The 72,089-nt window shown below is 32.4% G+C and overlaps 2 protein-coding genes and 1 long non-coding RNA gene across 4 annotated transcripts in view; all 3 read left to right on the forward strand.

Annotated features, from left to right (window-relative positions):
• Positions 1-5,529, forward strand: part of LOC143068743 (radial spoke head protein 4 homolog A-like) — a 5,695-nt gene extending 166 nt beyond the window's left edge. The window contains exons 1-10 of the mRNA XM_076243011.1: positions 1-80; positions 990-1,179; positions 1,480-1,758; positions 2,150-2,207; positions 2,567-2,680; positions 2,964-3,061; positions 3,370-3,511; positions 3,950-4,059; positions 4,447-4,706; positions 5,069-5,529. The exon at positions 1-80 is cut by the window's left edge and continues 166 nt beyond it. Coding sequence (XP_076099126.1) covers positions 1-80; positions 990-1,179; positions 1,480-1,758; positions 2,150-2,207; positions 2,567-2,680; positions 2,964-3,061; positions 3,370-3,511; positions 3,950-4,059; positions 4,447-4,706; positions 5,069-5,294 — 1,557 coding nt within the window. The 3' untranslated portion in view covers positions 5,295-5,529. The remainder of the gene's footprint in view (positions 81-989; positions 1,180-1,479; positions 1,759-2,149; positions 2,208-2,566; positions 2,681-2,963; positions 3,062-3,369; positions 3,512-3,949; positions 4,060-4,446; positions 4,707-5,068) is intronic.
• An 8,898-nt stretch (positions 5,530-14,427) lies between these two features.
• Positions 14,428-27,917, forward strand: LOC143068745 (uncharacterized). Of its 2 annotated transcripts, none has more exons than XM_076243014.1 (10): positions 14,428-14,536; positions 19,774-20,331; positions 21,231-21,289; positions 22,114-22,242; positions 22,436-22,490; positions 23,386-23,447; positions 24,069-24,160; positions 24,694-25,422; positions 25,767-25,876; positions 26,299-27,917. In XM_076243014.1, the coding sequence occupies exons 2-10, from the start codon at positions 19,830-19,832 to the stop codon at positions 26,733-26,735; spliced, it is 2,175 nt and encodes a 724-aa protein (XP_076099129.1). In that variant the 5' UTR covers positions 14,428-14,536; positions 19,774-19,829; the 3' UTR covers positions 26,736-27,917. The 2 variants fall into 2 exon arrangements, with proteins under 2 accessions (XP_076099129.1, XP_076099130.1); XM_076243015.1 differs by lacking the exon at positions 14,428-14,536 and adding an exon at positions 18,058-18,115.
• A 13,043-nt stretch (positions 27,918-40,960) lies between these two features.
• Positions 40,961-51,509, forward strand: LOC143066538 (uncharacterized). The gene is made up of 2 exons (XR_012975654.1): positions 40,961-41,440; positions 51,087-51,509. It is a non-coding gene; the product is annotated as an uncharacterized LOC143066538 (long non-coding RNA).
• Positions 51,510-72,089: the final 20,580 nt, after the last annotated feature.

A 72,089-nucleotide genomic window follows, 5' to 3' on the forward strand; every position in this document is an offset into this window, starting at 1 on the left:
AACATGAACCCGAAGGACCAACAATTCATTAGTGCAAAATCATATCTTCTCACTTCAAGCACAGACACGGGAACAAATTTGTAAGTTTATCTGTGTATATTTGCTTTATTTTGAATACGAGATGAATTTATAGACCTTTTTACTAGACTTGAATCATTTTCTTGTGTTTTAGCTGTTTGTAAATCATGTAAATAATATCTTTTAAATTAAATTTCTTGTAAAACATATCATGCATATTGTGATCAATTATTACTTGGGGAATTACCATTTGAGTGTCACAGGTTTATTTGTTTTGTTTATGTATTTGTTGTGAAGCATACTTATTTTCCAAAGACACAAACACAAGTCATATTTACCCCCCTGAAATTTACATTTAATTTCAACCAAATTAATGGTATTATACATTTTGTACATTTTTGCACATGTTTACATCAAGAGAAAACAAAAGATTTTTTTAAATGTGTTATTATATTATATGAGATACATGCAGATAGCTACAAATTGTGTATGATGAACCTTTTGTATAACACCATTTGTGGAAAGTTTTTACACAAAACATTATACATGTACATGTTAGCTCAACGGACACAATTACGAACGATTTTTGAACTACGATTAATATTTATTTTATGTAGACTACTTTTCTTGAATTGTTTATACCATAGAATTTAAGATGTATGAAGGCTTTCCATCTTTCATCATATCCCACATAAATTTGTATTCACATTAGGATACTTTATCCATTGGTTTGATGTGTTTGGACTTTTGATTTTGTCTTTTGATTTTGGACTTTCCTTTTTGAATTTTCCTCGGAGTTCAGTATTTTTGTGTTTTTACTTTTTAGTAAGATTTGCGTGACCTCGATCGTTTTACATGTACTTATTTCTATATACTTTTCGAATACCACATTCATAAATGTTTTAAGTAGTTTGGTATATAGTTATATTAAATTAATAACAGCTGTCTGTAATAAATATTATTATTTTCAGATATGATCATTTGAGTTGTGTCTTGGCAAAAGTACTTGATGAAAGACCAGAAAATGCATCCGACATTATTGAAGACATCAGTAGGGATGTCAAAAGGTCAAAGTTTAATTCCAAAGTTGACACAGTTCAAGACAAAGTAGACAAGTCAACAGAAGTTGCTCTTGCTGAAATTCATCATAAACTGTTTTCAGTAGGTATCAAACCAAACTTGGTATTCATTTGATTCACAGTACTTTAATATTTGAAAACGCAGGATATTTTCATTTAAATTTTACTTTTCATTTTTATTGATTTGTTTTTAATATTTTTGATAAGACAGGATAGAAAAAAATGTGTTCAGCCACATTTCATATATATAGATGTTTTTATAATCAAGTTATTATCAAGCTGTCTTTTTGTTATTAGCATTCAAATAATGAGAATAATTTTCATTTGTTAACTATCAAAAAAAAATTAAAGTTGAGATTAATTTTGTGTTTCTGATTTTTAGAAAGGAGAAGGAGAAGATGCAGACCAGGATCAAGATGAGGAGGTCGAAACACCACTACCAAATTTGATGGATCACTTTTTCTATTTTGAACAAGCTGGCATTGGATTAGGTCGTGAAGAACTTGTGCGTATTTGGTTAGCATTAAAAGACCTTGTAGATCGTTATCCATTACAACATGTGCATTTCTGGGGTAAAATATTTGGAACAGAACAGAACTTTTATGTAGCAGAGGTAGAATATAGAGAAGGAAATGATGAGGGAGATGAAGAGGAAGAAGAGGTTAGTTAATTATATACTCAATGCATTGAATGCCAGAAGTGCTTCACTGCTTGGTATGAAACTGGTCTATCAACTTTTGTATAAATTTGTAAAACAAGAAAAGAAAAAGGAAAAGGAAAAAAAAACAAGGATTCTTACTTTAGATATGGTCTGCTTTAACTAGCCTCTAACAAATTTTACCAATTTCAATACTGCAACAGTTAAAAACATTCAGTTTGGATAATATGAAAACCAGAAGTACATGTAACTACAAGTGTATAGTTTAATGAAAGAAATTTCTGATTTCGACCTTCACTTTCAGCAAGAATAATGTATAACCCAATAATTGTTTAAAAAGGTCATTTATCATAAAAAGGAAAAAAGTTATCAATATGTTCTCTAACCTTTGTAGGAAGAAGCTCATGCTGAGGAAGAAACAGAAAAAGAAGGAGATGAAGATGGAGAAGAAGGTATGTATTAATTCTTTCCTTTTCACTATCTGAATGGAACTGAAGTCTTGGCTTTTAATTATTTCATTTAGAGAGAACACATGAATTTTATAGAAGGAACATTTACCTATGATAAATTGAGCTATTTGGTTATTAATAAATTTGGAAATAAAAATTATATTATTGATTATAAACAACAAAATTATTTGATACCATTTATATAATATTTCAAAGTTTTTCTGATGAAATTCAGTGGAAACGTTACAATACATGAAGTGATGTTCAAACATGTACATGCAATTTATAAATGAATGTGTGTAAACATGGATATGATGTAGTATTTTGAATGTACACTAGTAAATCAAATTTTTTTCCCACAGAGGAACAGCAAGAAGATGATACCCCAAAACCAGACTGGAAACCACCAGCAGAAGTACCAAAAGAAGAAAACAGATCTGGTGCAAATAAAAAGACATATTTTGTGTGCAATGACCGTAAGTAATTTAAATATTCTATTCTTTTTCTTACCTGATCATCATAAACACATTTAAAAATAGCATAATTAAGTTCTTTAAATTTGTTAAGAGTATTTTAATTTTGAGACAACAAAAATGCCTATATAATATTTGCATAATAAAACTATAAGTGATCAGTTTGAAAAGTCTGCTGTTACAAATATTGGTAAGATATTTTTCATTTTAATTGATACATGTTGTACAAAACAATAATGAATGTACATTGAAAATGAATAACAAATCTATTTATTTTATATTTTAGCTGGTAAGCCATGGATTAAACTCCCACCAGTTACACCTGCACAAATTCACATTGCCAGAAATATTAAAAAGTACTTCACAGGACGACTAGATGCTCCAGTAAGTTGTTATATAAGTTGAAAATGCAGTAAATCATGCACATTTTTATTGCATAAATATGAAAAAAGTTTCTCTGATTCATAAAGATTAATAAATTTAAGTGGCAAAAAAGTATGATTAATTTATCAGTGTGACATTTCTTAATATTTATTGAACTTAAATTTTGTTATTGAATTTATTTTTAGGGAACAAAATGTATAGTAAACATCTTTATTTATTCCATTGTTGTCTAATAAAATTGATTCTTAATAAAAGAGAAGAATTAGAACTTATTGTTTGTATTATAATCTGTTTGATTTTCCTTGTAGATTGTGAGTTATCCCCCATTCCCAGGAAATGAATGTAACTACCTGAGAGCTATGATTGCACGTATCAGTGCTGGAACACACATTTCACCTCTGTCATTCTACATTTTTGATGAAGAGGAGGAGGAAGAAGAAGAAGGAGGCAGTAAGTGACCATTTTGTTATTGTTTTTACTACACCAAAGGATGGAAATATCATTAAATTCTATTAAGTTATGGACAGATATATTATAAATACTTTTTGGTAAAAAAACCCACAACAAAATTGAGAATGAACATGTTTACATGTTCATTTGATATAATACCATTGAATAATTTACTGAATCTTGATAAACTTAATCTATAACAATAATTTAAAGAAAAAACACAGAATAATACAGTTGTCTGGCATCCATCAAACTATTCATTGCATTTATATATACTGCAGTTATCCAGCAGAAATTTACTATTTTCCACAGTAATACATGGTACAGGAAACTGTATTCCTGTTGTTTTCTCATCTGCAGTAAAAACATCATTGTTTGCCAGTTTGGTACACAATTAATTAAAGATTTTCAATATATCTTTTCTTTTCTTTTTTACAGGCAGGGAGAATTTCATCATTAACCCTGAATATGAAGCCCATCCAATGAGAGATCTGGTCGATCAGTCTTTATCACACTGGGTACATCATGTACAGCACATCTTACCACAGGTAAACAATTCACACAAGTAAAGATGTGATTAAAGTAAATATAAGGGGTGGTCATGATGAAAAGGCATTACAGAAGATGGCTTCAAATAAATGATACAAAACTTATGTAGTAGTTTTTATCGCCTACCTTAACCGTTAATTTAATTATTTACAATTAACTATTTGTTATTCTGTCTTTTGAGGTCTCTGAAAAATTAATTAGCAACTTGTCTTGAGGTGGTAAGTTTATAGCTTGCCATATGATATGGCAACTTATCCATCAATAAAAACTGGATGTCCAATTTTTGAAATGTTGCTGGGTTAATTAATTATTCTTAACTTTTACTCCAGACCTTCATTAGTATGTTTTTGAACAAAATGTATAATTGATTGTTGTTTGACTTTCAGGGTCGATGTGTCTGGTTCCCACCTGCTAAACCAGACCAGGATGAGTTTGAGGATGAGGAGGAGGAAGAGGAAAGAGAGGAACCAGATGAACCAGAACCAGAAAGAGGTCCAGAACTCCTCACTCCTCTGTCTGAGGATGCTGAAGTTGGAGATATGCCACCATGGACACCAAAACTCTCTTACAATCTCATTCCACAGTATGCCTGTGCTGTAATGCGATCAAATCTATGGCCAGGAGCATATGCATTTGCCGCAGATAAGTAAGTCAGATTTTTTAGTTGTAAATGTTTTACTCGAAAATATTTGGAACATGGTTAAATGTTTTATTTTGACTTGTACTGAAGTAGGATTTTTGTATCACTAGATTTTGATTTTAGATCTTGTCAAGTTTTAGTTTCAAGTTGTCATTTCTTTTTAATTTTACAATGGATTTTTTGTAGAATTAATAAAACTATTTTCTGCTGCTGACATGAATGAAAAAAGAAAAAAAGAATGAAATGTTAAACTTACAATTTCATCACAAATATAAAAATATAATTACTAAGTAATACATGTATGATGAAATAAATATCCATGAATTATTTGTAAAGTTTTATAACTTTCAATCTCTTTCTGTCAACAGGAAATTTGAAAATGTATACATTGGCACTGGACACAAATACTCTAGAGACAATTACAGTCCACCAGAAACCACACCAATTAAAGAAGAATTCCCAAGTGGTGCTGAAATCACCGAAATCGAAGATCCATCAGTTGAAGAAGAAAGACAGATCCGTAAGGCACAACAAGAGGCTGTTGAACCAGAAGAAATGGAAGAGGCAGAAGAAGAAGAGGAAGAAGATGATTAAATAACAAATAAATTATAAACTTATAAACTGCCAAGAAACAACAAATGAATAACTGAATAGTGTTGTGATCAGAAAGTGTCAGCTATAAACTTTTAATTCATGTCATTCCATAGCTGATGCCTACTTTTACAGCATACCAAATGTTAAAAGGAAGTTTTGACATTTGCACATTAACTCTATTTATATTATATAAATACATTTTTGCTCCTGTTATGAAGTAAAAGTCTGGACTGTACTTTAGTTTCTATTTAGTGGCCAATAGATTTGTTTAAAGAATCTGTAAACAGATAGCATCTGCAGGAATAGTAAATGATAAATGTCTAAATGAAAATAAGGAGATTTAGTATGATTGCCAATGACACAACTATCCACTAGAGTTTAGATAAGTGGATAATCAATTAGGTCACTGTATGGCCTTTAACAATGAGTAAAACCATAACTATACCTTGCTATAAAAGGCCCAGATATGAAAAAATGTGAGAAATGGGAAACATTTGTAGTATTATAAAGCTTCCAAAATCATTACATGCAAGCTAAATGATGAAAAGACTTATTTAAAAACAAATCAGTCTGCTTTAGAATTATAAAGAAATTTTGCTCTGAAGTTTGTTTAAAGATTTACAAACAATTGCCTCCCCCTTCATTTGTTGAAACTATATTAAGGGATACACATCATGGTTATTGAACAAATTATTATCTTAATTTAATCAATATGCGGGATATATTTGATGGTTACAATAGCATTGGTTTTACAATCATTTTGGGATAAAAAGTTTTGGTTATCTCCCTTAGATATAAAATTTTATTATATCGGACAGTATTTAAAAAAATATTTATGTCTGTTTATTTATTTATTGAATATACAATAAATGACAAAGTTATGTCTATGGGCTGATAAACAAAACGACATCAACCAATCAGAAATCGCATTACATCCAAAATTAAATTATATACAATTAATAAACTTGCTATTGTATATTGAACACCAAAAATATTCCTGATTTCTCAATCTTTTTATTTTTAAATGGTGCTTTTCCTGAAACATCTTTAGTCATAGAAATTAAACTAAATACTGTATTTAATAATGCATTATGATCTCCTTACTCATGAAACATGGAATAGTATCACAATTTTGGTTAGAATACAACATGAATGTTATCTGTTGCATTCATTGGACAAAGAATGGTAAACATAAATAAGTCGAGTGGTACCTATATGGAGATAATGTATCTATATTGTGGTGCCTAAAAAATAGGAGATAATTATAAACACATGAAAAGGTCAGAATGACCATGTATAGTCTTTATTGGAAAGTTGTCTCATTGTCAATCATCCACCTTATCTATTTGACAGTGTATCAAAAATACTTCATAAACAAATGCCAGTTGTGTTCATGTGAATTGGAATCAGTATTGACAAAGAAACAGCTTCAATTGCAACTAACTTCATGCACTTATAAAATAAACATGCCCTGTAAATGCTTATTTCCCTTTACTGTAATACTTTACATTTTAGTATCTATTATACAATAAACTACGTAAGAAAATTCTACAAAGGGCTTACCTTCTTTATAGAATAATACAGAATGCAACAACATGAATCATCTATCACAAGTAGGACACTTTACAAGGTATAGCAAATAACTCTTATTTTCTTTTGTCTGAGACACTTTTCTGGTTTTATGTTTATCAGAAACACTCAAACATAAACAGTTGCAAAAAGTAAAATCACGAAAATACTAAACTCCGAGAAAAATTCAAAACGGAAGGTCCCTAATCCAATTGCAAAATCAAAACCTCAAGCACATCAAACGAATGGATAACAACTGTCATCAAAGTGAGAGGGTTAGCGCTATAAAACAAGGTTAAATCCACCATTTTCTACATTTGAAAATGCCTGTACCAAGTCAGGAATATAACAGTTCTTGTCCATTGGCTTTTGATGCGTTTTGTTATTTGATTTTGCCATGTGATTATGGACTTTCCGAATTGATTTTCCTCTAAGTTCAGTATTTTTGTGATTTTACTTTATACTGACTTGGTTGAGGCATTTTCTTATGTAGAAAATGATGGATTGAACCTGGTTTTATAGCTAGCTAAACCGTTCACTATGACATCAATTTCCATTATATTGACAACGATGGGTGAACAGAATAAACAGACATAATAGGTTAAAATTTCAATAATACAGCAGTCAACATTGTGCTATAATCCTAATTACTAAAAAAAAAATACAAACAAGTAACAAAGAGGCACAAAATGGCATACAGGCCAAGAAAGCTTCGGACATATACATATGTATACGTAGTAATTAACATTTGGAAAGATAATGAACCAAACCTAAAAGATTTTATCCAAAGCTATTAATGATAGTGAAATCTTTGAAGTAATTTAATACTAAAGTAGTTGTTAACAGTAGTTTGAAAACAATGAGGATCTGAATAAAAATATTAAGTGTTGGTAGTTTAACCCCAAGTTGGCACAACATATATGTTCTAAGTAATAAACGAGATTTAAGATGAGGGAAGCTTCATATCTTTTGAACCCAAATTAAAAAAAATGTGGTACACAATTGCAGTTTTAGTACTGAACAGTTTCTGAAATATCAATATTCACTGGTTAAGGACTAGTTGTGTGTCACTCCATATATCATATAAAAAAAACCCGTAAATTCATTTTGATTTAAAAAAAGTTGATTCAAAATGACACAAAGCAGTGATTACTGATATATTAACTAAATTATTCAAAAGTCCACCAGTTTAGGAAGAGTTGTTGTTTGTGAAAGCTAAGCCCTAGCTCTAAAAATCCCGACTAGTTAAAAGACGTCTGATTGACTGATTACTGTTCTCTCAACGTTAATCATTCAAACAATTTGATTAGGTACACATATGCATTTACATCAATTACTGAAGATGTTTCTTAATTTAAAAATTGAACTCATTTCTATTGAAAGCAGCTGAAACAGATAAACATATATTAAACCATAACCTTTATATGAAGAGACAACACATTAACGTTTCCCCCGATTTTAAAGATGGTATATGGAGGAGGTAGCAATGTACATGATACTGACTTACACCGAAATAGTAATAATCAACATGATTATTATATTTTTTGTATTTGCATTTTTTCTTATGTTTCCACATACAAGTCGGTATTATAATTGGTACTAAATAAAGTCTGGGCCGAATATTCTGTACGTCAAACGAGCGTTAATTTCGTCTACTAAAGACTTAATTATCAGTGGCACTCGAATAAATATTCTTATAAATGCCAAAACAGGACCAAGTTGACGAGCATAAGGGACCCAAATTCCGAAAGATTTGTCTTAACACAGCAAGGGTATTCTATTCCAGGGTTAGAAAATCCTAACGATGTATTTCGAAAATTAATAACTGCACTCCTTTATAGCCGACTTGTTCTTGTACTCATATAACGCAAAATTTAAAAAAAAAACCTATGTAAGTAAAAGAAAAAAAAATCCCATTCAGATATATTGATGATGTTCTTTTGTTACGATATCTCTTTATTCAGCGGGTTTAAAAATACATCTCATGAAATGAAAGGTCACTATATTGAAACTTAATGGTCTACTTTATTTCCAAATCTTTTACTTGTAATTTTAAAATGATTGATGGCCAACTAAACATTAGTATTTACGAAAAACGCGATGATTTCTATTTATGTCTCTCCTTGACGGTGTTAAAAAGCGAGAAATGGGTAAGGTATGCTCTTTCCGGCGGTGGCGTCATTAGTTTATTACTTTGTGATTAGGTCTAGTTTATGGCGAACCACAAGTGGTAGGTCAATGGTATTTGGTATGCAGTTGTATAAGTATCGGCTAATCTTATTTCCATGCATCAAATTATTTAGCCCTGCCCCTCAGTCAAGGTCTATTGACTTTGAAACTTTTGCTTAGTTTACATGTATATTTTGTGATTAGGTCAGTTTACGGGGAACAACTAGTGATATACCAATGATATTTCATTTGCAGTTGTGTAAGCTAGCATTGGCATATCTCGTTTCCATAGAGATTATATAGCCCCATCCGCTCACCATGGTCTATTGACTTTGAAAATTTTACACATAGTTTACAAATTAATGTTTGTGTCAATGATATTTGGTATGATGGAGATTATTTGGCCCTGTCCCCTAAGCCACGGTCTATTGACTTTGAAACTTTTGCTTAGTTAACATGTTGAGTTTGTGATTAGGTCAGTTAAAGGGGAACCATTAATGGTAGGCCAATGATAATTGGTATTCAGTTGTATAAGGATATGACATCCCATTTCCATGGAGAACATTTGACCCCGTCCACTCAGATGGTCTATTGCATTTCAAACGTTTACTTAGTTTGTGATTACATCAGTAAAAGATGACCCGCTAATGTTAAGTCGATGATATTTGGTATGCAACTTTATTGGCATTTGCAATTATCGTTTCCATTGAGATTATATAGCCCCATCCCCTCATCATGGTTCATTGACATGGAAACTTTTACATAGTTTACAAGGTAATGTTTGTGTTCAAGTTTGTTTAAAGTAAACGGCTAATTATAAGTGAATGGTATTTGGTATGCAGTTGTATTAACGTTGACACATCTCATTTCCATGGAGATTGTGTGGCCATGTACCTTCAGTCAGGGTTCATCGATTTTGAATATTTGCATGACTTACATGTTAAAGTATTGTTATTTTAATTTCTAATTTTGCATTATCAAAATAACAAAAAGGCGAGACATATCCGAGGACGTGTTTTTCAACAGACTATCGGCATTCCAATCGGAATTAATTGTGCCCCTCTTCTTGCCGACTTGTTTCTTTATTATTATGAGGCTGACTTCATACAGGAACTTCTTAGGAAACAAGATAAGAAGTTAGCAATATCCTTTAACTCTACTTTCCGCTATATAGATCATTTTTGTGACTATGTCGAACGCATCTATCCCATTGAACTAGAGATAAAGGATACAACAGATACAGTTAAGTCGGCCTCATATCTTGACTTACATCTAGAAATTGACATTGAGGGTCGATTGAAAACAAAACTTTAAGACAAAAGAGATGATTTCAGCTTTCCAATTGTGAACCTCCATTTCTAAGTAGCAACATTCCAGCAGCACCTGCATACGGTGTGTATATCTCCCAATTGATACGATATTCCCGTGCTTGCATTTCCTATCATGATTTTCTTGATAGAGGGTTGTTGCTCACAGGGAAGCTATTAAATCAAGAGTTCCAAATGGTGAAGTTGAAATCATCTCTTCGTAAATTTTACGGACGCCATCACGAGTTGGTTGACCGTTATGAAATAACCGTTTCACAAATGATATCGGATATGTTCCTTACGTCGTAACTACAATCCCCTTCCCTTTCATAAATGTGACCTACCAAATTAGACTATTTACCGGATTTGTTATCTTATAAGCAACACGACGGGTGCCACATGTGGAGCAGGATCTGCTTACCCTTCCGGAGCACATGATAACACCCCTAGTTTTTGGTGGGGTTCGTGTTGTTTATTCTTAAGTTTTCTATGTTGTGTCATGTGTACTATTGTTTGTCTGTTTGTCCTTTTCATTTTTAGCCATGGCGTTGTCAGTTTATTTTCGATTTATGAGTTTGACTGTCCCTCTGGTATCTTTTGTCCCTCTCTTATATCTCTGTGATAACAGTTTTCCGTATTTAATTGATTGTTTAGAGTAGTGATGAGTTTATTTATAACCACTGGGTCGTTGCCACTGCTGGTGGAGTTTTATTCCCAGAGGGTATCACCAGCCAAGTAGTCATCACTTCTGTGTTGACATATTAAAATTATCATTGATATTGTCATAATTATTAATTCGATGTTTACAAAACTTTGAATTTTGGAAATACTAATGCTTTTCTACCACAGGAAAAGATTACCTTAGCTGTATTTGGCAAACCCTTTAGAAATTTCTGGTCCTCAATGTCTTCAACTTCGAACTTTATTTGGCCTTTTAGATTTTATCTTATTCAAGCGTCACTGATGAGTCTTTTGTAGACGAAAACGCTCGTCTGGCGGAAATACAAAATTTCAATCCTGGAATCTATAATGAGTTTTTTCCCAAGTCCGATCTCAGGTTGCCATAATGAGTTGTGTGGTAGTTACAGTGTCTACGTTTTTCTACTCACTATTAATATTTGAACTCTGTCATGAATCCCCTGTATCTATTAATGTCAATTTAGTAACTTAATTTATTAAGATTGGAAAATTAACAGGCTTTGTAAACAACTACACACGGAATCGATCTTTGAATTGACCATGACATATGGTAATGTTATTATTACCCAAGCCCAAACCAAAAGAGTGACTAGATTGTCTCATATAGCAAAGGCCTTTTCTAGAAAAGTTGAAATCGATGTAAACAATCCTCGATTGTTTAAGTTCACAAAAATCTTACTTGTATTAAAAGATAAACTCATCTCAATACACTGCTTTACATTTTGTATGCCGGACGCGCATATTGACAGTTGTTATTTATTCGTGTGATGTGTTTGAGCTTTTCATTTTGCCCTTTGCCTAGGGACTTCCCATTTAGAATTTTCCCCAGATTTCGGTAATTTTGTTAATTTACTTTTTGGACAGTGATGCTAGAATTAAACTGAAAAAGAAAACCCAAATAGAGTACCAAGGTGGAGAATATGGAGGACATAGTTTCCGAAATGTTTTGCCAAGTTTAGCTACGGTAATCTATTTCTTGGATAGGAAATCCTTAGTTCTTGAAACAAATGATAAGATTTGTTAACAAGAATTTATAATTATGACTACTTCAATGATAATTCATGTCTATATCGAAGGAGAGACACTGATTCCAACAACAAATTCACAGTTATATAATAAAATGCTGGTAATAAAAGCTGATTTTGGCGAATATATATTTGTTATTTAAACAGGGGGTATACACATAGGACAACCGTTATATTTTACTAATATGCAGCAAAATTCATATAGAGCCTTCTTTATATAGAGAAAACTACCCAACATCATAAACAGGTCTCAAATACAGTTTCGGATATATTGATGATATCCTGTCAGCCGATATCAGTAAGTGCGTTAATTTCAAATATTGAGGTTGATCAAGGTTACTGCCACCGTCCAGGTGCGGAATAAGGTGAAGCACCAGAAGCCCTCCCTCCTAAAAAGAAATAAAAATGCAATAAGGGTAAATTACGGGCCATTTTATGTTAAAATAAGCTTCTCCAATTCTTAAATCTCATGAGAGCCTCCCCTCTAACATCCAATGTTAGTTCCGCGACACGAAACAAGGGGCCGTCTCGACAATTTTCTCGATATTGACCCAGATTTATTTCAAAATATAATCTATGTGAAACGTAAAGATTTCAACATTCCCGTTGTTAACTTCCATATGTCTGGATATTATATATCTATATATCTATATATTTATTGAATAACAAAGTTTTACCGCCACGGGGTGACCATAAAAAATGGTTGACCAATAATATGTGTCTGTGTATAAACCACGTGCATCGCGCGTCTGGCGTACACAATTTCAATACTGGTATCTGTGATGACTTAATGTTTTATATTTTTTAGGTCTTATTTTTTTAGACACAAGAAATAAATGTCTGATATGCAAATTTTCCGAGTGTGTCCTAATCCTGATCCGACATTTTGATTGAGTGTGTATTCACGTTGCGGATGAAGCACCCATAACAGGAGACGCTTCATTATCATGTCGACGCACAATGTCTCGCTCCTTGTCGGATTTCATGCAATTACTTTAGTTTTCCGTATACCTTGACCTGTATCTTCTAAATGCATTTATTAGAGTTTATTATCGGTAAACCTTTACAGCAGAATGCATCGAGTGTGTAAGGTTATATCTTTGGTAAATTGCTTGCTACCTGAGCTGTGAAGTTAATATTGGGCAAGGTAAAATACCCTAGCTTCTTTAAGAGTAAACTAGTCGGACAGTTAACCAATCTATCTGTCTGTACATCAAGACAACTATCACGATCAATATAAGAGGGGATATAAAATGGTACAGTTGAAATTGCTCCATCATGATTTGACTGTGCGGATAACTAGTGTCACAAATAACCACTAGTCGTAAACATATTTTATAACTGGACATCACCGACTTATCCCCGTTTTTCTTACTTTCCTTTGTGGTTTAGAAGATGTTGTGAAAAAGAAAATAAGTAGTTCCGGTATATAAAAATAAGACTTGTTTTTTTCCAAGAGGGATTTTATATATTCTTTTATGTCAGTATAATGATTTAAAATATACCCGTTTTAACCAAAATACATTGTTGAAACTTGGCCAAACAACTGCAATGGTCCTTGTTACTACACCTCAAACGTATAAAGTTATATATTTCATAAGAAAATAATTGAATTATGTTGTTTATGCATCTTGCTTGACAAAGGCCAATGATTGGTAAATAAATTTATAAATTAACACACTTTAGATTAGATTACCTTAGCCGTATTTGGCACAACTTTTTGGAATTTAGGATTCTCAATGCTCTTCAACTTTGTATTTGTTTGGCTTTTAAACTATTTTGATATGAGCGTCATTGATGAGTCTTGTGTAGACGAAACGCGCGTCTGGCGTATTAAATTATAATCCTGGTACCTTTGATATATATTAGTTTAGCAAGGTCTTCTTAATAATAATTATTGTTGTAACTTTATTGAAAGAAAGTCAATTATTTAATCTTAAAATTATCCAAAGGATTGATATATAGGTATAAAAAAATGCGATACAACATTTAACTGATCAAATAATCCCTCATAGATACCAGGATTAAAAATTTGTACGCCAGACATACGTTTCAAAATGAGTTCTAAAAAATATACAGTCGGATTCAAATATAAGAACAACATGCATGTACAGAATAGTTATTTTTGCTCTCTCTTTTAAGGATATTTAAGTAAAAACAGTAACAATACTAAACAGATGATTTGTATTAAGTATAGAATGTAAATATAAGCCGAAGTTCTTTTTTAATGAATTTAAAGTAACATAAAAGATTGGACAATGAATAAACTACAAATCATGTGATGTGTATATTTCCGTATGACATTCTTAAACATATAATTGAAACTATCAATTATTTAAGTAATTTGAAATTCGCGCTTTTAAAAGAACTTTAAATAACTTTAGGTTATTCCTTTGACCTTTATAATGGCATGATATTTTTCCAGGAATCATTGCCAAGCCATTTGAAGTATTTGGAGATCTTAGATGTGTCGGTAAGTTTTACTTGGTCTTAGTTGTTAATTTCAATAATATGCAGATATATGTTTCATATTTATTGGCAATATATCACAGGAAGGCGATTAAGAGGTCAAATATTAGTGGATTTCGCCACCCTTGTGAGGTCAGTATAATCATAGTAAATATCGGAATGCAAAAATATTGTTTTAATTAACACTGACATTGTAATCATGTAGCAATTATAATTTGTGAGAATTAATGATGTAAAATAGATGCAGACCGGGGAAGTAAAAACATATAAAAGGTCACAAGTTTTACATGAATCATGATGAAGTCATATGATTTCAACGAAATGGTTATTTTTAAACTATTCAATATATATATATTTATACATCATAAACAAAATATCTCTCTCTTGTGTGTAATTTTATCATTGACAACAAGTAGAATTGCGATGATTAGGCATGCATTCTATTGTTTGTCACTTTTAAACGACCGCAAAAATTAAAAATGTTTTGGTTGTCTATTGGTATCATATTGGTATCATGTCGTCAGCGTCGTCGTCGTCTTCGTCATCGTCGTCAGCGTCGTCCTAAGACGGATGATTTCGGATAATAACTTTAGTATAAGTAAATAGAAATCAATAAAATTTTAACACATGGTTTAAAGGAAGGTTGGCATTGATTTTGGGGGTTTTGGTCCCAACTGTTCAGGAATTAGTGGCCAAAAAGCCCAAATAAGCTTTTTCTTGGTTTTCGCACAATAACTTTATTATAAGTAAATAGAAATCTATGAAATTTTACCACAAGGTTTATGATCACAAAAGGAAGGTTGGGGTTGATTTTTGGAGTTTTGGTACCAACAGTTTTGGAATTAGGGATCAAAAGGGTCCAAAATGTAACTTTGTTTTGATTTGATAAAAAAAATGAATTATGGGGGTTTTTTGATATGCCAAATCTAACCGTGTATTTATATTCTTATTTTTTGGTCCCGTTTTTCAAATTGGTCTACATTAAGGACCAAAGGGTCCAAAATTAAACTTAGTTTGATTTTTACAAAAATTGAATTCTTGGGGTTCTTTGATTTGCTGAATCTAAACATGTACTTAGATTTTTGATAACAGGCCCAGTTTTCAAGTTGGTCCAAATCAGGGTTCAAAATGTCTTTGATATGCTGAATCTAACCATGCATTTAGATTTTTGATATTTGGGCTCCTTTATCAAATTGGTACACATTGAGTTCTAAAGGGTCCAAAATTGAATTCTTGGGGTTCTTTGATATGCTGAATCTAACCATGTATTTAGATTTTGGATATTGGACCATATATAACCATAATAGGTAAATGTCCAATTTAATTTTTTTAAGTTCTTAGGACACATTCATTCTGTGTCAGAAACCTATTCTGTGTCAACTATTTAATCACAATCCAAATTCAGAGCTGTATCAAAGTTTGAATGTTGTGTCCATTCTTGTCTCAACTGTTAAGGGTTCGACATCTGCGGTCGTATCAAGCTGCGCCATGTGGAGCATCTTGTTTCTATATTGATATACGATTTTCAATTACCTCTTTGTTGTTTAAAAGCAGAGTTATTTTTGGTTTTGACACCAAAACAAGTTTCTGCTCCGAATATTAAGGCGTAAAAATTCAAAACTGGTTATCTCTATTTTTTTTAAGAATAGAAATAAGTTTTCAAAGATACCAAATTCACAATTATTGTACACCAAATGTGTTTTTCGTCCAATTTAGACTCATCCGTGGCACTCAAATCATTTAAAAAAATTTGAAGTCAAAATCATTACAATAGTTAATGTTAAAGAATGCAATCTGCTTAAAAGCCTGTGGTGGGTATTTTGGAATAAAAATAAAAATTTCGTTTGTATATAACGAAACAGGGTAACTTCGGTGATTAACATATATATCCCCTCCCTCCCCCCCCCCCCAATGTTCCAGGGCGTTTTCTACTATCCGGATTAATTCAAAAGAGGATTTAAAAAGGTACAGTTGAAATTGCACCATCATGATTTGGCTGTGTGGATAATCACAAATAACCAGTGATATGTCCTTATAGTCGTAAACACATTTTATACCTGGACATCACCGACTCATACCCTTATTTCTTACTTTCCTCTGTGAATTAGCAGATAAGTGAAAAGGAAAATAAGTGGTATATATTCAAAAGACATTTTTTTCCAAGAGAGATCTTTATAGCATGATTTTGATGTGTGGATAATCTGTGTCATAAATAACCACTGATATATTTTCTACTTGTCGTAGACACATTTAAAACCTTGACATCACCGAATTATCCCCGTTTTTTTTTTTTTAGTTTTCTTTGTGATTTAGTGGATTTGGTAAGGAAAATCGGGATCTTCATTAGACTTGGTTTTTTCTCCAAGAGGTACTTTTGTTTGTTCGTTTATGTCAGTCTAATGATTCAAGATGTATTTGTTTAACCAAAATAGTTTAAAAAGAGGGGCGAAAGATACCAGAGGGACAGTCAAACTCATAAATCGAAAATAAATTTGACCGACCAAATGCAGTGTTGCAATAGTCATTGTAACAACGTTCCAATATGAAGTACTAGATCTATATAATTTAATTTTGGAAGTAACGCGTCTTCTGATTGGCTGACGTTATTTTGTTATGAGCCCATAGACATAATTTAGTCATGTGACCGTGACGTCGTCAACGTTTTTTCATGGTTTTCTACGGTTTAAAATGGAATTTAGAATTAAATTAGAAGAAATGACTGTAATATTTTTTCTGTCTATTCGAAATAACATAAAAAATGTGGTGCACACTGTTAAATAACCCTCTACGCGGGTTATCCAGTGTGCACCAAATTTTTTATGTTATTTTTTAATAGACAGAAAAAATACTACAGTCATTCCTTAAATAATTTCATAGTAATAACTATTATGATGCTAATGGATCTTTATAGTAACCCACTCTTTTAGCAAGGTTTCACAAATGTCGTTGATAATAAAAATAATCATTGTTGTAATAAATTTATTGTAAGTTAGTGATTTATTTAGTTACACTTATACCTCCATCATTGAAATATGTACATGAAAAAAGTAATACAACATTTAACTCAGCAAATAAACTCCTCATGGGTACCAGGATTAAAATTTTGTATGCCAGACGCACGTTTCAAAATGAATTCTTGGAAACAAAAAATCGGATTTAAATATAGGAGATACATGTATGTCCAGAATAGTCGTAGTCGCTCTTTCTTCTTCAGTGAAACTTTTCCACATGTGTAAATCGGTAACAGGAGCCAAAATTCTAAAAAGAAAATGCTCAATACAAAGAATGTAAATATTTGCCATGGTTCTTTTTTATGAATTTAAAAGTAATGTAAAAATTTGGCTAATAAATTAACTACACATCATGTGATGTATATATTTCAATATGCTATTCTTTAACATATTATTAAAACTATAATATTTTATATCAATTATTCAAATTATTTGAAATTCGCGCTTCTATAGCTTAAAATAACTTTAGGTAATTTCGCCCACATAAAGTTTATGCATGTTATTATGGCGTGATATTTTCTTGGACCATTGTCAAAATATTGGAATTATTTAGGGGCAGCTTTGATGTGTCGGTAAGTTGGTTTTTGCATGTGTATTAAATGTTATTTCAGTAAATTAAGGTACAAGTTTCTTATTAATTGGCAAGATATCACAGGAAAGTGATTTAGAGGTTATATATTAGTCGATGTCGTCACCTTTGTCATGTTTATTTTGTCGGTAATCATAGCAAATCTCGGATGGCAAAAACACTGTTTTAATAGTGATATTGTCATAAAATGTGACAATTATATAACTTGAAATATTAATTAGTGAAAAATAGATGAAAACAGGAGAAGTAAATAAATATAAAAGATAAATTTTACATGAATCATAATATGATTTCCATGAAATGGTTATTTTAAACTTCTATATTTATATATTCACAATCTAAAATAGATTATTTTTCTGTGTGTAATACTATTATACTGTTTTGACAACTAGTAGAATTGTGATTTTTTCGCATGCATGCAATTTTTGTCACTTTTCTATACTGATATATGATTGTTAAACAAAGGCAAATTAATTTTGGGTGTTTCAGACAAATACTTTAGCTTGTGCACTGTAGATCACAAATTGCAATTCGAAATTGATTCTCTCAATTTTCTTAAGCATTTAAACTTTTTTACTAGATAATTAAAAAAAATATTGAAAGATTCCTGGTTTACACCTTTTGTACACTAGATGTTATTTTCATCCAATTCAGACTTATTTGGGACGCAAATAATTTGAAAGTGTTTGAAAGATATATCATTACGAAATTGAATATCTCCGAAAACAAGAAATTACAAAACGAATGCGACAAATGTGGCTTTGTAGTCCATCTTTTCCCAATAATTCAAATATTCGGTGAACATTCAATTTAAAGAAATTAATTACCAAACCCTAGACTTTTCTGCATTAATACTGTGGTAATATAGCATATTAGCATAATACCATATTAACCGACAGGTCGATCCGGTGTTTTAAAAAATCAAAGATACCAGTTATATTATTGCCAGATGCGCGTTTCTTATTCATAAGTAAGTGGTACTAAAGTCAAAACAATTGGTAGGCACATTCATGACTAAGTTGAACTTCTATGAAATCTACAAAGTGACATATATGTGCCAAATCTGGGAATGGCCAAAGTATGCCTGGAGGTACACACATGTTAGTGTTTCGAATAATTTCAAATTTGTGGTGAAATATAAACGAAGAGTAAACGAACAAAAAAAGGGCATTCATGCACGAATTGACTAGTGAACTGGCCATACCCCTGGGGATGAAACGTTTAATAAAAATTAAAAATCGAATTGAAAGCAATATTTTAGAGAAATTTGTACAAAAAGCTGGTACGATGTACCAGTTATTCAAGGCACGCAATGTATGCATGATAATAATCTCTTTAGCATCTTCTAACGTTGTAACAGTTATAAACTTCGGCAATATAACACAACAGATTTTAACTGTTTTCTTTTCCTGCTCCTTGTTTTTCAAATGTTTTTGCCATATTGTTTTTAATGACATTTTAAGACAAGCGTTTTAAATGCATTGCAGACAAGTTTTAAAAGGACAAAGTATTGTTGCAAATAGAAGGAAAAAACATCATTCATGTTTTGTACAATTGTTTTATCATTTCAGCTAAATTTGGTTGACCTAACACCATCTTACATTGGGCACAGTTTATAAAATTTGCCATCGTTTATTTCAGGTAGTTTTTTTTTCTAGAATTTGGTGGATTTGTCAAGGAATCCTGAAAATGTGAAAATGCCGTTTCCTATCACGTCTTCTGAGGACTATATGCTACTGGAGTGTAATAAGTATTTATCAATTTTGAACAAAATAATATTTGATGATTTGACTGAGCTGCTCAGGGAACTTTTACATCATTCTATTGCCAATTCTAAAATAGAAGACTACTATAATGCAGTTAAAAACAAGTTAAAGAAACGGTTCACCCAAAGAGAAGAAGAACTCATATTAAATGCTTCAAGAACGGGATACAGACCTTTCGACATAACAACCATAGCGGTACTTCTTCGACATTTTCACGAGAAAAACCATGTTGAAATACTTATAACAACGCTGATGAGAATTAGAAACGAGTTATGTCATTTAACAAATACAAATATAACAGAATCAAAGTTTGAGATCTATTTTGGTCAGTGCTGTGACATAGCAAATGCTTTGGAGGAATACCTAAAGAAACCGAAGTTTTTGGTGCAGAAATTCCAGACTATATACGAAGTTAACACACGTTCCAGAGAAGGTAATATTCTTTAAACAAGACATTTGTTGATGTATATACACGATCACTTAAAAGTAGAGCATTGGATAACTGCCACAAGCCTTAAAGAGTTCTATACTGAAAGTAACAATATCAAAATATTTGGTATTATCGCCAATGAAAGAATTGTCATTCAATAGCAAAGGTCAATGTAAACAAAGACAACAGTAGTATACTGCTGTTCAAAAGTCATCAATCGATGGAGAGAAAATAAATCTGGGTAACAGACTAACGCCGAGGGAAAACATCAACTATTACATGAAAACAACGAAACAAAAGAACACTGAAGTGGGTTGAACCTGGTTTTGTGGCTAACCAAACCTTGCGCTTTGTGTCAATTTTAAATATACCTCCAAAATGACAACATTACATGACGGGAATACAGTTCAAAGAAATGTTAGAACAACTTAGACAGAGAAATACATAAATGAATAATATAATAGTACATTTCGACATGTTAACCACAGAATAACAACGAATAACTAATTAGTTATCAAAGGTACCAGGCTTATTATTTGATACGCCAGACGGGTGTTTCGTCTACATTACACTCAACCGTGACGCTAAAATTAATTTATGACAGTACACAGCTTGATAGACCCAATTTGAAAGATAAAACCAATGACATGATTTTTACTTCTACAATAAATGAAAACAAACTATGACAGACAAAAAATCTACAATAATCAAACAATTATAAGATCCTAGCTTTGGTTTTGCTTGTTTATATTGAATGAAGTATCTTTGGCGACTTTTGTTTTTGTTATGTTAAATGATTGAATCTATTTTTTTAAGTCGTTTAGTTGATTTTTTTAATTGTCTGTTCATCAGAGTTATTTGTTTCAGCCGATTGGTGCCTAATTGATTATTTTGTTTTGCAGATAGGATTGACTTGCAAATAGAAACAATTAAACATTCATTGACGGAAATCAAATTTTCAGTAAGTTGTTTATAATAGTATACCAGTAACGAAAGCATATATATAGATGCTGCAAAACAAAAAAAGTTGATCGCAATATATAGATGCAATAAAAGTTTTGATATGAGAAAATAATAAATGTATGCTATTAAATTTGTAAAAGTTATTTCATAAAAAAACAGAAAAGAGAGGCAAAAAATACCAAAGTGACATCCAAACTAGAAGAGTCCAAAAAAAAATATGTCAAAACCATGACCAAAAGAAGGGAACAAAACAACAAACAACAAACAACGGTATACAAATAACAACATAGAAAACAAAAGAATGACAAACACAAACCCAACGAAAACACGAGTTTGAAATTAAGTGCTACAGAAGGGCAAGCAAATCATGCACAACATGTGGCACGCTTCATGTTATTCTTATAAGTACAAACCCTAAGTAAGTCTTATTTGGCAGAGCACTTCGGGGAAAGGTTGGACGGGATTGTGGTTATGAAAATTGAATTATATCCGTCATCATCTGTGAAATTAAACGGTCAATCAACTCGTGATGGCGTCCGTTGAATTTTTGAAGGTTTTTTTTTTTAACCTTAACACTTGGAACACTTAGTTTAATAGCCTTAACCCTCTATCATGATGTAACCATATCTCAAGGGAAGATAATAGGAAACGCTATCCCGGGAATGTCGTATCAACTTGCAGATATTTATTCCACAAGCAGGCGCTGCTGGAATATTGGTTTTTCATAAATGCAACAATTGTATACCTAATTTCTGTCTATGAGAAAAAAATTTAATAGGCATTTGAAATAATTGAACTATATTTCGTTATTTAATGTTTCAGGCTGAAAGAATACATAATTCTGATTTAGAACAAAGCCTTGAAAAATTAGAGGAATGTATATGTCAAATAGATAGACAAACAGAAAAAAGACACAGACACGTGGTTTATTTAAAGAAGTGTGTCCAAGAAGTAAGTTTTATATGTAATTTCATTCTTGAATAAAAATAGTAGCACAGTGTAAAGCCATGCCTAACAAAAATATACTAAGAAAATATTGCATTTGGGAACGTTAATTAAATATATCAAGGAATATTTATACATGTTAACCAATTTTCTTTCCATGAAACTGCTTGTCCTAAACTATTAAAACATATATTTACAGTTGAAGAACAAATCAGAGCCTCCAGAGCAAACCAAATGGTGTTTAACTGCCCGAGGTGAATATTTTTAAATGCAATAATTCTTTCGTAAAAACTTGACAGAGTGTCCAGTAGGGCTTCTAAGAGGTAAATGTAACTTGATGCTTAATACAAAAAAATAGGAAATGTTACGTTTACCTAAGATGTACTGAGTATGCTATCATTTTCTACGAAGGATTATAAATATTTATGACAATTCGCTATAATAATGCATTTTTCGTATAGTTTCATAAATTTTTATATGTTTTAAGGTAAATATACTGTAAATATGATGTTTTTTAATAAATTTTCAGTTTTTCAACACCATCAATAAACTCATCATAGATACTAGGATTGGAAGTTTATATTTACGCCAGACGCGCGTTCTGTCTACAAAAGATTCATCAGTGACGCTCAAACACAACCTCACAACAGAGAACATAAGAACAGATATAACATTGACATATGACGCGACGGTAAATCAAAAGGTTTAAAGCAAATAAGCATTTGACACATACAAAATGAAACAAGTTATAAACAAAAAAGTTACAGATTTTTGCGTTTGGTCAGAAAATAACAGAATAAAGCTGAGTTAACCAAGTTTTAAAGTGCTTCACATAATTTCCAAATTAACTTGTTATTGTTCCAACTTTTTTTTCTATTCGAGAAACTCCTTTCAAAATGTAAGTTAATGTAAACAAAGATTTAAAATTTCAAGAAGATAAGCAAAATGAACAAATCCCACAGATTATATAAAAGTAGTTTTAGGCAAAACTCAATGGTCAAAAACATTAAAATGAGAAATAGTGTGTATGAACACTTTATTTGATTTGTTAGTCTTCTCAAATTATTTATGATTACTCCCAGTTTACTTTGCTGAGATACAAATACTTTACCACGTATTAAAACTATTTAAAGATTTGTTTTATTTCAGGCACCAAACCATGTACTAATTTTAAGTCACTAATAAAAGTAGTAGAAGAACAAACTGATAAAGTAAGCATCAATTTCGCTCTCTCTGTAAATTCATTGGTATAGTTGTTATATTGGTAACAATGTCAATTTGAGATAATTAAATAAAACAACTGTACAAATATCGATTTTCAGTGACCATCATCAACAAAAAACTTAATACACTTGATTACAGGGAAGAATGACTTATTATAACATAAAATTTCATGTTTCAAATAATGAGGATAAAAGTAACGAATGTGTATGACCGCAAACGGTCTGCAATAGAGGATACAGATACATTTCTTCATCAATCCAGTGAAATCTTATAGAAATGGATAGAACACCAGCTCATATTGCAATAAGACGAAACTGACAGTTGCAAGTCTTTGAAAGAGTCATGAAAAATAAAGAAAACATTTTACCATAATTAGAAAACTCCAAGCGACACAACTTCTCAATTAAAATACCTATGGTCTTCCGATTTAATTGTGTTCAAAGTGTTTAAGTATGAAATAACTGAGTATATCCACATGAAAAAAAGTTATATTCATAAAGGTGGAAGTCAATGAAACTGGAAACAATCAAAGGCAGAATATATAAACATAGGGAACGAATAAAAACAACCGTTGATTTCCAATTCATTGTTTTTTATAATTTTTGTAGACTAGAAGTGATCCTGTTTTAGATAAAACAGAGGTATCGAGAAAAACAGACGAAACCGAAAGTTGTGAGAGACAACAGACTTTTCTTTTTAGGTGAGATTTCGTTTTTCAGAATTAACAACTGAGAACAGATTATTTTTTGGTTCACTAGTAATGGCACACGCTCATTGTTGAAAGTTTATAACATGGATCAGATTGAGAAACATAGGAAATCGTGAATTGATGTGTAATTCTAAAACATAGGGAAACTAATGTTCATTAAAAAATAAAAACATTATGGAGTTGAAGAACACACTAAGTTCACAAAATACATTAACATAATGTTATACGTTATTGAAAGCCTAATTATTGTATTGTATATTGTATCTTTTTTTAAATGGTTTTAAAACGCTGCCAATTGTTACTGTAGTTTCATAGTCAGCCAAGATCGTTAAAAATCGGTAGAAGTATTGTTATTTATTTTTACAAGACCAATTGTAGAAGAGATTTAATAAAGCATACGACCAATTGTTTAGCTTTCAAATATGCTTTACCGCCATATTTACTATATATTCTGCATAGAATTACAAAATATTTTTCATATATCCATTTGTACAAGATAACAAATCAAACGATTTTAATTTTAGATCAAAACTTCATCTTGAGGGTTCAAAGGTGTGCCATGATCAAGGTATCAGAAACTGTCCAAGTGAAATAGGAATATCCGATCGTTCAGCACTTTATGCGACATCGAAAACTGGGTTTTGCGATAGAAGAAGTCTTAATAAACCTGATCAATCGGTTGTTCATCTCAGAAGTGGAAACGAAAGATGTAAATCGGACCAGTCAAAATCCTCCTACGTTGAAATTGTTGAAAACAAAAGCGTCTTGCTTAGTCGAAGTCCGTTGGTCGATATACTTAAAAGGATTTCAGTCGAAGAGGTTGGGACTTGTCAGAGACAGAGTCAGTCATCAATGATAAAGAAAGATCCAGACGCCCTGATTAAAAATTCGATAAAAAATCAGATAAAAGACTCATTAGCAATACCACATACACTTGAAGGAAAGGATTTCCAGAAATATATGTTTAAAACCCATAAAGTAGATTTACAAAAACCAACAAAAGATCAAAAGAAAACATTTCGCCAAAAACAAAGACAAGGATATTCATTTCCTTCCCAGGAATCATTTGCAAGCTGGAATATTGCTGTTGGTGTTCCGAAAAACCCTAAGAAACAGTACATACACAGACGATACTCTAAACAAAAATCATGTGAAGTAATCAAAGAAGTATTCTTGATGGCTAGAAGGTTATCAGGGTTGCCATCCAAAGAAGGGAAATTGTTTGACTTCGTTTGTTCATTGTTGAGAAACAGGTATGGTGCATTTAGTCAAGTAACATTTATCTATTGTATTATTGATCTTTTTCACTGTAATGAACTTTTTTCACCATCTATAAATTTCGAAAAGGCATTTATTTATTTAATAAAATAAACGTTAGAACTTTCATTGATTTAAATACAAATACAGTTGATATGCTTGATAAAACTACATTTACGCTTTAAAAAAAACTTTGATAATTAACGCTTTGTCAATAGTAAAGTTTATCTACATCATTTCAAAAGTTGCATATTTAAATAATGTTTAATAATAAACTAGTATACAGTTTTGCATTATATCTTATTATGATTAATCTAAAGTAACTTTAATATGCATTTAGGAAAAAGAAGAAGAGAACAAAAATAAAAGATCGCTTAAGCGACCTTGGTGTGGACTGGAGGTTGGACGTCAAAGAGCTGAATAAGGAATTAGCAGATGACAGTTCTGCAGGTAAAGGTCTATGACCTCTATGACAATATTTGCCAATTAAATACTTTATTCAGAAAAAATGTTTAAATTCCATTTTCTAAAATACTTGTAACCTTCGCATTAAAAGAATTTTTTTTAAAAAGAGTAGAAAAAATTCTATTCGATATTTTCGTTGGTCAAATAAGCTATCGCATTGGGATGACTAATCATTACAAATTTAAGGTACGAAAAAAGTTAAAAGCCGCAATCGTATACTACTAGTTCAATTACTAATTTAACCACTTTAGGATATCAATAAATATATCTTGCACTGCAGATCAAGTAACGATAATTGTGAGTGCTCTCTGTCTAAGACACGAATGAGAGTGTTAGTAAACCATCAGCAACGTGACATGCATATATTATTTTATATTGTGTTAGTTAATATTTTATTTTATTTACAGATCACGAGGATTTCTGTGGAACTGCAGTTGTGATCTATTCTGAATTTCAAGAAGATTCTAACAAAGCTGGATCCTTTTTGAGAGAATGTAATAACAAATTACCTGAGGTGAAAATAGAACTTCAAGATGAAGTATCAAATCCAGGGGAAATGCTGCTTGATGTGAGCCCGTATTTTACAAGACATTATATTTTTGTTCTACTATCTCAATACTACCACGAGTCAAAAATATTTCAACACATAGCCAACACCTGCCTCGTCATGTCTTTAGAAGATGAAAACAAACGTGGAAGGGTCATTCCGGTATTGATGACAAAAGATGACAAACTGCCAACTGAGTTTCGGGCAATAAAGCCTGTGAAATATGATGATGAAAATTTCAGGAAAAAAATGCTTCCATTATTTAAACCAGGCCTTCTTCGGTCATTTTCATGTTAGCTGCTATTTATAATAAAATGTGTAACATTATTATCTAAACAAGTATGAGACCTGCATACAAAACCAAGTTAAACCTCTGTAAAACAATGAACAAGTATACAAAAAAAACTAAGAACGACTTCTTGATATTCACTTTCTACAGAAGAACACGTTTCAAATTTTTATAATGTTTTTGTTGTACATTTCGAATCAGTTTGTTCAAAATCCATGCAATTGATGTACACTGATTTTTCATCGGCTTTCTTGACCACATGATATTAATTTAAGTTTATATTGTCCTTCAACATATATCATTAACGAGTGGACGCAACTGATAAAAATTAATCCATTTTCCATGATTTTGATATCTAGCTATTTTGTATTTTGACAATATCATTGACAATATCGGGTTAAAGTCATATGAAACGAGTGACTGGTGAAAAATAATGTTTATCCAATTCTTAAACCAATGCATGTATATATCATCAACTTAGTCTTCTGTGCACGATTTTTTTCCTTCTTACGCCAAAATATAGTATTACCGTCAGGTTTTTTTTTCAATCAGTCTGATATGATTTAACAAATATGGCAGCTCATTAATTGTCGTGTTTTGAAGTTTTGAAGCCGTAGTTTACCGATTGTCACCTACTAGTAAACAATCAACAAAAAAGCACATATTGAGCATGTGTATAACATGTACAATCATATAAAATAGAAGAAAAGTATTTAACGTACTCAAAACTTGAATTAAGAAAACTGATAACAAAATTTAGTTGAAGTGACCATTATTTATTAATAGAAAAGGGAAGATACCTTAGAATACCAAAAGAAGAAAGATTATGCAAAAACTGTAAACAAATTGAAGATGAAATTCATTTCTTTTTATATTGTAATAGAAACCATAATAATAGAAAAGCTTATTTTGATTTTTTGATAAATATCAAAATATGAAAATATCCACTCTATAAATTTAAATGATATAGATAAAATAACATATATACACAACCCAATTTCACACATTCAGGTAAATAAGCTAGGATTCTTTTTAAAACAGTCTATTGAACTGAGGACAGGGGACTCTTCAAATATTTACTTTTAGTGTGTATATTAATGATCTTGTTGTTATTTTTTATTTTCATTTTGTTATGTTGTGTCACATACTATAAATATGTAGTTTTATGGCAATAAAGATTTGAATTGAAATGAATTGATGATAATTTATTTAAAGACAGATTCATGCGTATTGCGATCACCGGATTTTTACGAGAGGTGTCACGCTTAGGTTACTTGCATACGGAATGTATGTCGGCGAATTGCTTCCTGGAAGCAAGCAATAAAAAAAATAAACCTCTTCTTAATGTGAACAAATTAAAAAATTTAAAGAATAAAAAAAGGTATATGTACATAAATTTTACAATGAAAACTATCCATTTAGTTATAAAAAACATATGCATAATTTTTGTTTATTTGAGGTTTCGTATGACTTTAAATAATTCAGAACTAAACTTATGTATACAAATCGTATACACAAACCTATATATACATCATCGTTTACAAAGTCCTATATGTACATTATCGTATTATCAATACAAAGTCATAAACATATATAACGTATACACAGTAGGTAGTTTATAACACTGGCTATGTATTCATAAAGTATATACATCACCTGCATCATATATTCATTCAATGCGAGTTCTCCAGTACTATAGGAGTGCGTTTATTCATTATGCATTTTCCATAGAGCATCAGTGGTGTTCCATCTTATATTTCTCGGAGACTTCACACAAACTAGAAAAAAATGGATATCAGTTCCTGTTTGTAGACATGTCAGCGTGTCATTACAGTCAAAAAATATATATGGTCACGAGGCAAAAGTTGACTTTTTTTTCGATTAATGATAAAGGAAAAGTTGTATTGGTTCTGACGTGCATAAATTGAATATATTTTCTATACTTTGTTTAAAATGAAGTTGACTTTCTGTATTTGTACAACCTAATTTTTGGATAAGCTTTTGAATAAAAGTAATTTCAATCCTATATCATCTAAAAAGATAGGGTACACGATTCTACTCTGAGTACCATCTTGTAAAGTTTAAACAAATAATTGAGCGCTTGTACATAGACATTGTCTAATTGTTTTAGAGTTGTCCTTCGTTCACCATTGCTGTGTTTCCTTTTTTTAAATTTACGTTGAAATATTCATAATACAAAGTTTTTTTTTACCGCCAGGTATAGATTGCTTCAGCTATATTTGGCACAGCATTTCGGAATTTTCGGATATTAATGCTCTTAAACTATGTATTTGTTTTTGTTTTCAAATGTTGATTCGAGCGACACTGATATGCCTCATGTAAGCGAAACGCATGTCTGGCATAACAAACGATATTCATAGAATTTTTGACGAGTTATTTACATTCAAAATAAGAAAAAAGTAAAATACCAACCATAATGAACTCTGAGAAAAATTCAAAATGAAAAGTCCCTAATCAAATGGCAAAATCAGATGTTCAAACACATTTAAACGAATATAATGTGAAAAAAAGGTAAGTATAAAAAATATGGAACTCCAAGGAAATGTCGAATCTTAAAGTTTCTTATGAAATGATATAATCAAACAGTCAAAGATATCAAAGAAATTGAAAACAACTGTCATATTCCTGATTTGATACAGGAATTTTCTTATGTAGAAAACGTTGGATTAGACCTGGTTGTATAGCTAGCTAAACCTATCACTTCTTCAATCCTGTGCATAAAATCCTATTATATTGACAACAATGTGTGAACAAAGCACAAAGACATAATAGGTCAAAGTGTCAAAATTAAGGTAAAAGCAGGCCTCATTTGGTTATAATATCAAGTACTATAAAACGATCAAATATGTCAACAAGAAAAAAGGCTTATAGACAAAGCATATTCGCAAAAACGGATGACAAGAATACAATAACTTACCAATGCACAACAACACAACAACATGCTGTATAAGTACTGAGCCTTGTCAAATGGACTCAACCAAAAATAGACTAACCAGAAAGAGCAACAATTTACAAGGCAAATGAACGAACACTATAACTCGTTAATTAGATGAAAACCAACGTCAGCACATAGAATATATACTTCAAGACCGTCGTGATTTGTGAAGTTTATATACGAAATATTTATCAACAAGGTATTTCTCGACGATCTTTTGTTTTAGAAAAAGGACGAAATGTTCCTTGACAACACTGGTTCATCAACTTTCTGCTCAGACACTGGTGATTTCTGCTAAGATCCACCCCTTTTTTTTTGTGGTGGAGCTCGTGTAGCTTAGTCTTTAGTTTTCTAAGTTGTTTCTTGTGTACTATTATTTGTCTGTTTGTCTTTTCCTTTAGCCTTGGCGTTGTCAGTTTATTTTCGATCTATGAGTTTGACTGTCCCTCTGGTATCTTTCGCCCCTCTTTTACAATGTCTTAGTAGAAACTTCAAGCTCTTTAATACTGAATTAGTTGGGAAATGTAAATCCCATCTGCAGGTGAAGTTGGTATATTGCTGTTATGGTTGGGGCAATTCATAGTTTCAAAATTAAAATGTGTCTCGTACTGTGATTGCCACTTATGTCAAATTCGAGATATAAGTCTAAAAATGAACCAGAGTAAGCTGTATTTGTTGTTTCTTCAATTTCTAGTTCTGAAACTAGTTAGTTCAGGTGTTTGAAGGAATTCCAACTCATATGAAAATTAAAAGAAGTCGACAAGAAGAGACGCAAAGGTCATTCCCATAGAAATACCGACAATTTGTTGGAAAAATCTACCTCCAAATTCAACAAATATGTTATCAATTAGAAACTCAAACATACTGATCACTTGTTCTTCAGTGTAGAATGTTTTACCATTTTGTTCATTTTAACAAAATATGCCGGATAATATTCCAAAGTAATATATTTAATGGTAAGCTAAACCTCCCACTTTTGTGGCAATGTTATAAATACAGCTAAAATGACCAATATCGTATAAAAAACTGATTTACATATGAATTGTATAATTACACCATTGATTGGACCTAATCACTTTGACTACTTTCATACTGACAAATAAAACATATCTATGTGACAGTTTGCTATCTCACTGGGAACTGTAATAGATAATTTCTCGTATATAGTGTCTTAAGAGTAAAAACGCATACAATGCGTGAATTATGGCCGACTTGTAGATACAGTCAGTTAGATACATCATTTTTGTCAACAAATAAATCAAATACTCTACCTAGATAATTAATATTATAATCTATCCTATGTGGAATTTTATGCACATCAATACCTAAAACGAGTGAAGTGAAAATACAGGTTATTGTTCTGCTCTTCATTCGACTGTTCATATAGTTATCTAATGCAATTAAATCTTATAATCAAATTTTTGAAACTAAGTCTTCTTATTGATGTATACCCAACAGTATCTTCCATCCATTCCCTTCCACAACAAAAACGGGACAGCGTGCTGAGAAATGTAACTCGAGTTGCGGTGCATAATACAATTACTACTGTTATTATATACTATATATCAATCTTAAGCTATTGAATTCATCAAATACACATCGTTATTACTTACTGTAATATGTTTGAAAGGCAGACATTCAATTAACCTAAGTTATATACAAGTATACTATTTAATAAACCTGTCAATAATCCATTACCTTACGACCACCGAACATGGTATATTTAATTAAAAGTCTATTTCAGGTTGTAATATATTTGTCTGGCTAAATTTTCTCTGTAACACCATTTATTAGAAGAAATTAAGGTCCTGAAATCAATGACCCTTTATTGATTTTGTATAAAAAAGAAAATGATTTATTATTAGTTTATATGTTGACTGCTGAACATTTGACATTTTTACCTATTATCTCTGTTTGTTTTGTTCACACATCGTTGTCAATATAATGGAATTTTGAGCAACTATTATACAAGCGAGAGATTCTGCTAGCTATAAAACCAGGTTTATCCACCATTTAATTCATTAGAAAATGCCTCTACCAAGTCAGGAATATGACAGTTGTTTTCCATTCGTTTGATGGATTTGAGCTTGTGATTTTGCCATTTTATTAGGAACTTTCCGTTCTTGAATTTTCCTCGGAGTTCAGTATTGTTGCCATTTACTCTTTCCTACGTAATTTCATTTATATGACGAACGTTATCTAAATGTATAATCAGCTCAGTAGTCAGTGGTTTGGTACTGATATTATTTTCACAATTCCCGTTTATAAATTAAAAATTATTTATAAACTAAGGTCTAAGCTCCCTAATTCAAAATGACATACAATGATTTTGGCTAATTTTTTTTCAATCTCATAAAGCTCCTGACGTGATTATTTAATTATCTTCCCTGATTTATTTTGGAGCTTAAGGTTTATGATGAAGGTTAATCCAGAAAATCGGTTCGGACGTTTGAAAAAAACCTCATAAAAAATTCTAGACTTTTAATTTGAACGCCAGACAAAAAAATCACCAGTGACACTAGAATTAAACGAATTCTTAAAAGCCAAAATGAAGTACTGAGCAGAAGAACATCGAGGACCAAATATTGGTCAGATACAGTTAGAATAATATAATCCTCGGGTAGAACATCATGAATATTTCGACCATTCTAAGTTTGTATCGCATAGCCCATTGGCATTGTATTTATTATTCCTTCCTGTTGACAAATTACGTATGTCAATTCCTGCTTTAGGTTAGCATTTTATTTTACAAATATAATGTCTCTGTGTCTACCATCACTAGCGACACGTTTTAGCGGTCTTAAAAATCTTTGAATAACTGAAAAGTCGTCTAATCTGTAAATTTACCAATTGTTTAATTTCCTGTTTATGTTATGCCAATTTGATTGACTGCTGCAAAGCAGGCGAAGCTTCTGCTGACGACAAATACAGTTTCGCTCATTTTGGAGCGAATGCGATTCTATCACATTCTGGTGATGACCTTTATTTGTATCTTTTTGATGAATTTATAATGTCGGTTGAATAACTTTCGTCCCTTATTAATCAAAAGCAGCGCATCAAAATAAGGTAGCGTAAATTTTGATAATACTGTCTACATAAATATAATAACAAGACCATATCCAAGCTGTGTATTTAAAATTATTTCAAAGTCAAACAAAATTTTAATGACTCTCTTAAGCACGGTTTTTACAGTCAAATGGGAGATATCTACGTGACAAATTAATAGACAAACGCATTTCTGTCGTACATTTCTCATTAACACTATACGTCAATGGGTCCTATGTATGACTCTACCTGTTTTTATGCCATTCCATGTGTTGACACGTTTTAAGTTCCTCCGATGTTTTACTTCTTGATTACAGATACAAATTATACCCGCTATAATTATAAATTCATATGTTACACATGGAGTCGGATCTTCCTTTCTTCCGGGTCACATGAAATCACCACCGGTGATCGGTAGAGGTTCGTGTAACTCGATCTTTAGTTTTCCATAATTGTCTTTGGTATTTTTTCTTTTTTTGCTATGGTATTGTCAGTTTATTTTCGACTTTAAAGGGGCACTAGCTACGAGATAATGAAAAATCTAATATATTATTTTTTTTTTGGCTCAATCATTTATTTAAATTGCAAATAGTGAAATAATAATTCGATTTTAGCAGACAGTATAGTTCAAATTTGTCAAAATAAGCTAAAAATATTTTTTGTATGAATTAATCACTTGCAAGTGAATGATTCGACCTCATTGAATCTGTATTCATGTGAACTCAATTTAACCCCTTAGCTTCAGATGGATAACACGTGAATGTATGTGTAAAGTTGTTAAAGCAAAAGAGTGTCAACATTGAAAATGAAACAAAGGTAAATCATTTGATTGACTGATTCGATCCACAAAAAAAACTTTCTTATATGGTAAAAACGATAATAAACATTTATTTTTTACCTATAATATAAAACTATATAGACCTATGAAAATCCAACAGCACGAGTTTACTTAATCTATTTATATTTATGTTTACATCGCTTATATGGTCATCGGATGACTTTAGGGTCAACTCGATAGTTTATTAGATGGTGTCAATACTAAAATACACTCTAAACGAAGCTACGTTTTTTCCTGCCAGTTCCCTGTTTATTGTTTATTTTAGACTTATAACAGTTTGGATAAATGTTTTACATTGTTATAAATCAAATATGGTAATTTGATTAAAATCGGTGAACATGAATTTGACAGCTAGTGCCCCTTTAAGTTGGGAAATCCCATTAAAATCATATGCATGTCTTTCAAAATGTCATGCAGATTTATGATTTTTCCTCTCTCCTAGTTGTATAAATTTTATTTGGTTTAAATAAGTGTTTAAATAAGTGTTTGGCCTTATACTAAATATTTATCCTCAAAGCAGCTTTGCTAAATGTTAAACACAATTAACTGATCAAATGTGTCTAGACTTCTGTTAATAATGTCAGAGTATAAATCCATATTTAGCTAATATCTAAACCATTTTACTGCATGTTATAAACTGCTACATCTCATTAAAGATGTATGCTACATGTAAAACGACAATAGCAGATATCCGGTTTCCTTACGGTAGTACATGATGAAATTCAAATAGAGTAGTTAAATACGTCTTTTTACAAATCCCTGAGCTTTATGTCATCAATCTGAAAAGCAGAGAGAAAAAATATTTTGTGATGAAAGATATTAAATGGTTGGTCAGTATTAATTTAAAACCAATCAATTATGCATATATATTTACACATGAACAGGTATATACAAAAAGAACATTCATTAAAACATTCGAATACAATGAAACCTTTTAAAACTACAGTATTAGATAAGTGAAGATAATTAAGAATTCATAAAGCCTGTAGGAATATGGCAGTTGTTTTTCACTTGTTTCTTTTATTTGTCAGTGTTATGGACTTCACCTTTTTGAATTTGCCTTGAAGTTTGGTAACTTTGTTAAATTTCCGTCTAACAGCAGTTCCATTGAATATTTGTTAAGGGCAATGTCATAAATTCTGTTTCTATTGGAATACATATTCGATTTCCTTTATTTTGTTAGCAACCAATACGGTTTGTTCCATTGGAAATAATATTTCAGAATATTTCTTCCATTTGGAATTATAAAATAACTTGACATTCATACCGTCTTAATACTGCTTTTACATCTTATATCTATTTATGTAGATCTTTATAACACAGAATTTGTCTTTCTTGCGTGCTTGGGTAAAAAGATTTTTTTTTCAAGGCTTATTAGTTGAAAAGTTTACCTAAACAGTTCATCGAGAAACCTTAAATAAATCTACCAGTTCATACGTAGAAAATATGAAGAAAGCGTGTTGTCTTTTGAGAAAAGCCCTTTAATTTTCGATTACATATTAGAGCAATATTTTTATCACACGTTTGTCTACATGATGGCAATACATTAGTGTTATCATTCAATGACATTAGAGAAACATGTTTAAAACCGGTAAAGGAAATGGTTAACGTTATGATAAACATTCGTTCGGTTTAATTTCATCAGGATTAATATAAAGGGTGCATGCATCAACAATCAAATAATAAAACGCAATTTATGACAATGGCGCTGGTAATTTCAGGAATATGAATTGATTTAATCGGTAATAGTCTTGTCCATTGAGGTTTTTTAGTTAGTTTACATCATTTAAGGGGAATATAAAAAGCTATACAAAATTAATCAAAATCATAACCAAAAAAAATGTAGGCACCATCATCGACATGGTAAAATATAACTAATTCTATGTTTGTTTAGAACAAAATCGCCCCCTTTTTTTAATGGACCAGATGCACATTTCAACATGCCGATTTAGTAATGCTTGAGGCCAACATATTTGGATATTCAAAATCTTATGAAAATGCTGAAAAGCAGACCATACCAAAAACTTATGGCCAAATCCGGAAAAGGAATCAGAGCTGTACATAAGGGAAATATATTTCTTAATTTAAAATAGTTCTAAAATTTGTATTACAGCAATTTCCCTCTAACAATAGCAGTATTTTCATCCAGTACTCGTGGACTAAAATTACACAATTGGAAAGAAAAGGTCGTTCTGCTTATCCATATGCTTGTACGAAGATAATACCATCAGATAGTCTTATTCAAAATGTCAATCACTATTTATGTTCCCCTAAAGTTTACTTCTTTACATATAATGTTCGTATTGTCTATTTCATTGATCGATGTACATATAAGAATATGCAAATATTTATTTTTAAAATAGAATAGTGATTTTGATTGTCACTATATATGTACACTACAATTACATATGACATTTTTTTGGTACAATGCCTACGGATGGCATTTATTTTCAATCTTGTCTATTTACAACGATTACATTTGGAATGAGCAATATAGCTAAACATTTGTTTTTAAATGTTTAAACGCAATTAGCAGGTATGAGGCCCCTCATGGGGGGGTCCTAGTAATCACATAATCACCATTTTTTTGCCAATATAATCACATAATCATTAAATATTTGCTTATCTTTAGGTAATCAAATAATCATAAACTAAAAATACAGTCCTAGGTAATCAAATAATCATGAAATATTTGGCTTAATAATCAAATAATCATTAAAAAAACGGCCAAGTAATCACATAATCAAAAACCCCATGAGGGCCCTCAGGTATATTTGTCGAAATAGTGCTTAGGTAAAATTGACATTGTTGTAGTAGATTTTGAGTTGATATTTTCACTTTTTTCACTTTAAAAAAACAAACTGTATACAAGTACCTTAGAAACGTTTCTGCTCATATCTTAAATCAATTTAACATTGCTATTTAAATGAAATTGTCGAAATCAAACTTACAGTGTGTCTGTGAGGCAGCAGTCTTTTTGCGTGAATTACTGTTTTTCAGGGGTATCATTTGCGCCAAATTTTGTTTTAAAAATGTATCAATTGCGCCAATATTCGGAACTCATTTGCGCCAATTTACCTGTACATATGTCTATCATAAATATTTGGGTTAAGCAAAGGCTACGTGTTGAAGGTCGTACTTTGACCTATGAGTGTTTACTCTTACAAATTATGACATGGATGGAGAGTTTTCTCATTGGCTATCATACCACATCTTCTTATTTCTATTCATTGCAAAATACGTCATTGAACTCACAGTCAGTTTTAAAAATATTTCACAACAATAGCTATTAAATTATTAGAGTTATTTCATGTCGGCGTTTTAAAATGAAGTTTGATGCTTTCCATTTTATTCTTAAAAATCTATTTCAAATGATGTTTATCCAAAAACTGACTTTGCCTTGCTGCACGGGTGTATAAAAGCGCAGTCAATTTTCATCGGAATTTTAGATGACCATAAAATTCAAAAGCCAACATTCAGAAAGTGATGAGCTCTTTTCACGTTAAAGAACCATTGCAAAATATTAACGGAGAAAGGAAATTTGACCTTTTGGACGGTAAATATGCAACCATGTCCGATCCGAAATGATATATAACCCACCAACCTTTTATTTTTGACAAAGATTGTCTAATCATAAAGGAAACTTGTTTGCCAATATATGACTACATTCATTTAAAAAGTATGCTGGGAGATTGGCTCCAATAGTTCACGGAATCGTTGAAAAGATAAAATTATACCATGCAGGTGCCATGTTAAAGTAAACCTATCACATACGCGAATATGGTACATATCTAACTACCTCATGGTGGAATATGCAAAAAATCAAAATGGTAAATGTTTTAAAGAAAGTAATTATTGGTATGCAGACATTGCATGGCATTTTATTTTTTTCATTGCTTCAACGTGCATGTTTTGCAGTACAGTCTCAAATAACCTTATTTTTTTCCATGACTGAAAAACGTATAGTGCGTTTTGACCAAATACTAATTAAAATATTTTAATTAGTATTTGGTCAAAACGCACTATACTAATCTTAATATTTATAAAACGCAGAATTATTGTGCAATTTTATTGTTTAAAATGGCATTTTACAACCACTTTTTTAGGAATATATAATATAAGTATACCGCTCTTCAAACTTCAAAAATCGATGGAGAAAAAACAAATCCGGGTTACAAACTAAAATTGAGGGAACGTATCAAATATAAGAGAACTACGACACAACAGAGACACAACGCCGAAACGTAAATAAAGGCAACAGTAGTATACCGCTGTTCAAAACTCATAAATCCATGGACAAAAAACAAAATCGGGGTAACAAACTAAAACCGAGGGAAACGCATTAAATATAAGAGGAGAACAACGACACAACACTAAAATGTAACACATACAGAAACGGACCAAGCATCAGACAAAATCCCACGAGAATAACAAATATAACATCAAAACTAAATACATATATTTGGGATAGACAAGTACCGTGACACGTCTTATCGCAATGTGAATTTACACTCAAAAATAAGAGAAAACAAACGACGCAACGTTAAAATGTAACACACACAGAAACGAACAATAATGTAACAATGGCCATATTCCTGACTTGGTACAGGACATTTTTAAAGGAAAAAATGGTGGGTTGAACCTGGTTTTGTGGCATGCCAAACCTCACGCTTTAATGTCAGTGTTAATTATAACATTAAAATGACAACATTACACGACAGGGTTACAATAAATAAACAGATAAATGGGACAAAATATAGGACAGAGAAACAAACGAATAATAGCCATCAAAAGGTAACAGGTAAAAAAATATTTTTATACACCAGACGCGCGCTACGTCCATACAAAACTATGCTTAGATTTAAAAAGTTTGAAAGCCATAACAACTACAAAGTTGAAGATTGCTGAGGACCAAAAGTTCCAAAAAGTTGTGAGGCCAGGGTTATCCGCCTGGGACAAAAACATCATTATTATCAAGAATAATACATAGTTTTGCAAACAGTAAATTTTATGAAATGACTATATAAAGATATACATGATTAAACTGAAGTGGTGGCTAGCTATAGAATAAAAACGAATACATTACAAAATCACAGCCCTGTTAGCCATAGTCAATGCAACGCCCAAAGTGACGTCACATTTATATTTCTAAAACGTGTTCCGAAAATTTGGATGAAATTCTAACAATATTTGGAATTATCCTTTAAATTCCTCTTTTTGCAAACTATTTATTAGTTTAAAGTTTATACAATTTGAACCAACAAATAAATTTTTTCTGCATGAATTTCTGAACGATATTTATTCTGATCATTGCAAAAGATCGTGTTTCAGATTTCATGTACTTTTTATGAACGAAATAAACAAGGAAGAAAACCAGAGATACTAAAGTGTTTAGCGGTGGTTTCATATTATTTGGTGAAGTTCTTTGCGTCCAGGTTCAATATTTGAACTTGAATTACTGTGATTGCTTTGACTGTACTTGATCTTTTTATATAATTTAAATTATTAGTAGGTATTATAGAGTTTTCTGTACTATTTCATTGCACGTACTTCTTAATTATCCTTTTATTTCCTAGTTATCGAAACAAAAGTGGAGGAGTTAGAATCTTTAAAAAAAATGTTTGAAACCCAAAAGATGATGTACATGTTCTTCTCACGTTGATGTAAGGATCTTCGTCGTTGGGTGTTTATTGAATTTGTAATTTATAATAAAGGGTATTGATGGCAGACCCTTTTATTGATATAAACGACTCAGAGATTAAAGTATCATATAGAGTTATAAACGGATGTGTGCATAGAAGAACTAGCTATAGTTTGATTTTGTTGCTTCGTGTTGCTGTCCTATTGGCACATACCCCAACTATTATTTTATTTATATTCATTTCCATTGATTACTCAAAATGTATTGCATTTTTCAAGAGATTTTTTATATTTTGGCAAGCATTCATCATTCCATTCACGAATGACGAATTTGCGGCGTCACTGATTGTCGATATGCGCACCTGGTGCAGTTTAATTGGTACACTTCATGCTTTAAGTCACGATTAAACGACAAAATAAGTAGGACTTATACGTGGTCCCCTTATGATCTTTCTGTTTTTGTCACAGTATGTATAGTGTCCGGCTGGGAGCGTGTTTTTTTTCAAGTGAATATTATCAAAAACCTTAACAAACGCACTTCTTTTCTTGTAAGACGTAAACTAAGGTATTAGAACATCAAATACAAGATCATAGAAGTTAGTAGTTGTGATAAAAAGATGTAAGAAACCACACATTGTTTTCTTTTTAAAACGTTTAATTTAGCCTTACAATGCTTTATTCCAAAATATAGAAACGTTTAATTTAGCCTTACAATGCTTTATTCCAAAATATAGAAACTTTTAATTTAGCCTTCCAATGCTTTATTCCAAAATATAGAAACGTTTAATTTAGCCTTACAATGCTTTATTACAAAATATAGAAACGTTTAATTTAGCCTTACAATGCTTTATTCCAAAATATAGATTATAGCCATTTTATACACATATCAATGCACAGGTCAACGGAGATCATACATGGGGCCGACATACTCGTATATACAGACTCTTTACAAAAATCTTGATTTGCATTGAAAAGGACATTTTGGAGAGAAAATTAAATTTTATATGTCTGTGTTTTATCGAGTGCGTCCTTGTTTTGTGTTGGATGTTCAAATACACAGCCTAGTCCGGTAAGAATGGGACGTGTAGAGAGAATGTCACACTCATTGCACGTGAAGGGGTTAGATTGTAGGTGGCCTGATGCCAAGCAAAATTTCTCTCCATATCCAATATATTCTCATTTTCAATGACAGTCTAAATTTCCCGATTTCCATCCCAAAACGTCATTTGTTACAGTACCTATCTATTGGATTTCTTGTTAATTTGATCAATTCCTGAACACGCATGAAATATATTTCACTGGAAGTTTGGCAACCAACAATCAATTTTAAGAGTTGTCCGTTTATAGATTTAAAAATTATTAAGAAACTTATGTTTCAATTCCAGCAAAGTTATATATGTTGTACACGAAAAATACACGAACAATGTAAATCACTGAATTGTAATTGAACTACAATTGTGCACCGTTTGTGTTCAAAACATGTATAGCATTCAGAATAAGATGAACAGTCACGTATAAAACTATTGCAGTAGCAAAATAGCAGTAAATTGATCGAATCGCATGTAATATTATTCTTAAAAAACTTGATCTACACTCGAAGAAGTGGACTAATTCAATAGAAAAAAACACGACCCAAGCAGGACACAATACCTACCGTGTTTGAGATACTTCATCTTTAGTGTCGTGTGGTGGTTTTGTCATTCTTGTCAGAAATTGTTTTATCTAAAGTTACAATTAATATCGACAATACATTTATTGTTACTGGAAGTATACGAAAAATGATGTGTTATATATTTCTTGTCATTAGCATTGTAGTCGTATCAGGACAGGAAGAAAGCAAATATGCGACGTCTCGTGATCGCGATGTAAATGCCCTAATTGAACAGCTGCACAAAACTTCTCTCGAAAATAAGGAAATTGTTCACTTAAATTTAAGAATCCTCAAAGAAAATGAATATTTAAAACATTTAATCAAAAATTTTGCCGATAAAAATGTCGAACTGGAACGCAGAGTTAACGTTATAGAGGAAATTATCCCGTTTCAAAAATGACGAAGCGAAAAAACGCGGATTAGTTAGCTCTATCCAAAAAAAAACAGTACGATAATTTGACAGAAATCTTTGACCAAAGCCATCGCTTAATCGCGAGAAAAATCAATCCAATGCTAATGTCAAAGAAAACGAATGATAAGAATCACACAAAGGACAAGCGACTAATTGTACTTCCGACGTCAGGTTAGTATTTTACTTCTGTCATTGAACTTATTTTGGGGATCTGAGGTAGGGACATATTTTGAAAGTAATCGATTCAGACAACTCACACTACAGTTATGCATGGCAAAGGGCGACATGTAAACGTTTGAAAAATGGATTTTCACCCATGGTTTACTATTACTGTTTAGTCCTTTTTCGGTTATCTCCTTTTTGCGTAGCCCGATACTTATGCATCCCGCATATGTGCTGTTGTGCTGTGGTCATATTTTGTATTCTTGTCTTTCATTTTGCTCATGGACCGTTTTGTTTTTCTTTTTTTACATACTTGTTTGTTTTTAGAGTGATTAAGATTATAACAGAATGTTGACTGTTGTATCCCGTTTTTTGACATTTTTATCTATGATATTTGTTTTTTGTTTGTTCTCACATTATTATCAGTAGACTGCAGAGGTTTACCTAGCTATAAAAGCAGCTTTAATCCACCATTTTCCGGTACCAAGTCAGGAATATGACAATTGTTTTCCATTTGTTTGAAGCTTTTTAACTTTTAATTTTGCCATTTGATAAGGGACTTTCAGATTTGGATTTCTTTGCAGTTCGATATTTTTTACCCTATTGGAGCATAATGTTTTTTAGTCTGTGCGTCCGTTCGTCCATCCGTCTGTCCCGCTTCAGATTAAGGGGATTCCATAAGCCCCATCCTATTTAATATTTTTATTAATTACCTAAGTCCAGGCTTTAACACTAACGAGTGCAGACCTGCAAAATTAAACTCTAATATTGGTTCACTTTCATTTGCAGATGACCTTCTAATTATGTCTGAAAGTAGGATAAGCCTACGAAATAGTCTTGATAAACTTTTCAATTTTTGTGATGATTGGCAACTAACATTAAATATTAAAAAGACAAACATCATGGTTATATTAACAACACACAAGTATAGTTCCCCCTGTAATAAAATTTAAAGGTAACCTAATAATGAATTAACTGAATATAATTTTTAGGTTGCCTATTAAAGTGTAATGGAAATCTCAAACATAGTCTTAACAAGCTGGCAATAAAGGCTCGGAAAGTATTATTTTCCCTTAGAGCAAAGACAGCCTCTCTGGGCACTTTACCTATTTCAGTTTGAAAAAATCTCTTTGAAAAATTGGTCAAACCCATTTTGACTTACAACTCTGAAATATCCTTTATGGATTATTTTCTTGTGTATTATAGCGCAAAGCATAGATCCAACCAAAGAATTGTGACATTGACCATCTCAACTTTATTGATAATACAACTGTTGAAAAAATCCATCTAATACCGCCACGATCGCACTACGATCTCTGAAAAATAGTACCGAGGAGTATCGATTATTCGACTTATTGGTTTCCTCTTAGAATGTTTTGCTTTCTTAAGTTTAAACAAAAATATTTTTTTGACAGCACCTCCCGGGACATTATAAAATATTCAAAATTAATAAAAATTAGAATACGATTCAAATATTTGCGTTTAACTGTTTAGAATTCCTCAAAACAGAGGTATATGTAGGATATATGAACAAGAGCATTTTCCAAAGGCTGACACTTTTAGCTAATCTTAGTCATTCCCCCTACTCTGTACCGTCAGAGAATATATTTTCATCAGCAGGACTGTTAGTTACCTTTCAAATTTGAGAAATCGCTACCTCCGAAGTTGACAAAAAATATTTTCAAATAAGAACAAATTCGTTACACCATGCATTGACCCTCAGAAAATTATTAATGACATCAGTAAGTTATAATTATCACCCATTTGTTGAACATTAAACATGTTTTTTCACATTTTCCGAATACTGTTGTTTTACAGTTTCCAAATACTGTTGTTTGAGTAATATTTTTCTATAGATATTAACTAATAACTAGACCAGTTTACACAATTACCACACGTAGTAAATGAGCTTTAATTATTTAATTATGGTAAAAATATCCTTTGACTATTATTTAGTCCTAGGTATTAATGTTGAGGGTTTTACGATCATAAGACAACGACCTACAATACATTAAATGGTATAATTTTGTATTTCCATTTTGTAAATGTTTTACCGAGCGAGTACTCGAGTATCGCTCGGTAAATCCAACGAGTCATCGATTAGTAGATTTTCACCGAGTTGACATTTCTAGAAAAAATACAAATGTAGAAAATCGAAGTGCGATCGTGTAGATCGCAGTAAGGTCGTGGTAAAGTCGTGGTGAGGTCATCATGATCGTGATGAGCGTGGCCAACTTTGAAGTGTTCAAAACAATCGTGGTGCGGTCGTGGCGATATCTGGTCGTAGGGGAAACGTAGTGAGAGCGCAGTTAGGTCGTTGTAGGATCGCAAAGGTCGCTGGACCATCGTAGCAAGAGCGTAGCGAAAGCGCAATTCTAGTTGGAGATATTGCGGTACGATCTCACAGCGACGTTATTACGACCTCACTACGACCATCACGTTCTCACTGCGACCCAACACCGCTTCTACTACGACTATACCACGTAGTTCTCCTCTTATATTTGATGTGTTTCCCTCAGTTTTAGTTTTAACCCGGAATCGTTTTTTTCTCAATGGATTTATGAATTTCGAACAGCGGTATACTACTGTTGCCTTTATTTACAAAACGCTGTTCAAGACTATAGTACGATTGTAGCACGCTCATGCATTCCTCATCACGCCCGTCTAACGACCTGACTACGTTAATACCACGACCGTTTCGATTTCTAGCTATGGTCATTGTCATTGTCACATAAAACATATAAAAGCTCTCCAGGTTTTGTTTGTCTGTATGTAATTTGGACCTCGTGTCCCTTAATTCCAACAGCTCAACCATGCTTGACACATCTGTATCATTCCCACTATTCAGTCTATTGTTCAATTAAAGAACCTTAGTGAGCGCGTTCACATCCCCCACGCCCCACAATGTCACTGGACACATTAAATAACTCTAAGAAAAAAAAATGAATCATAATTTCATGTTGATACGCACATGTACATAGCATGTCTTTATTATCTACAAATTTTCGTGAAATTCTGTAGTATGGTTTCAGAGGAGTTTTGATGACAAACTGTTGCAGTTTTTGGGCAAATAAGTTCAAAAGGTCGTAACTCCTAAAAAACAAAAAAATTGAATCATAATTACCTGTCGATATGCACATTTGCAAAGTATGTCCTTTTTATCTACAAAGTTTCATGAAATTCTGCTGTGTGGTTACAGAAGAGTTGCGATAACAAACTGTTACAGAAGTATATTGAGGCAAACAAGTTCAAAGGGGCGTAACTCCTAGAAAAACTAGATGTGTCAAAGCGACACGAATGGGCCCGTCCCAAAAAGTTGAAAAATCTGCAATTTCAATAACACATGTGGACACAAACATGATGGTAGTCTCACATTGATATGTTCATAATTATAAATTAACTGTTAACAAAACTCAGCTCAAAATGTGGAGGCCTATAGAAAAAAAGTCTGTATAACTGTTAACAAAACTCAGCTCAAAATGTGGAGGCCTATACAAAAAAAGTCTGTATAACTGTGATTTTCAACAATTTTCAAATTGTAAACCCTTAATTTTGGCAAAAATTAACGGAGAGGAACAAAACTTAAACTTGATCTGTAACTCATCATGAGTAACTCACATACCAAAAATCAGCCCAATATCTGAAAGCGTTTAGAAAAAAAGTCTGTATAACAGTTATTTTCAACAATTTATCAAAGTCCAAAGCCCGTAATTTCGGCAAAAATTAGCGAAGCGGAACAAAACTTAAACTTGACCTGTATCTCATCATGGTTACCTCACATACCAAAAATCAGCCCAATATCTGAAAGCGTTTAGAAAAAAAGTCTGTATAACTGTGATTTTCCATTATTTTCAAAGTTGTAAACCCTTAATTTTGGCAAAAATTAATGGAGAGGAACAAAACTTAAACTTGATCTGTAACTCATCATGGTTAACGCATAAACCAAAAATCAGCCCAATATCTGAAGGCGTTTAGAAAAAAACTCCGTATAACTGTGATTTTCAACAATTTATCAAAGTCCAAAGCCCGTAATTTCAGCAAAAATTAGCGGAGCGGAACGAAACTTAAACTTGATCTGTAATTCATCATGGTGAACTGACAAACCAAAAACCAGTCCAATATCTGAAGGCGTTTAGAAAAAAAACTCTGTATAATGATTTGTTGCGGAATGACGGAATGACGGAATGACTTCGTTGCGGGGTCATAAAAATTGTATCGTAATTTCCTTTCGATATGCACATCTACATAGTATGTACTTTTAATCTACGAAGTTTCATGCAGTTCTGTTGTGTGGTCTCATAGGAGTTGCGATGACAAACTGTTGCACTAGTATATTTGGGCAACCAAGTTCAAAGGGGCGTGACTCCTAGAAACACATTTGGATCATATGTACATAGTATGTCCCTATAATATAAAAATATTTCATGAAATTCTGTTGTGTGGTTTCAGAGGAGTTGCGATGACAAGAACAGGACTGGCGGACTGACGGACGGACGGACAGACAGACGGACGGACGTAACAAAAACATTATACCCCTCCGCAACTTCGTTGCGTGGGGTATAATACAATATCGTCATTTGATCTTGATTGATCAGCAATACTTTGTAATTCTGCTTGGATTGGTTGATCCGACATCTCTACTTGATCAGGATTCGTAACAGATGCCTCTCTGACTCTACCTCTAATCCTACCACCATGCCCACGAATTCGGTTAATTGTTGGTGGCATGGCAGTGTTGTTTACGAGAATTCTACGTATTAATGACAATTAGCATTTATATGAAACATGATGTTGACGTTATTGCTGAGAGCGTAGTTAGAATGCGGTATGAACATTGTAAGATCGTAGAATTATCGTGTTAAGAGCGTGCTATAATCGCAGACGAAGCGTGGTAAGATCGTGTTGCAATCGAATAAATCGTGGTATGGTCGTAGTGAAAACGTGATGAGCGTAGTAAGATCGTGATAATCGTAGTGAGGTCGCAGAATAATCGTGGTGAGAACGTGACCTATAATCGTATACCCCAGTCCCACTAGTCCACGATCGCACTACGATCTGTGAAAAAAATGAAAATTTTGATGATCGTAGTACGATCGTGTAGATCGCAGTAAGGTCGTATCACGGTCGTGGTGAGGTCTTCAAGATCGTGATGAGCGTGGTCAACTTTGAACATGTTCAAAACAATCGTGGTGCGGTCGTGGCCAAATTAGGTCGTAGTAGAAGCGTAGTGAGAGCGCACTAAGATCGTAGTAAGATCGCAAAGGTCGCTGTACCATCGTAGTGAGAGTGTAGCGAAAGCGTGATTCTATTCGGAGAAACTGCGCTACGATCTCATTGCGACGTTATTACGACCTCACTACGATCATCACGTTCTCACCGCGACCAAACTACGCTTCCACTACGACTATACCACGCTGTTCAGGACCATAGTACGATTCTAGCACGCCCTTGCCGTCCTCATCACGCTCTTCTTACGACCTGACTATGTTCATACTACGACCATTATTCTCATTGTCATTTTCCCATAAAATATATCAATTCTCTCCAGTTTTTGTTTGTCTATATGTAATTGGGACTTCTTGTCCATTTTATCTAACGGCTCAACTATGCTTCTTGTTTTCATATAGATTAGACCGTTGGTTTTTCCGTTTGAATGGTTTTACACTAGTAATTTTTGGGGCCTTTTATATCTTGCTGTTCGGTGTAAGCCAAGGCTCCGTGTTGAAGGCCGTATCTTGGCCTATAATTGTTACTTTTAAAAATTGTTACTTGGATTGAGAGTTGTCTCATTGGCACTCATACCACATCTTCCTATATCTATTGACACATCTGTTTCATATCTGCTATCGTTCACTAAAATATCGTCATTTCAGCTTTATGGACCAGCAATAGGTTGTAATTTAGGTCGGATTGATCGGTCCGACATCTCTACTTGATCAAGATTCGTTACTATCAGAGCTCTATCTGCCTCTACATCAACCCTAACACCACCACGACCACGTGTTCTAGTAGATTTTGGTGGCTTGATTGTATTCTTTTTTTCGAGAAATCTACGTATTAATCAGAAATAAAACTGAAGGAATGATACTGTATTGATATGGAACACGATGTTGACGTTATTGCTGAGAGCGTAGTAAGATCGCGGTTTGAGCGTAGTGTAATCGTGGTAAGAACGTGCTATAATCGCAGTAGAAGCGTGGTAAGATCGTGTTGCAATCGGATAACTCGTGGTATGGTCGTAGTGAGAACGTGACGAGCGTAGAAAGATCTTGATAAGCGTAGTAAGGTCGCAAAATAAACGCGGTGAGAACGTGTTATAATCGTAGCGGGATCGTTGTAGAAGCGTAATGAGGACGTAGTAGTATCGTGAAAGCAACGAAAATTTACATTTTCATGCCGCTCATACCGCGACCTCACCACGATCTGAATTTAATTTAGATCGCGGTGAGCGTGGTGCGATCGTGGTCTAGTGGGACTGGGGCTGTAGCGAAATCATTGTAGAAGCGTAATTTGGATGTAATACCACAGTCTCACTAGGCCACGATCGCACTACGAGTGCAAATTTTGACGATCGTAATGCGATCGTGTAGATCGCAGTAAGGTTGTATCACGGTCGTGGTGAGGTGTTCAAGATCGTGTTGAGCGTGGCCAACTTTGAACATGTTCAAAACAAAAATGGTGCGGTCGTGGCGAAATCATGTCGTGGTAGAAGCGTTGTCAGAGCGCACTAAGGTCGTGGTAAGATCGCAAAGGTCGGTGTATAATCGTAGCGAGAGCGTAGCAAAGCGTGAATCTATTCGGAGACTGCGCTACGATCTCACAGCGACGTTATTACGACCTCACTACGACCATCACGTTTTCACTGCGACCCAACTGCGCTTCCACTACGACTATACCACGTTTATAATACGCTGTTCAAGACCATAGTACGATTTAACCACGCCCATGCCGTCCTCATAACGCTCTTCTTACGACCTGACTACGTTCATACTACGACCATCATTCTCATTGTCATTTTCATATAAAATATTAAATCTATCCAGATTTTGTTTGCCTGTATGTAATTAGGACCTCTTGTCCATTTTCTCTAATGGCTCAACCATGCTTGACACATCGATGTCATCTCTGCTATCGTTCACTAAAATATGGTAATTTGAGCTTGATGGACCAGCAATAGGTTGTAATTTAGGCTGGATTGGTCGGTCCGACATCTCTGCTGGATCAGGATTCGTTACTATCAGAGCTTCTTTTGCCTCTACATATATCCCTACCACCACGCTCACGTGTTCTAGTAGATTTTGGTGGCATTACTGTATTGTTTCCGAGAAATCTACGTATTAATCAGAAATAAAAGGAATGGAACAGTATTGATATGGAACACGATGTTGAAGTTATTGCTGAGAACGTAGTAAGATCGCGGTATGAAAGTAGTATAATCATGGAAAGAACGTGATATAATCGCAGTAGAAGCGTGGTAAGATCGTGTTGCAATCGGATAACTCGTGGTATAGTCGTAGTGAGAACGTGATGAGCGTAGTAAGATCATGATAATCGTAGAAAAGGCGTGGTGAGAACGTGGTATAATCGTAGCGGGATCGTAGTATTGAAAACAACGAAAATTAACATTTCCATGCCGCTCATACCGCGACCTCACCACGATCTGAATTAATTTTAGATCGCGGTGAGCGTGGTGCGATCGTGGTCTAGTGGGACTCGGGCTTAATAGCATCGTGAAAAAAAAACAAAAATCTACATTTCCATGCCGCTCATAATACGACCTCACCACGTTCTAAATTTATTTTAAATCGCGGTGAGCATGGTACGATCGTGGTCTAGTGTGACTGGGGCATTACAATTTGTCAATACGTTCTTGAAATCAAGAACACATCATTAAATATAGGTGTAAGATCGGAACTAGGTAGACTTCCATGTGAACATTTAATTACTACCAAATCTATTTTATATCTTGCTAGACTAAATATTGATAATTTAAACTCATTATTGGAATAGGATTGCGAACTTTCAAAATCCCTTGATTAACAAGGTGTATATTCTTAGTATACGTATGCCAAAAACGTCTTACCATACAATAACCTTCAAGACAAAGCGGTCAATTGTAAGAACATTACAGATGGGCGCATTGCATTTTGAATCAAAATAATGAAATTTACGAATGAAATAGGTGTCATTTAAAATGTCTTTGTATTTATTCAACTTATTTTTATTTTTTGATAACTTCTTTGTTCTGAAATTTTATATAAAAAGTCCAATAATTCCAACAAATAAAATATAAATGCATATGTTCAGTAGCCAAGCTTCAATAATGAATTCATTCGAAAAGTTATTTGAATCCAAGCTAGCATTTCATCTTTCAATTAAATACCACCAAAGGTCACTAAACTGACCCGTCTTACCCAAGACAACTATCGAAATCACCTTCAGGATGAATGACGCCTTACTATTTTTGTATAACAGATCCTTAAGTTTATCAGTCGGGTAACAGCAACTCAACCATGCTCATTTTCTCAACTTGACACTTATTGCTGCTGCCAATACGATCTTTTGCAACGCAGCTTCTACTTGTGACCATTTACTGATTACGTGACTGAGTTGTGGGTTGAAGGATACCACTTTCAATGAAACCACTACTATACCGAAGGACCTTACACCACCAACCAATTGGAGAGATGGCACAATGAAATTAAGAAGAAACTCCAACATGCCTACCCCAACTTATAGCAGATCGAGTTACTCAAGAAGAACCATGTACTAACGAAATATATAAGTATCCATTATACAACAGGAGGTGCCGTCCGAACAAAAAGACGATGCAGAGTTATAGATCCTAGAATGCAACAATTGAAAGAGAGATACCAACAAGGAATCTTCAACTGGATAGCTTACTATGACGGACCGTCCTATCTTCTTCATTTGAACTTAATGTCTTTTGGAAATGTTGTCACTTTGTTTAGTCATTAGTTGTATGTTGAATTAATCGATTGAATTGAATTAAATCATTGAGAAAAAGTATATGATTTAATTATCATTAATCTTTACAAATAAAAAATAGAACTACAAAATGATAAAAAAAACCACCCTGATTATGTAAAAAACACAGATAAACTATAAAATTGGAACAGACAGCTGTATGCTCATTAAACCTTTTGCCCTTTTTTTTTTTTTACTCATAGACCATTGGTAAGCAAAACAGTAGTAAACACTGATGAATTTATATAATAGTTCTTGAATAACTGGTCATTATCGTTATATATGGACTGCCCACAGGACAGTGGTATTGACTAAGATAGTGATAATGACTGAGCCGACCGGTTTTCTGGTCCGTTTCGTTCTGTTAATGACCGATGGGATTTATTACTGAAGAATAATGAATGTCATGTGGTCCCTTTTTATACAATAAGAGAAGCTTATTCTCAACCGATATGAAATAAAATGTGTTAGTTTAATAATTTTATGTTATATTTTCCTCTTATAGTCTCTTATTAATGACCACTAAAATAAAACTATAGACAAAAAAAGGATAAATACTGGGTAAAAAAACACTCACACAAAATACAAGCTAACGTTAATTACTGAAACTATGAGGACGTCCATACGTTTTTCGAAATTGTTAAACTTGTTTCGCATTTTATTTCAGGGGAAGTTGTGTTTTTTGCTAAAGTTTCCGAAACTTTACAAAATTTAGGAGACGACCAAGACATTCCATTTAAAAACGTTGAGATAGACACACACAATGCATTCCACGGAGAAACTGGAATATTTACTACTCCTGTCGCAGGTTATTATGCAGTCTTTGCCTCTTTACTGACGTTTCCTGGAGTTAGGGTGGAATTTCAAATTGTCCATAATGGAAAGTGGTTGTGCAGTGGATATTCTAAAGGATCCAGTGCACAATATGGGACTGGTTCGACCTCAGCGATAGTCTATTCAGACGTTGGTGATAAAATATGGACCAAAGTCAATACGGATGCCCATGAAGGCTCTGGCAAAATGGTTTACGAAGGATATTCCTCATTCATGGGATTTCGTTTGTAAATACAAAAAAATATAAATAAAATAATGTTTTCTCTAGTTTGATAACTTCCTGTTCTATAGCACGACAATAGATTAACTTTAGATTCAACAGTAAAAGAAAGAAAACAATCGTCGACACAGATAACGAAAGAATTAAAATAAATCGGAAAGATACAAAATATATTATTTGAGATATGGGAATACGTTAATAAAACAAAAACCCAACGACCCAAAAAAGTTCTGAAGAAATAATAACCCTTATCGTTCTCCGATCGTGAAAGAATATCTAACGGTGGTCAAGTATTGCGAGACGAACGTGAAAGCTCTGGTACCGGATCGTGAAAGAAATTTAATCGAGAAGACATATGAAATGTCAGTAAATGATATAATTCAATTAATTACACGGACAAATTTTCAACAAAATAAAACTGTCTGTGAAAATGGTTCAACATTATGATCAGTATTAAAAGTACATAGTTTTTTCTAAACAACAAAAGGCAGATTGCTCCTCGACATTTCAATGACATCAAAAATGTAAAAAAAAAAACATGATTTAAAAAAAATTCGAATAACATAAACAATTTTTCTCCGAAAAAGGGCATTCTGTTTGAATGAATCAAATGGTTCTCAAAAGTATTTTGAATAAACATAATCTGAAACTTGGTAGAAAAAGAAATATTTGCACAAAACGTGAAATTCACGTACCGCTTCTTGAAGATCGTGAAAATGATCGTGAAAGATCTGATGCTACGAAGACGTTCAAATTATTCTTCAATTATATGCTAATTTATATTTGTTATTGGTATAGAAAAAAAACTACATTTACATGACTGACCCGGATCTCTTTTGTTGGCGAATAGGGCTATTATCGTGCAATGCCATTGGATCTAATTATCTTATAATACCACACAGACTTGGTAAATTATATCAATATCAGTCTAGTTGTCCGTCCGTCCTTCATAAATTTTGTTTTCTTATACAAAAGACCAGGAGAATTGACTGACTTATATATTTGGAAATGATATAGTTATAAAAAAAAATCTGAAATGATGATTTGGTGCCACGCAACTTCCGATATCACTGTAGGACATAGTGCAGTAGCCAAAAAAGTAAAACCCGAACATTTTTGTTCTGCAGGCACGGTAGGGACTATATTCAAATTAGAGGCATAATGTATTAGTTTATTGAGTACTTTGCAAAAATGTAATGACCAAATGAAACTAATACCCAAACAAAACGTGTGAACCCGAAAAAGTATATATACAATATAATTTGGTATATTGTCGGAACATATAAAGTTTATTTGTATGAGCTTTAGAAGCAGGACGAAAAGCGATGCTCGCCGATTTTTTCTCCTGTTTCGTCGCGAGTCCAATTAAATTTTATATTATCCACCAATGTACGTATGTTGTTATTATCCTGCGATTTACACTCGGCACTTGAAACTTTTGTTTAAACATGGACCTCGAAGAGGACCCAACAATGAACTTAACAGTTAAGCAAAATGACAATCAATATTATCGCTTCCTCAAGATATAAACGGGGTAACAGGAAAATTTATCTGTATAAGTACTAGTACAAATACTACAAACAAATTTGTCAACATGTTATTTGTATAATAGTTGGCTGAATGCAGGATGAAGGTTTTTATTGTCATGTGAATTACTCTCTTATCACGAGTTATATGATATATTTTGTATATTGGGTCCGACAATGTACATGTCCGTCAACAGGATTGACCTGTCCTCGATTGTGCCTCATATTATGGATGAAGGTTAAGTTTTGTGGTCAAGTCCGTGACGCGGATTCGTTAAGATATGGGATAACTTATATACCTGTATGCTATAGGGCCACGGTATTTGGTGTATGGTGTACATGTCTATCTGCATGTTTCATATATGACGTCAATTGTATTTGATATATTGAATGATAGTAATATGTCTATTTCTGGCTGTCGATCAGGGTTCATATACTTTCGACCTTGTGGTTAGAATTAATTGGCCAAACATAACTTTTACATTTTTAAGTTTCTAAGGTACTGTAAGCTTCGGAACATCTATATTTGGTGTACAGGATGTTTGTAGAGATCTGTATAGCATGGTTCATCTGACCTTGGCCTCTTTTTATTTGTATGGGTTCCAAAAAGTTGTCAAGTCTCTTTTTATGAATCATTGACAATAGTTTTTTTCATAAAGTACTGCATATTTTCTTTCTCTCATTGCATGTAGTAATATGGAGGAAGTTGAATAATTTTGACAGACATATTTTTTAACTCGGATTTGTTCCGCGTTTTGAAAATTCAGCAACTTTTTCATAGATTCTAAGGTAGAATTTACATTTAACTACATTCACGATCCGGTACCAGAGCTTTCACGATCGTCTTGGCCACCATTAGATATTCTTTCACGATCATTTATCTCGAGAAACCGATTTACACCCATGATAAGGAGAACACATCAATTCCAAATATTTTTTGTATTTATCATATGAAAATGATGTATCATGCATTCCTTGTCATTAGCATTGTGGTAATAGTATCAGGACAGGAAGAAAGTAAAGAAACGGAGTTTCTTAATCGCGATGTGAGTACTTTGATTGAACAGCTATACAAACTCTCTTTTGAAAATAGGGAAATTGTTAACTTTAATTCAAAAATCCTAAGAGAAAAGGAAAATTTGAAACATTCATTTCAAAATCTAGAACGCAGAGTATATGTTATTGAGCGAAATATTCCTATGCCTAATAACCAGCAAAACAAACTAGGATTTGAAAGTAGTATCTATGCAAATTTTTACAAAAATTTGACAAAAACAAAGAGCCAAGGCTATTATCCCTCTACCGCGAAAATGAATCATCCAATGCTAATGTCAAAGAAAATGAATGATAATAACCATACAAAAAACAAACGACAAGTTAAACGATAGACTTCAGGTAAGGACTTTACTTACTATTATTACTTCTGAATAAAGATTGAACTAATTCGATGGATTTTTTGCAAGAATATTGATATATCGACATCTCAATACGCTATCTCAAAACAAATTCGACTAAAAGGTGTACCAAAAACTTGAATTACGAGATTTTGAAAAGCCAACTTTAGAATGTATATTTAAAAAGACCGATAATTGTTTTATTTGAAATATTATGGTTGAATTTTGGAAAAATACAGATTTGGACCGACGATTTGCATATGTTTTAGATAAATAACGCAACCAATACTGCCTCTTAATGATTTAGAGACACAATGGATCAGCGTTACCAATATTTAACTTGTAGAACCATCATTTGTTAAAAACAATGACATTAGAATTGTATACATGTGTATATCTAATAACAGGTAAATAGGCGTGGTTCATTTTTGATAGTGAGTTGTAAACTCATTTTATGTTAAAAAAATCCAACACGGTGTTGTTCTCAAAAGATTGAGATCATACATTATATTAACGTCTGCATGTTTTAAATTTATGTATAGAAATTATCACTCTTTTTTTTTGTCTGAAGATGTCGATTCTTTTATTTTCTTAGGGTTCTTCTTAAAATATTATACATTCATTTACGTGCAACACGAGAACAATAGCAAATTCATTATTCACTTGACACCACTTATGCCAAGTTAACACAAATTAAAACTGAGAATGAAAACGGGAAATTCGCCAAAGAGACAACAACACGACCAAAGTGCATAACACAGGCTTAAACAACAATGAGGTCTTCAAAACAACAAGAAATTTCTGCACCCGTAGGCGGGCTTCAGCTGGTCCCTAAAAAATGTATACTAGTTGAGAGAAAATCCTTGAACAGCTAAAAAAATCTATGGAATCATTTCACTTTTAAACGGATACAGTCTAAATAATATAATGTGTCTTAACATGTTCAGCGGTTTGCATGTAGTGTCGACTATTATATTACTTGTTTGTGCGTTTCTCTTGGATGAGTGGTCTTGCGTGTGTTTGTGTTGTATTTCTGTCTCGTAGTGTTGTCATTTTAGCGATATTTGTTATCACTGTCATTTAAGCTAGATGTTTAGCTAGACATATAACCAGGTTCAACCCACTATTTTTTCTTAAAATATCCTGTACCAAGTCAGAATTGTGGCACTTGTTATAGTGTTATCCAATAGTTCGTTTCTATGTATGTTGGAATTTGTTTTGTTGCACTTCTGTGTTCCTGTTGTTCCTTTTGTTTTCCTATTATAGTTGATGTGTTTGTAACCCAGATTTGTTTTCTCTCAATCAACTTATGACTTTTGAACAGCGGTAAACTAAAAGAAGAGGCGAATGATACCAAAGGGACAATCAAACTCATAGATGACAACGTCATTGCCAAAAAAAAAAAACCCAAAAAAACCCAAACAGACAGACAAATAATAGTACAAAAGACACAACATAGAAAGCTAAAAACAAAGCAACACGAACCCCACCAAAAAAACTGGGTTTGATATCACGTGCTCTGGAAGGGTACGCAGATCCTCCCCCACATGTGGGACACGTAGTGTTGCTCATGTGATAACAAACCCGGTAAATAGTATAATTCTGTAATTCACATTCGTGGTGAAAAGGGAGGTGGATTGTAGTTACGACATAAGGAACATATCCGATGTCATCCATAAGGGTCAACAAACTGTTGCATTTATTCATACTGTAGATTTTTCCTTTTTTTTTTTACATTTTACAGTATATACTTGAATGGTTTTACACTTGTAATTTTTGGGGCCCTTTATAGTTTGCTGTTTGGTGTGAGCCTAGGCTCTGTGTTGAAGACCGTAGACGGTACCTTGACCTATAATGGTTAACATGTTTAAATTATGACTTGGATGGAAAGTTGTCTCATTGGCACTCACACTTTATCTATCGAAAGCCCTTACATGATCGGCACTGGACCTGAATACTGGTCTGCTAATATGTGATTCGTAAGGTCAGATAAGTTTTGTAGAAGGGGTGTTTTCTTACTTTCCTTATGTTAATCTTAAAAAATTCCATTATAATATTCCATTACATTTGACCGGACAATAAATTGAACCATCAAATATCCTGTTCATTTTTATGTTTTATTGAAGTATAAAACGAAAAATAAGGTTACTGACAAACCTTTACCATGATAAACTGATCAGACACAGAAGTCTTGTATGTTCTATACCGAAAAATTAAAAAAAAATATATGTCCTCCCGTCGATCTGCTGCTAAAACGTTTTGACTCATTGGTTAGTCCTGTTTTATCATATGCCCCAGGTGTATGGGGATATGAAAATAAAGATAGCATTCAGAAAATTCACCTTCAATTGTTCAAAAACATTTTGAAATTAAGAAGCAGTACATCAAAGTACCGAATTCTGTAAGTCACATACGCTGTGAAAAGGGAAGTGAATTGTAGTTACGACATAAGGTAGTGACTGTGCAGCTTTCGCTAATCTAACAGAAGATAATTATTTGTGTACATCAATTTGAAGCATACTTGGTATAAAAATGACATTATTTCTTGTCATAGGTACGGCAGATTTTTTTAAGGACATTATCTCCCCCTTTGGCGCATTTTCTTCTTTAGAGGACTCTTTTCGGTCCTATGGCAATAAGACTAAAAAATTGGCATATTGCCCTTTTAAGACACCTAAGTAATTTCTAATACATACAATGAATCACTGTTGAATAAGTATTAGATTGTTTTAAGACAGTAAAGAGCATGAACAAGGTTGTGACAGTAGCCCAAAATCATATAATAATCATATATCAGCAAAAACTAAAGTTCAGAAAATAACAATATTTCATGCCAATGCAGTGACTCTTTAAAAAAGTACCATTTAATAAAAACATACAAGAAATTAAAGAAAAATGACTTACATAATGTAATATCACTCAGTCACCATCGAAACAAATATAATTACACAGATGGAAGTCAATATGAAGTGGGATGAAAGACATAATGAGACAAGAGTAAAAGATATTTCAAAACATATAAAATCAGTTGTCATATTGGCAATTATACCACATCTCCTTATGTGTATACTGATATATTCATCTTAAATGTGGAATAAATAAATCATTCATAAACTAGTTCTGAAGCTATAAATCTGAAACCGTGCAAGTTGTACCAAAGTCTCAAAGAGTTGCTAACTTTCAATTTAATTCATATTGAAAAACCACAAATTTCATTTTTGCATGAAGTTTAAGTAGACCTCCAAAAAGCTATTGGGATTGTGCTGCTGGCTTGCTGTCTCATTAAAGTTTATCCAAATGCTCATATTTGAAATACATAATTAAGAAAAATTAGATTTATTTCAATTTCAACTTAAATGTTTATTAAAATTATGACTCTCATTCTTTTTTCACTGTTGTTTCTTCTACTTCTACATCTAAAAAAAAAACCCCACAAAACACCAAAAAGAAAATTGTTGAAATTAGTGTGTGCTGTCCAGTTGTTTCTATATTTAAATATCTAAAGCTTACTGGTAGTTTAAAATCAAAACAACAAATATCAAATGGATTAAAAAAAATGTTATGAGTAGCTGTTAGCTGTTTTCATAGATTTTATGTTTTTCAACTGTGACTTTTCCATAATTGCTATCTTGCAAGTTGTGTAGTCTGTTTTGTAAAACCTGAAATATTGATCAGTTTGGTTCTAGTCAAATGAACTAGTAAATACTTTCAACATAATTCAACAGCATACATGAATACATCTACTTAGTAATTGTTAAGGTTATTTATTCAAATAGTACTATCAAATTGTTTTTAATGTTGATTATATGATCATGTTATTTGGTTGCTGTCTCAACAACATATAACTTATTTCAATGTTTTCTCTATAGCATATTTGTTTCATGATATGTATGAATAACCACCTATTCAATTTGATATTTTATCTCAATAATATGTCATACGATATTACATTAAGGGTACCGATATTCAATAGAGAGCAATTCTTTACAGAAGTATTTTTATACTTCTAGTATAACATGAAATCATAGAAAATTCGTCCATTATAAATTTTGAATAAGTGCTACAAAAATTTCATTTCAATGGCCAATATTTTCAATTGTCGCACAATATGTTATTACAGTTTAAAAATTTTGTTCCAGGAGAAGTTGCATTTTTTGGTGTAGTCAAGGATACGCTTCAAAATATTGAAGACTACCAAGATATTCCTTTCAAGACCGTTGATGTTGACACACACTTTGCATTTCACGGAGACAGTGGAATATTTACCGTCCCTGTTGCCAGACATTACGCAGTCTTTGCAACTATAAGGACTCTTCCCGGAACTAGACTAAAAAATGGACAAACTATTGGTTATGGATATTCTAAGGGACATGGAAGTGGCGATGACGAAGTATACGTTACAGGTTCAACGTCAGCGATAATTAATTTAGCCATAGGTGATAAGATATGGGTAAAAGCAAATGGAAATAACCATTTTGGCTCTTGAGATATGGTTTTTTAATCTCTATTCTTCATTCATGGGATATCTTTTGTAAATACTGTAAAATAAAATGTTTTCTCTTGTTTTGTTATTTATTGTAGAAAAGTAGGAGGCGGAGTTCAAAACATGATAGTTATAATATATAATGTCTCCTCTTCTAAATTGACAGTTGGTTAATATAGTAAGCAAAGGTACCAGGACTATAATTTAGTACGCCAGACGCACGTTTCGTCTATATAAAACTCATCAGTGACGCTCATATCAAAATATTTATAAAGACAAACAAGTACAAGGTTGAATAGCATTGATGATCCAAAATTCCAAAAAGTTGTGCCAACTTAGGCTAAGGTAATCTATGCCTGAAATAAGAAAATCCTTAGTTTTTCGAAAAAAATCAAAGTTTTGTAAGCAGGAAATTTATAAAAATGACCACATTATTGATATTCATGTCAACACCGAAGTGTTGACTATATCTTAAATGAAATTCCTACATAGGTAAACTATGGGTTTTTTCGTCGTCACAATGGTTTATATAAGGGAATTTGTGCACATATTTAATAAAGTTTTATGAGCAAGAGAATTCATACATAGACTCATGATAGAGCAACGTTATGCATTGTAGAACTTAAATATTTTTCGTAGAAAGTTCCTAAGATGAGACTTTTCTTGTAGCAGTGACTATAAAGAGTTCTGATTTAAACTAAGGTTAAAAGTGAATTGTATGTTTATTCCTTATGATATAGTAGGCAAAAACACGAACATCATCACTATTTAACTGCTTATCTCTATCTAGTGGTCACACAATTTTTATTCACACTCCACCATTGAAAGGAAGTTATTGTCATTTCCATAACAATCACCATAAACAAACTGTGTGCATGCATTTGTCTTGTGGTCGTAGAAATACCGAGGGAAATACGCATCACAAGGTCCCGAATCAGTTGGCAACAAACAATCTGAAAAAGGCAATCACTCGTTTATACCGGTTTCTCTAAGTTTTTCCTGAAAGAACGTACAGTAAAAAGAAAATAGGTAAATGAGTCACAAACATTTAATAACACAAACAAGACTAATAATATAACAATTAAACCAAACAAAGTAACATATGAAAAAAAAGATGTGGTATGCATGATTGCCACTGAAACAACTCTTAATAGAAGACCAAAATTACACAGACATTAACAACTATAGATCAGCGTATGGCCTTCAACAATGACCAAAGCCATACCGCATAGTCAGCTGTAAAAAGCCTCGAAATGATAAATGTAAAGCAATTCAAACGGGAAAACTAACGGTCTAATTAATGTACAACAAAAAGGAAAAAAAAAACAAGTTTGTAACACAGCAACAAACGACAACCACTGAATTACAAGTTCCTTACTTGGGACAGACATATCAACCTTCCCTAACCTGGGACAGTGGCGTAACAGTACAGCATAAGAAGAAACTATAAAAATCAGTCGAAAAAGGCTTAACTCATCGGACGGATACAAATAGAAATACATCCCAAAAAAACCTCAGAGTTTTATTATTCTCATCATAAGTCAGGTCGTTTTCTTTCAGTTTTTTCTGTTTGACATTTTTTTCTTCATGCAAGTGCCTTTTCTACTCTACTATGTGGTATGAGTTTGGTTCATTAATGAGGGCCATATACTCGTCCTTTGGTCTAAAGAGGATAGTTTTCTTATTGGCAAGCACACATAATTTTTTATAATAAAAAAAACAACTTTTCGTTTCGCTCCAAAAAAATATAAAAAAATATACACAAATACGTAAAAAGGTGTAGAACGTACGGCAGCAAATAACCCAGGACCAGAATAAATTCAACACCAGACCAAATAAGTGGTTTTGTGTAAAGGGGTTGAATTGTTAACCTAAAGTTGATGATTGTTGATTAACGTACAGAGGCAATGATTCGGGACCGGAACTAGTAAATAATAAATACAACAGATAGCTTCGACAAAGTGGGACAACCGAGATAAAAGATACAAAATATAGACTGTCACATGAGGAAGAAAGTGATCGTGCAACAGACAAAGACCCCTTTGAGATTGTTGCAAAAAAAAACCACCCAATTCTTTCTAGGTGGGGCATCGGAATTTAAAATTCAAAATCAGCAGTAACGTGCATATTCATACATGCCGGATAACCAAACAGATTCACCTCTTTAGTATGAATTAAGCTGTCGGAATAGGTGAAAACCAGGTGTCATTATTTCTTTATCAAAATCTATCTTGCAAATGAACCTCTCAACGAGTTGTAAGAATTATTCTACAATGACAATATCCTTGAACTAATTATTGAATGTAACCTCATCGTTCCGACCAAACGCTGTTGCGCATTAACATATCCAGCATAGTCAAGCGAAATCCATTACCCACAGCAGAGTTTTGGTTCTGATTGGGAGAATTCCATAAGAAATTCTAAATATAGAGGTATATCGGAAATAAATATCATTATTGTGAGGGTGTCCAGTTGTTGTGGTTGCCGGTGTAACTTTGGACACACAAATCAACAGTGCATGTTAAATCGAAATTGTAAGATAACTTATACTGTAATAAACAAACACCAATAACATTATTGATACTTTAATTTTCTTTGACTTTGTTTACCAGAAACATCAATTACACATTTAGAGAAGCAAAAAATACATTTTTACCAATAAGTTCCAATTTATGTTCATGTAGTCAAGACCTAAATATATCCAAAAATTGACGTATTGACCGCATTTCATGTCACAGTGGATATCAAAGATTTTGTTTCAATTGATTCAAAATCGTGAAGGTTTGGAAAATGCCAATTTGACGATATAAATAGCATTTTAAAAATTTATATTGTGATTTTACAAACCCTTATAAAATATGAAGATTATCTAGCAATTTTAGCTTAAGCAGTATAACCAAGTTACTTGTGAACAAATATTAATTTAGCTATTACACACATCTTATCTTGTCACACTGAGGTAATAATCCTTTATAACTTCCAAGCAGATAATTTCCTGTACATTTGTGTACATTTTAATTTATAGCCATGGCATTGTCAGTTTATTTTCGATTTATGAGTTTGACTGTCCCTCTGGTATCTTTCGTCCCTCCTTTATAGCAAATGATGATTGAACACAAAACTTTTATAACAACATTTTATGATTTTTATATGCAATTTAAATTTCCTTTGTATTAGTTTATAGTTGTTTTCCACGTTCTTTCTTCTATCATAGTCTTATATTTTGTAACAATGTTGCGTTAAATAATGTTTTTTTTTTATTTGTGTATTTCTTTTGATATTAGTTTAGACTCCTTGTGTTCAATATGTAGAGATTTTATAAAAACATTATGACTTCCGATAGTTTAAAAAAAATATGTGTTACCCCTTTTTACCTGAGCGAATTACAAAAATACGCAACCAAGTACTGGACTTTAAATTAAATACATTGAGCCAAATGTTTAACCCACACAGAACTTGCAATCTCAGAGTTAATTGGCTTTGCGAGGTGTATAAATACACAATATATATATATGTTTGGCTACACACACACAAAACACCCACATCTTTAACCCTGTAATGATATACAGTTGAAATTGAACTGACTAGAATTTGTTTCTTCCCCATTCTTGCAATAGTAACTATCTACTTCAAGTCAGTTATATGACAGATTATGACAACCATCTATTGTTTCAATGGGAGATATTTGAAGAGATTTTCCTCAAACTAACTTGTTAACATGGGCATTTATTATTCTACGTTATACCTCGATTTTAAGTTTATTTAACGGGTTTCAAAATGATGTTATCAAATTTCTAGTTTTATAAGTTCTACAACGGAGTAAATATAACAATAATCCCTTTAGACAAATATCGAAACATTTGAGGTGTTTCTTATGATGGAGACAGGCAGCCAAAAACTGTTGTCGAAGGAAAAGGAAATTATGCTTGAAAATGTTTCAATTTCGCACCAGTAGTTTGATGAAGATGTAGACACTCTCTATAATTTTGATTGCTTCCAAGGGTAGCTTAAATATTTGCTAAGTAATTTTCGTAAAGGCTTTTGGTAAAATGTAAAAAAAAAAATGTATAGGTATCGTAACACCTTCAGTACTGACATAATATTTACAGACCGTTTATCAAGGAAGTATACCAAGAAAACGTTTCGGACGCATGAAATTTGTAAAATCTTGATTTCATTTCTTACAGCACTTGGTCGGTACCACTGATAGTGGACTGTCAATCACCAATGATATCATTAGCTCAGTATTCAGTACTTTGGTACCGACATGATTTATCTTAAACGTTTCTAAAATTGTCTATTAACAAATTTAGAAATTATTTAAAAAAAATATTAAAGGTTTTAAACATTAATTAACATAGAAGCAATATAACAACTTCACTGTATATGTGATACACTTTTCACAACTCATTCGGTATTCAAGAGCTTTCAGTTGCTATTCAGACTTTGTAAAACACTACCAGTTTCTAAGCAGTAAGTTGATGAACCAAGGGTATGTCAAAGAAAGTCTCATCCTTTTTCTAAAAAAAAAAAAAAATCATCGGAAGATACCAATACCTTTTTAGTTTATTGCCCTTCAACATATATCATTAACGATTGACCAAAACTGATAAGAAATTACTCAATATGTCGATCCATGGTTTTAATATCTAGCTATTTTGCGCTATTACTACTGTGTCGATTTCACATCTGGGGTACTGCGTTTCTAAAAGTTGAGAAATGTTTATGGTTATTCCTGATGTACAGGTTAATGGTCGATATGAGTGGTCGTTTTAATATTATATTGGGTTATCGATTTTCAACATTTTATGATTTTGGAATTCCAACATTTGGTTTAAGTACCAATTACGAGAAAAGAAATTCGAAATGCATATACGGTACATGATGTTATTTTTATATCATAAGTTGTGAATATAAGAAACATTAAGTATATGCAAAATCGCATCGTTCCGTCTTCATGTGTCTACATTTAAACAATTCTTACCAGATTTGTTTTAAAAACGCATATTGTGATGTCTCGGACGAGGTTAAAAAGTCAGTGCCGATCAATAATTTTAAAAAGAGTTATGCCCTGTGGAAACATTAGTTATGTACACAATTGTATTGTTAGCGCTCTCATGCCATATTTTTTATGAAACTTCTCAGCAATGTCTTGGATGAGTTTGGGTCAATTATTTATAAAAAAAGTATACTTTTGTACTTTTACAACTGACTGTGTTTGTAGATAGATGTTTTTGTGTTCTGTTAAATTGTTCCCTTTTAAAATTGTTATACGATGATGACTGATGTACCCATATTTTGACAATTTTATTTATTGTGTCTGTTTAGTTAACACATCAATGTAAATATAACGGAATTTGATGACACTGTCATCAAAGTGAGAGGGTTAGCGCTATAAAACCAGTTTTAATCCACCATTTTCTACATTTGAAAATGCCTGTACCAAGTCAGAAATATGACAGTTCTTGACCATTCGTTTTTGATGCGTTTTGTTATTTGATTTTGCCATGTGATTATGGACTTTCCGAATTGATTTTCCTCTTAGTTCAGTATTTTTGTGATTTTACTTTTTTCTACAGCACTTTGTTGATATTTCTAACTAGTTAAATAATTCAGACTGAAAAAAAACCCAATTTGGTCAGAATTTTAGTTAACTGCAATAAGCGGAGAGCATAACTAACAGTTAAGTCACAGTAAGTCGGTGGTAACGAAATCACTGATTTCATAATTTATCAGTTTTATGCTGTCATAATATGGAAATGAATAATCAGGAACGAAATTATCTTTATTGCCGTTTAGTTTTGTAAAGCGTTTCCTGTGTTTAACTGAAATAACCAAATCTCAAAAAGGACAAGTATTTCTGTCTGATTTATCTAAAGTAAGTTCCTTTAGGATATACATATTATTTATCAAAACAAAGTGACATAGCAATCTACATTATAAATACGTAGATGTGGATAAACCATATACATAAAGGAATAAAAATATACCCCTTTCTCCATAATATCGGGTTAAATAGTTCAGAATTAAACTTATGTATACATATCGTATACACAATCCTATATATACATTATCGTATACAAAGTCCTATTTGTACATTATCGTATTATCAATACAAAGTCCTATTTGTATATTATCGTATACAAAGTCCTATATATACGTTATCGTAGTATCAATACAAAGTCCAATATGTACATTATCGTATTATCAATACAAAGTCCTATACATATGTAACGTATACACAGTAGATAGTTAATTACAATTTCTTTGTATTCATAAAGTATATACACCACGCGCATCATATATTCAATTATAAAGCGTTCTCTTAGCTACTGGAGCGCAATTATTCATAACTTCCCATAGAGTTTCAGTGGTGTTCCAGCTTTTATTTCTCCACAAAAACTAGAAAACTAGAAAACAATGGGTAGCAGCTCATGTTTCTAGAAATGTCAGCGTGTCATTACAGTCAAAATATATATATATGGTCACGAGACAAACGTTTACTTTAAATGGACTTGAAAACTGTCGATTTTTGAAAAAGGTCTATTTTTAATGGCTCTGACGTGCATTTATTGAATACATTTTCTATACTTTGTAAAATATGAATTCGACATTCTGTATTTTAAAACCCCAATTGGATAGGCTTTTGATTAAAGGTAATTTCAATCCTATATCATCTAAAAAGAGGGCGTACCCGATTCTATTCTGAGTACCATCTTGTAAAATTTAAACAAATAATTGAGCTTTTGTACATAGACATTGTCTAATTGTATTAGAGTTGTCCTTCGTTCACCATTGCTATGTTCCCCCCTTTTTTTTTAATTTACGTTGAAATATTCAAAATACAAAGCTTTTTTTATCGCCAGGTATAGATTGCTTCAGCTGTATTTTGCACAGCATTTCGGAATTTTGGGATATAAGAGCTTTTCAACTTTGTATTTGATTTTGCTTTCAAATGTTGATTCTGATGTGTCTCATGTTAAAGAAACTCACATGTGACGTACCAAATTATATTCATAGTATCCTTGAGAGTTATTTACATTCAATATAAAAAGATAAAAAAAAAACAACCACACTGAACTCCCTAATCAAATGGCAAAATTAGAAGCTCAAACAACTTTAAACGAATATAAAATTAAAAAAAGGTAAGTATCAGAATATCAAACTCCAAGGAAAATTCGAATCGGAAATTCTCTTATGAAATGACATAGTCAAAAAGTTACAGACATCAAACGAATGGAAAACAACTGTCATTTTCCTGATTTGATACAGACATGTTCTTATGTAGAAAAGGTTTGATTTACCTGGTTTTATAGCTAACTAAATCTATCACTTGTACGATATTAGCATAAAATCCTATTACATTGACAACATTTGGTTATAATCTCAATCACTATAAAATAATCAAGTATTTCAACAAAGAAAATCAAGAAGGAATATAGACAAAGCATATTCGCAAAAACGAAAGACAATAATACAATAATTTACCAATGCACAACAACACAACTACAGGCTGTATATGTACTGAGCTTTGTCAAATGGACTCAATCAAAAATAGTCTAAAAGAGTAACAATTTCCAAGGCAAATAAATGAATACTACAGCACGTAAGTAAGAAGAAAACCAACTTCAGCACCTAAAATCTATACTTCAATACCATCGTGATTTGTGAAGTTTAAACGAAATATTTACCAACAAGGTCTTGGTATCTTCAGACGAACTTTTGTTTCAGAAAAAGGACGACATGTTCTTTGACAACACTGGTTCATCAATTTTCTGCTCAGACACTGGTGACTTTTACTGAGATCACCCATAGTTTTTGGTGGGGTTCGTGTTGCTTAGTCTTTAGTTTTCTATGTTGTGTCGTGTGTTTTATTAATTGTGTGTTTGTCTTTTTAGTTTTTAGCCATGGCGTTGTCAGTTTATTTTCGATCTATGAGTTTGATTGTCCCTCTGGTATCTCTCGCCCTTCTTTTACAAATTCTGAGTAGAAACTTTAAGCTCTTTAATACCGAATTAGTTGAGAAATGTATATTTCATATGCAGGTGAAAGTTGGTATGTTGCTGCTATGATTTGGGAAATTGATTGTTTCAAATTAAATTGTTTCTGGTACTGAGATGGCAACTTATGTCAAATTCGAGTCTAAAAGTGTAAAAATAAACCAGAGGAAGCTGTATGTGTTGTTCTTCAACTTGTAGGTCTGAAACTAGTTAGCTAGCTAGTAAGTGTTTGAAAGAGCTCCGACTCATATGAAAATTAAAAGAGGTTGGCAAGAAGAGGCACTCAGTTCATTCCCATAGAAATACCGACAATGTGTTGAAAATGTCTACCGCCAAACTCAACAAATATGTTGCCAATAAGAAACTTAAGCATACTGATCACTTGTTCGTCAATGAAGCATGTTTTACCTTTTTGTTCATTTTTAACAAAATATGCCGTATAATATTCCAAAGTAATACATTTTCTAGCGTACGGTACAATTTTAATGTTGATAAGCATTGTGGATTATTTCCAGTGGTATACAGAGTTGTTGAATCAACCGTTTTGGTAGAACTAATTTCAGAGAAAGGTCGAGATTCGAAGTTATCCAGAAGTTCTTTAGAGTATTTAAGAATCCATATTTGGTCAATACCAGTACGCGAGTAGACAGTTTTGCAGTATTTCTGAAGACCCCTTTTCACGCCAGACACACAGATTTTTTTGTCCATCTAATGGAAAATGGAAAGTTCTTTTGTAGAACATGCATATTAACCGACAATGTACCGTTGCTTGTACGAAATTTCGTGGAGCTAAGGTAACCAATACAAACAAGGTAAGTTGTCCGATTTGCATTTCAATATAATGTTCATTGAAGCCATATATGACTTTTCGCCAAAATCCCATCCTTGTCAAATAATATGTTTGTGTATGTGGGATTACCTGAGTGCTCATTTATCAACCCGTTCTATACCTTTTAGTACAATTTTTCTTGCAACTAGCAGTTTTGTTTGAATTTAAATCATAATCATTAGAATTTTGTTACAGAATGATTTTAACCTTTTTTCATATGTGTATGTGAGTTATTTAAACTCACATACAAATATTCTGGATGGATCAAAGTTGTGGTATGGATTCAGAGATGTCATTAATTGATTCAAATGCGTTCTGATGATACTGAAAGCATTTACTTAGCGTTTCTGTGTTAATTTTTTATTATCATATTTAGGATTTATTTGTTCTACATAAATAAGAATCATAAACATTCATTTTTGTTTACTTTTGTGTTTTGATATTTGCATTGTTCAATTTAAAAAAATAGTTGGTAGTCGTTGAAATTTTAGAGACATTTGGGAGATTAAATGGTAACAATCTTTGCAAATAAAATTCAGTGTCAAAATAAAGATCAATCGTTTCAAACTAACTTCTAAAAGAATAATACGGTACACATTGTTGTGTACTTCAAACCTCATAGAAAAACGCTTGTTTAGATTCAACAATTCAACGACTATTATTCAATGAGCTTTTGTTTTTGCTGTAGTGTTAGTCTTTTTCTACGTGCTAAACTAATACAATATTCCATTCCTCCCGCTTTTATGGCTATGTTATATAACTAAAAACCCGTATCATTTAAAAAAAACTGATTTACATACGAATTGTATAATAACACCTTTTGAATACAGGGAGTGATTGGACCTACTGACTTTGACAACTTTTATACCGAAAAATAAAACATATCTATGTGACCAATTTGTTTTTCACGGGAAACTGTAATAAATCGGTGCTCTTTTATAGTGTCTCAAGGAAAATAACAAATACAAATGTGGTGAATTGTGGTTGAATTGTAGATACAGTCCATTAGATAATTCATTTTGTCAACAAACAAATCAAATAATGAATATTTTTATCTATTAAATGTGGAGTTTTATGAACATAAATGCATCTAGTGAACATAAAGGTTATTGTTATGCTCTGCATTCGACTGTTCATATAGTTATGTAATGCAGTTAAGTATCTTATTACCAAATGTTTGAAACTAAGTCTTCTTATTAGTGTATACCCAGAAACATCTTCCATTCAAAATTTTACAAAAAAAAAAAAAAAGATTCAGCGCGCGGAGAAACTCCAGTTGCGGTGCATAATACAAATATTACTGTAATTATATACTATATAACAATCTTAAGTTATTGAATTCATCAAATACACATCGTTATTACTTACTGTAATATGTTAGAAAGGCAGACATTCAATTAAACTAAATTATATACAAGTATACTATTTAATAAACCTGTCACTAATCCATTACTTTACGACCACCGAACATGGTATTTTTAATCAAAAGTCTATTTCAGGTTGTAATATATTTGTCTGGCTAAAATTTCTTTTTATGTTATTCCATGTGTTGACACGTTTTCAAGTGTTCTCTTTCGAGATTACAGATACATCTATTTGCTAAACTTTATAGAGATGGATCTGCTTCTCTTCCGGGTCACATGCAATCACCAACGGTTTTCGGTAGAGGTTCGTGTTGCTCAATCTTAATTTTACATGTTTGTCTTTGGTCGTTTTTCTTTTTTTTTTTGCTATGGTATTGTCAGTTTGTTTTCGATTTTAGTAAAGAAATCCCTTTAAAATCATACGCCTGTCTTTGAAAATGTCATCCAGTTGTATAGATTTTGTTTGGGTTTCAATAAGTGTTTGGCCTTTTGCTAAATATTTATCTTCTAAGCAACTTTGCTGAATGTTACACAAAATTAAGTGATCAAATGTGTCTAGACTTCTGTTAATAATGTCGGAGTATAAATCAATATTTAGTTTTAAAAAAGGGGGACGAAAGATACCAGAGGGAAGTCAAACTCATAAATCGAAAATAAACTGACAACAACATGGCTAAAAATGAAAAGGACACAGATAAACAATAGTACACATGACACAACATAGAAAACTAAAGAATAAACACCATGAACCCCACCTAAAACTATGGGTGATCTCAGGTGCTCCGGAAGGGTAAGCAGATCCTGCTCCACATGTGACACCCGTCGTGTTGCTTATGAGATAACACATCCGGTAAATAGTCTTATTCGGTAGGTCACATTTATGAAAGGGAAGGGGATTGAAGTTACGACGTAAGGAACATATCCGATATCATTTGTAAAACAGTTATTCCATAACGGTCAACCAACTCGTGATGGCATCCGTAAAATTTACGAAGAGATGATTTCAACTTCACCATTTGGAACTCTTGATTTAATAGCTTACTTGTGAGCAACAACCCTCTAATATCTAATCTTTTTTGTTATTTTACTGCATGTAATAAACTGCTTCTTTTTATCAAAGATGTATGCTACATGTAAAAAGACAATAGCAGCTATCTGTTTTCCTTAAATATAATACTTATGGTGATTGATTTTACTCTAGTTCATGATGAAATTCAAATAGTTAAAAATGTTAAAAAGTAGAGAAAAATATTTTATGGTTATAGATATGAAAATGTGAATCAGTATTAATTAAACAATCAAATTATACATATCTTAACAGACGAACAGGTAAATACAACACAACAACTTCATTATAAACATTCGAATACAAGGAATACTTTTAAAACTGCAGTATTGAATAATTCATAATTCATAATGCCTGTACCAAATCAGATATATTGCAGTTGTTTTTCACTTTTTCTTTTGATTGATAGCGTTTGGTTTTTTCAGTTTTATGGACTTCTCCTTGTTGAATTTGCCTTTGAGTTCGGTATGTTTGTTCTAATGTCCGTCTAACAGCAGGTCCCCAAACAAATTTTGTATAGACATTGTCATATTATCTATTACTATTCGAATAAATAGGCAATATCCTGTATTTTCTTGGGAACAAATACTGCTACATTTGTTCCATTGGTAAAATCTTCAAGGATATTTCGTCCATTTGGAAGTAATGGTATAAAGGAAATTCTATTTCATGACATACATACGGTCTTAATAGAGGGGGGCAAGGGGGGTCCCCATAACAGCAAAACAGTGAATTGATTTGGTGAAAAACAGATAACAAGGAATTGAAAAGGGATAATAACAGATAACAATAATGAAATATGAAAATGAATCTGTCCAGGACCAATCCAGTAGATGACTCGTAGATCTTAGTATATAACTTGTGGTATGGACCTAGAAAATTTGTGTAAACAAGACGTTTCGGCCGTTGAGGCAGTTCTGCCTTGGTTGATTTTTTTCCGTAACTTGTACAATAAGTTATAGTATGGATGTTGAATTTTTCTGAACGAAATTACTAGTTTCTGTTTTTGATATAGAGATATTTTTAATCTAGGGCATTTGAGGGATCAATTTTTAATGATTTAGGTTTTTTTATTTAATTTTTGAAAGTAGTGCAGCCAGTGACACTTTATTATCAATTTGATTTTTAGATAAAAAAAATTCTGAAAAGCAATATATATACTTTACAAGTAATAAAAAAAACATTGATGTACAATATATTGTTTTAATTTAATGACCTCATGATAAAACTTACTTATAAAATACAAAAATACCCTGATCATTGGAGACAGGACTTGTAACTGAAACACGCATGCCAGTTGTGGTTATTCTGATAATAGAAATTGACTCAAGTGAGAATTCTGATAGTATAATAGAAATTGGACCTAGTGAAAATTTGGATGGCACCAAGTGAAACACCAATCATGTATCTTATGTGAAATTATAGAATATGGAAAAATTGGGTACAGCATTGGAGAAGCTGTAGGATTTTAAAAAGGGTATTTGTCGAAAAATTAAACTGAAGACACATCTGTATTTGCATCAATGGTTTCTGAGCTTCACTTTTCGCCATGTGAAGCAGCTAAAAAGCTGTTAAAAATATGGTGATCAGGGTTCTCTTTCATGTAAATGAAAAGAGAGGGAGTAGCACTTATAATATAAAGGCTAAAAGAAAAAGATGTTGTATAATTCCCAAAGCCATAATTCAAACCCACACCACTTAGTAATATAAAACAATTCAAAGGAGAAAACTAACTGCCTAATTTATCCACAAAATAGTGAACGAGAAACTTAGTAACAACAGTAACAAACTACAACCACTGAATCCAGGCACATACAGAATGTGACTACGTCAACTTTAGCATGCTAGTTGGTGTCCAATCCTCCCCTAATCAGGGACAGTGGTGTAATAGTACAACATAAAGATTATGATGTGGTCGTTGAATAAAAAAGTCTATAGGGTGTACCAATGCCTT

Source organism: Mytilus galloprovincialis, chromosome 3, assembly GCF_965363235.1.
Source record: "Mytilus galloprovincialis chromosome 3, xbMytGall1.hap1.1, whole genome shotgun sequence".
Lineage (NCBI taxonomy): Eukaryota > Metazoa > Mollusca > Bivalvia > Mytilida > Mytilidae > Mytilus > Mytilus galloprovincialis.

What these genes read in the sequence shown, in the direction of transcription:
- LOC143068745 (XM_076243014.1), top strand. Translation starts at nt 19,830, where the DNA reads ATGCCGTTTCCTATCACGTCTTCTGAGGACTATATGCTACTGGAGTGT. An exon ending in TAACACACGTTCCAGAGAAG is followed by an intron (nt 20,332 to 21,230) that starts GTAATATTCTTT and finishes TTTGTTTTGCAG; the next exon opens with ATAGGATTGACTTGCAAATA. An exon ending in AGCAGATGACAGTTCTGCAG is followed by an intron (nt 25,877 to 26,298) that starts GTAAAGGTCTAT and finishes TTTTATTTACAG; the next exon opens with ATCACGAGGATTTCTGTGGA.